Below are 66,593 nucleotides of genomic sequence, written 5' to 3'. Positions count from 1 at the left end.
CTTCAACGTGATATAATTTTAGAGGCAAGAAAGTACTTTTTTTAGCAAGTGGAAAAATTGAAAAAAAGTAAGAATTCTACCCTTTTCTTGTTATGGAAGATTTATATATGATATAGTGAGTAGAATTGAATGAAAATCATGGAATTGTTGGGTGTTGAGTGAGTCGTGTGGGTGTGGGTAGATATATGTGGCCGTGTGATGTGGTTATGGTGAGGAGAAGATGGATTAATTTTATTTAGCTCGTTAATTGTGTTGTTGTGACCTTGTGATGTAAATGGAAGAATAATAGTTCAAGATTGACATGAAAATTTGTTGTAAGTTGTTGTAGGGAATTTTGTGATTTTATTATAGATTTATGTAATTATGGAAATGGAATTGTTAAGGTGCAAATTGTGATTGTTGTTGATAAAATTGGAAGATGAAAAATGTGTTGTGAATGTTGTGTCGAAGGTTGGAGGTTTCGGGTGAATTATAGTTTTTGGTGGGATTGTTGTATATTTTGTAGAATGGTATGAAATGCTTTTGAATTTCACTTGAATGATCTTGAATTGGTAGTGAATATGTAAGTGTCGATATCGGCTTGAAAATTCGTAGTTGAATTGAATGTTGAAAGGAAGGTTACTAATGTTAGAATGTGTTTTGAATTGATTATTGATGTTATTGGTATGGTTGTTGGTATTGTTGGTATGGTTGTTGATGAATTTGGCCGAGTTAAATTCTCGGGGATGTTGAATTTACAGGGGAGATGCTGCCGAAATTTCTGTAGACAAGTACTAATTAGAACTGAATTTCTAAGTACTTGTAGCTAATATTTGGTAATTGATAATATTATTGTAGATATTGGAGAGCCCGAGACTTGAGTCGGGATTTGTTTAGCGAGTGATCGAGATTTGTTAGCGAGCGATCGAGGTATGTAAAACTTACCTTTCTTCCTTTTTGGCATGACCTTTATGAAATAAACGAACGACATATATGTATGCCTCTAAAGAAAATTCTACTCCTAGAGCCACTAGGATGGCCTATGTCTTTGATTTCCATAAACTATTCCATATGGCTTGACACATGCCTATGATGTTTGAAGTGCTAGTCGATATGTTTCCGGATGTGGTTCGAAAAATATTTGATATGGCCAAAGTTTGGATATGTATATTTTGGATATGTGCATATGATTCTAAGGCTCCGCTTGAAGTGCTCTATAGTGTTATTTGAAGCTCCTTAATATGAATGATGCTTAATTTTCGGAAAATGACCTATGAAGTGTTTTTCGAAAGTTTTGTAATTTTAAAGCTCGCAACTTTTGTATACTAATTCCGATGGACTCGATACTTACTTTGAGCCTTCTGCTATCAGTATATATATTTATTCGTCGAGTCTTGGAATTTATTTATTTGTATGCATATGGTTTCCGCACTACTCCGCTCGTGCATACTTCTATTACATCGTTCGCCGGATCCCGGGCCGGTTTTGTGATCGTGCGCACTATGTCATATTCGGTAGTATGATGTGTTACGGTTCCCGAGACCTCGCCATAAGGCCGGGTACCGCTTGTATACGGAGTTATGATGTGATATGGCATATGATATGTTCTGGTGTTGTGATATGTTATGATGATACGATATGTTCGGAGATTGTACGAAGATATGAAACCTTCTGGAGTATGATGTGTTGTGGTGCCAGCGTCGAAGTGGCGACCACGTTCCCGAGCCCTATGCATGAGTTTTTGTTTGCATTATATATATATATATATATATATATATATTCAGCACAGGTTTTGACATACTAATCCTGTATCCATTTTTTGTACTCCTCACTTCAGTTATGATTCGGATTTCTATATTTCATGCTTTGCATACTCAGTACATATTTCGTACTGACCTCCTTTCTTCGGGGGCTGCGTTTCATGCTCGCAGGTACGGACGTTCGTTTTGGTGATCCTCCAGTATAGGATACATATTCTGCCACTTGGATTACTCCTTTCGATCCGGAGCTCATATTTTGGTACATATCTTCTGTTATACATATTTTGTATATATGACTATTTGGGTACGGCGGGGCCCTGTCCCGTCATATGTTTCTGTCATGGTTTGTAGAGGCCTGTAGTCATCTATGTGGGTCATGGGTCATGGGTCATGTTTGTTCGTTTGTGATTATGATCTGTGTCTTAATGCGGTCCCGTTTGCTACTATGGCCAAAACGGCCCATATGTTTGTATATGTGTGTATATTTGGGCGATGTGTATTACGCCAGCCTACATGATTTGATATGATGTTTCTGTACGGGCGACCGCTTAAGATGATATTTGTTTTCAGTATCTGTTTAAAATAACGTATGTTAGGTTTGAATAAATCTTTGATATGTCGATCTGGTACGTAAGGCTGTTTGGGTGTCCAAATAGGGCACTAGTCGCGGCCCACGGGGCTGGGTCGTGACAAACTTCCCTCACCTGTCCAAGCCGAACAAACTAAAATTATCAAATCGAGAAAAGAAAATTCGAGTCATACCAAATGAACTCTAAATGTTCAATAATATTGTTAGTTTTTCCATTAAATCACGGTTAAACTCTGTTGAGAATGTTAATAAAACTTTGTTTATTGCCCCGTCAAGTTCTCAATTAATTCTTAAAAGAAAAATGTAGGAAAAAAGTTCTCCTATTTCCTCAACTATCTATACAAACTCTTCACTACAATTTCCAACTTATGTAAGTAATTAAAAAAAAATTGAAACTATATCTTCTCTTTTTGATAGAAATCTAGAATAAAAAGATTGCCAAATTGAAAAATGAAAAGAAAAATTAAAAATTTGTATCCTCATATCTTGCCACTGAATCCATCCCTTTCTTAGTCTATTTTTGCAATATCAGCATTCGTATATTTGAAGGAAAAGTTTGTTAATTAGAAAAATAGGAATAGTAAAAGGCCGGTTTTGTTAGAGTAATATATGTCCTTAAGGAATTTAAGTCCCCATTATGTTGGTGTGTGAGTTTGGTGACATAATTCTTTCAAAATTTTACAAAGCCAACAAAATTCAAGTTTCAACAATAAGCTCAAATTACTCACAAGAACACATTGTGATTTATAGAGAGCAGTAAAAAAAAAAAAAAGGAGATAAAATTTTGAACTATTCGATCTTTCTGGGAGGAACAAGTATTTAAAATACCTTTAAATGTATGTTCGTAATTAAGAGACCTATCTTCTCTCAATTAAGTGCCAGAGTTATATAAAAGAAAAAGAGTTATGCTTTATAATAGGCACCTATTTAACACTTAACATGCATCTATTTGACTTTGAAAATCTTTTAAATTTAAAATAAACATTTACATTTATTTACATTTACACTATATAGAAGAGCCGGTTGGGCTCCCCTTTCGTCGTCCGTTTGTGGGCCCAACCGGACTCATATATATTAAATAAATGGTGGGCCCATATATTATTTATTATTAAAAAAAATAACAACTCATATTAAAAAAAGATTATGACCATACATATTAAACAACAACTCATATTAAAAAAAAAATTGTGGGCCCCATATTAAACACCAATCAGTTATAAAAAAAGAGAAGAAAAAAAGTAGAACCCACCACATTCAAACTCATAGGGAAAAAAAGTAGATCTCATATTAACAAAATCAAGCAATATTAAAAAAAAAGTGAATCCCATATTAAAAAAACAAACAATGTTAAAAAAAGTGCTTAGAAAATCAAACAATTAAATCAATAATGATGAATTTATTGCCATATGCGTATCAACCTATTAGCAGGAGCAAATGAAATTATTGTACAACAACATACAAAAAAAAAAAACTCATATTAAAAAAAAAAAAAAAAAGGAGAACCCGGCACATGCAAACTCATGGGAAAAAAAGTAGAACCCACCACATTCAAACTCATGGGGGAAAAAAAAGTGGATCTCATATTAACAAAATCAAGCAATATTAAAAAAAAAGTGAATCCCATATTAAAAAAAAACAATGTTAAAAACAAAGTGCTTAGAAAATCAAACAATTAAATCAATAATGATGAATTTATTTCCATATGCGTATCAACTTATTAGCGGGAGCAAATGAAATTATTGTACAATAACATACAAAAAAAAAATAACTCATATTAAAAAAAAAAAAAAGTAGAACCCGACACATGCAAACTCATGGGCAAAAAAAGTGGACCCCATATTAACAAAATCAAGCAATATTAAAAAAAAAAAAAGTGAATCCGTTATTAAAAAAACAAATAATGTTAAAAAAAAAGTGCTTAGAAAATTAAATAATTAAATCAATAATGATGGATTCATTACCACATGCGTATCAACCCATTAGAGGGAGCAAATGAAATTATTGTACAGCAACATACTTAAAGTATAAAAGTGCTTAGAAAATCAAACAATTAAATCAATAATGATGGATTTATTGCCACATGCGTATCAACCCATTAGTGAGAGCAAATGAAATTATTGTACAACAACATACTTAAAATACTTATATATTAAAATAAGATAAAATTTAATTACTTTTCATTTTTTCCTTACTCTAATAAATGTGATAAGAGATTAATGTCATAAAAGGAAAAATAATATTAAATGGAGATCAAATAATTAATAAGGTAAATTAGTGAAACTCTAATTACAATTGACGTTTCCTTAAAATATTGTGTAAAAAATAACGTGACAAGTAAAATATTTCCATGCTTCGTCGTCCGTTAAGTATTTTAAAAAAAAGTGTGGTCCCCATATTAAACACCAACCAATATTAAAAAAAAAAACACCAACCAATTAAGCATTAAAAAAAAGTGTGGTCCCCATATTAAAGACCAACCAATATTAAAAAATAAAAGGAAAAAAACGCCAACCAATATTTTAAAAAAAAAAAGGAAGTAAATTAAGTGGAACCCACCAGCTCCAAACTCACGGGAAAAAAAAAAGGTGGACTCCATATTAACAAAATCAAGCAATATAAAAAAAAGTGAACCCCTTATTAAAAAAATATAATGTTAAAAAAAAAAGTGCAGGCTTTGTATTCGGAGCAAACACTAATATAATAAAATTTTAGATACGGAGCACAAACTACAATGTTATATTAATCATGTTTTGAATATAGTATATGTATATAGATTATATGCATAAAAATAGTACAAACTAATAATGTTAAAAAAAAAAGTGCACCCCTTAAAGGGTGGACCCCATACTAAATGACATCAAACAATATAAAAAAAAACGTAAACCCCATATTAATAAAATCAAGCAATATTAAAAAAAAAATGAACCCCATATTAAAAAAAAAAATAATGTCAAAAAAAAGTGCAGACTTTGTATTCGTATTAAACACTAATATAATAAAATTTTAGATACGGAGTACAAACTACAATATTATATTACCAGTTTTGAACATAGTGTGTGTGTGTATATATATATATATATATATATATATATACACACACATATATATGTGCAAAAGAATAGTGCAAATTAATAATGTCAAAAAAAAAAGTGCACTCCATATTAAAAAATCAAACAATATTCATGTAATTTCCAAAGTATCTCATTAAGTCAAATGAGCTAAACCGAGAATATTTACATTCTTTCAAATAGAAAATCAATTTCTACTTTGTTTCGTTTTAAACATGTAAAATTAATTTAATAATTTGAATTAGAATTATCCAAATCAAAATTTGATAAAAAACAATAAGTATTTTACACTTTTAAATTAATCAAATTAAAATTGAAAGTATCAACTGATGCTTAAATATTGATATTGTTTTATCTCAAAAAGAGAAAAATGATTTCCTTTTAAACAACTCTTCTCTTTTAAAAAATATTAATAAATTTGCCGATTTTGTATTCATCGCAAACATTAATATAATAAAATTTTAGATACGGAGCACAAACTATAATGTTATATTAATCATGTTTTGAACATAATATATATATATATATACATCAAACGCTAATTAATACTAACCAGATTATTGTTTTAAGCTTTGTTTATTTAACCCAAACGTTGGCCAGCTCTTTCCTTTTTCACGTCTTTATCAAACCAATGACTAAAAAATCGGATCTATTTTCGTTCCTTTCCTAGTCATTTTCTTTAACATAGTCACTTCTTTAGAGAAAAAAGAAATTGAAGGGGCACAAATTTTATAGACTTTTTCTACTATTAATTAAACATATCTTTTTTTTCCCCAAGAAATATGCTTAATCTGGACCCCCAATCAAGAAATCAAAATTCCTACTCTGACACAGTTGGAGAGATATAATGAAAACATGATAAAGCAACGTAACAATGGACCTAACAATTTTGGTTAGGTGGAAGGCATTTGTTTTGGTTCATCCATCACGAGGCTAATATGTACGTACAACTATATATTTGAATTTCTACGACAAAGAAATAAAAGTAAATCTTTTGCTATAAATATGTAATATATTTTTGTTGCAACATTTTATCGTTGTAGCTATATCAAAAAAAATTGCATAACAATAAATGTTAATCCCTCCCCCGTTTATTTTATTTGATGCTGGGCACGAATGTTTTTTTTTTTTTTTTTAAATAACTTATATTTGACGGTTTGATTGATCACGAAATATACAAAACTTTGTATTTAACATTTAGCTACGCTGCTAGCTCTTGCTACACCAAATGCTATTGAAAAAGCGTCATTTATGAGAAAAGTGTTTAGTCACATATAAGTTTCTTTTTAAGCTACGATATACTTCGAAGTTATATTTGGATAATGTTGTAATTTCCTTGCTTTTTTTTTTACCGCTTTATTAAAATATACCAAATCTTGCTTAGGTTTAACAGATTACAGATTTCTGTATACTTTGTGTCATAATCACCTCATTTCTGTCAGATATACTAGTCATTAATTACGAAGAAGCAGCTGGGATTCATTATCAAATTATCCACATTTCAGGTAAGATATTATGAGATAATTAAGGCAATATGCCTACTTCTGTACTATTTATTTCTGTTCGCAATTTTAATTAACAAAACAACTCACCTAAATCTCTAGGAATTAGGTGCTCGTACTAATTGATTCAAAAAGCAACAAATGTATTACGCTAATCGTGAAAGTTAAATATGTTCTGTGAATTTCTTCTCGCTAGGTATTACAGTTTAGTTTAAGAAAAATTAATTGAAAATCTAAATAGCTTAATATAGGTACATACTCAACCTTATCGTCACATCACTACCTGAAATATTTCCCACCAAACTTAGGATGGGGCTTCTCAGTGTTTATAGCTATGGAAAACTAAATTAATATATTGGGATGACAAGAGCTGACTTTGTAGTTGAAGATCGCTGTAAATGAAATAGTGTTGAGATCAATTAGGCTACACAGCTCCTAATTTGTAATTGTCAGCCAACCTTATAGATGTGAAAAATAAATGTGTTCATCCAACTACGACTTTGTTGTGGCCTAAAAACAACAAAGGAATAGTGATATTAAATGTAAAGTTGATTCACTGATTTAAAATGCTGAATTTTCCACTCATGGCTATGGACCTCTGAATTTTCTTTTCTTATATGTATAAAAAAAGTAAGCACAAATAATTTAAAATGCCCGAGTTGACTTAGTACAGTGGTCAAGCGCATCGTCTACTTATTATTGGTCAAGGAAAAAGCCTAATTCCATAAAAATATTTTTAGTGGAGTAAATGATGGGACGTTAAGACCCCTGTGGCCCTCCCATGGTGAGAATTGTCGAAACCATTGAGCCAAATTAAAGCTCCTTTTGTGTTGAATAAAGTGACACACAATAAATATACTAAACATTTTTCTAAAGAGTTATTGCATTATAACATCGACTCATCACATCCTGGGGTTAAAATGATCCCGAGGGTTCGGTTATTGGCCGATTCAAGTGGTATGTGATATGAATTTAGAACGTCGTGAGACAGTTGAACTTGATTCCAATTTTGAAAAATAATACTCCTCTTCTGGGATTTGTAAAATTTGGGCGAGCTTACTTGTTGTTTTACTCTTTAGTTTGTTCATTTCTTTAAATGTCGATAGCTTATAGGTAAATTTCTTCCCAAACACCCACTGCCTCAACCGCTACCAACTCTAAAGAATTAAGAATCAACCTATATGTTAAGGAAAAAGAGAAGATTGAGCATGGAGGGAGGTGGTCTTATCCCTCCGTCCCAACATACTTGTCACATTCCGCTTTTTGAGAGTTAATTTGACTAACTTTCCGAGTTGAACTAGATTAAATTAATTGAATATTTTAAAATCAAAATTTGGAGATTCAAAAACTATATGAAGAGTACTATAAGTTGCAATTATTCTAATATAAATATAGTAAAAATCCATCTAATTAAAATGTTAGTCAACGTTCAAATAGTTTGATTCTTGATAAGCGAAACGTGACAAGTATGTTTAATAGAAGGAGTAGTGCATAACACTAGTGAAAGAATTAAGAAAACAGTATGGGACACATGAAAAGAACTACAATTGAAAATAGTAGTCATGATATAGATGTTTCATCGTCATACTTGTTTGTTTCCTTGTTTACACACGAAGTCCCCCCCTGATTTTACACAAGAATTAGCCAACATATCTTTCTTCCTTTTGCACCTATCACATGACATTCTATAGCCAAACCAAAAGCAGAATGGATCATGTGTATGTAACTATATTGACCCATCATCTATTTTGGACTGTTTTCATTGTGATTTTTTAATTTTCCATGCAATTTTTTGCCCAAAACAAGGGCAGAACAATACAAGTGCTAGAAATGGAGTCTCCTCCCCTACTTACACTTCTCCATGTCTTTTCAGTCTTGCCATAATTTTATTGATAGGGTATGTATAGTACCAAAGGAGTTTTCATTTTTAACGAGTAATAAAGTAGTACCGAGGTTTCCATCTGTTTATTATGACATGTATTGAAAGAGGCCACTCTTTTTTTTTTTTTTTTTTTTTTAAAGAAAAAATTAATTTTATGTGCATCCTTTTGTAGCGATGATCCTTATTTCGATACGGTAATATCATAAATGGATCCAATTTAGTGGTGCGGAGGTATAATATATAGTCCACTATTCATGTATAATATATAAGTGTGTAAATTTAGTAAAAATATGTGCTTTTTCAATTATATATATAGTCGAGTTGAAAGTAGAGGATGTGTTCTGATCCTGTCTGCGGATCAACCAATGGCTAATGCACTTCAAAATATCACTTAGAGGTGAATTTACGGTGTAATTTATCGGTTCGCGTAAATTCATTAGCTTTTGCCCAGATCAGGAGCAAATATATCTTGTCCCAAGCGGTATCACGGAACATCGCTTCGTCAATCTTTTTTTACTAGATATGTATATATAGATAATAAGCAAAATGAAAATATTGGGTATGAATATAAAAATTTACACCCCTTATCTTTGTAATACTTATTTATTTATCACTTCATATATAATTAATACTGCTTACGAAAATTTTGCATATGTTACTGGCACAAACCCTGCATATATATTAAGAAATTCACTAAATATCTAAAATTATTTGACTGTGAACTCACTTATTATTATATATTGACCTTGAGGTCGTTGTAAGAATCTGTAAATTTCAAAGCTTGAATCCACTTATGATAATCACTCTCTTAATTAATTCTAGGAACCGACTATCACAGGATCGTATAAATGCAACAATCACAACATTGGCGCAAAAGTTAAATCAATGCACATACATAGCAATATGAGTTTTCTTGTCGTCAGGTTAATTTTGTTGAATGAACAAGTCATGAAAGGAAGTGGAGAAGAGGAAGCAAAGAGGGATGGGGGCCTATGTACTGGGGGCCTATGTACTAAGTCTATATATAGAGGATCTCTGCATGATATTGAGTGCAATCCATGTGAATATATCTTTATCAGTAAACCAAACATGTACACAATTTCCCATCCGATCTCTGTTTATTTTTCTGCATTCACTGCATATATTTCGATCAAAGTACACAACTTGTGTGTATTATTTCCATTTGTCGCATAGTTATAGTATGTACTCACTTTCACACAGCTTGCATGCCACCAAAGTCTTATTGTAACTGCCCCTACTTTTTTCATGAGCCATCAAACTTCATTCAGGGGTGGTGGCAGCTCATTGTTATAGATACCGGGTTCATATAACCCAATACTTTCGGTATGTAGTGTAAATATATATGTAAATTAAAAATTCACTAAAAGTGTAATAAATGTTGTAGATATGAATCCATAACTTCAAGAATATAATAATTCAATGCAAACCTTAAAAGTAGAACACATAGAATTTAAATTGTGGATGCGCCACTGATTTCAAACTGTGTTATTATTGGTGTTACGTACGTACTGGTAATAACTTTTCCAGTGAAGACTTTCTTTAAGTGTGTACGTTTTTTGGTCCATTAGGATGGCATTATGGAGGCATGTGGGAGATCTATATGTGACTTGCTGTTGGTGCAATATTATTGATGCATATACATTCGAATGGAGATGTCCTTCCACGAATTCAGATAAAGAAGTACTTCCTCTGTCCTGGTTTAAAAAAGAAAGGAAAACTTTTGAAATGTGTTCCAAAACAAGCCTTTATATAAATGTGTGGTTGTGCATCTAGATCATCTCATAAAGTTAAATTGCTTCTAAATATAGAAATGTGACATTCTTTTTGGACAAATCAAAAAGAAAATTGTGCCGCATAAATTGGAACAGAGGGAGTAGCAAACAAATTGGACAGGTCGAATTAGGTGGTCCAATCACTTAAATGCTGTGTTCTTAGAAAGATTTGCATGGGAGAAAAATATAATTATTCTATTTCAATTTGCATGAATTTATTATGCAAAATATAAGTATTCTATTTCAATTTACATGAATTTATTTTCATTTTTGTCAGTTTAACAAAGAATGATCGTTTTCGAAATTTGAAAGTAATTTAGTTTAAATTTTTCATTTTACAATTACAATTGATGAGAAGCTTTTATAGCTATATAAATATTAAGACATACTACTTAAACACTACAAATTTCAAAAATCCTGTATCCACTATAAATGTATGTTATGACATGTTTAAGATTACAAATTTTAAACATCTTATTTTTTTCTTAAACTTTTGTTACACCTTGGAAAAATTTCCCGTTAGCATACAGTGAATAAGCTAGCGAAGAGCATGAGGTATACGATGATTCAGATAAGTGAGAGATAGTATTTGACGATCCAAATCGAGGTTCGAGACATTAGACTTAAAGGAAGAAGTTTGACAAAAGAAGTAAAGGATATGTTGTGCGTTGGGTAAGAATCATGGACGACGAGTTAACGATGTCATAATGATATCTTGGAGACGAGTGATAACGTCCCTTAGATTGGTATTGAGGTGTTAAACAAGTGTCAAGAAGGTTCCATAAGGATTGGAGATCAAACGAGTCGACGAGAACAAAATCGGAACAACTGGGCACTATACGGCCCAACATACGGGCCGTATAAAATATACTGGCCGTATGTTAGGCCGTATATTTAGCCAAGAGGAGCACCACCTACTGGACCAAACATACGGCCACACATACGACCCGTATAAAATGTACGGACCGTATGTTGGTCCGTATAAGTTGGTCGGGACAGCTTTCATGATTTAATATAAGGGACCCTTTCTCATTCCATTTCATTTCATTTTCACTCCACAAGTCAAGAAACCTATAGAACACTCTCTAACATTCATCCACAAGGATTCAAGGTTAAACCAAGATCAACTACACCAAATCATGAAATCAAGTGTATGAAACCTAGTAAAAGTTCATCTACCTCAAGAAAACTCAAGGGAAGTGAAGTAGGGTTTTGGTGCTAGAAGAGTATTTCCACTCAAGGGTTGTTCATCCATCATCTAAGGTAAGTTTCATGACCATACCATGTTGTTTAAGGTATTGGGAGGCTAAGACACTTGAATTGTAGAAAGACATAGAAAATGGGTCATAAATGAGTGAATAGTGTCATTGTTGAGTAGTAGTTGGGATGAACTATGAATGTTGGTATGTTGTGATCGTGAATATGTTATAAATGAAATTTAGACCATGGAATAATTATTGTATATAAGAAAACGCGATAATGAGCTATAACCATAATTGTGGAAAAATTGAAAGGAAATGGTGAATTGGGGTAAATGTAGATAAATGATGATTGTCGTGTGCGATGTTGTGAATATTGTTATGAACGTTTGAGAGTTGATATACTATATGAGGAAAGTGGTATAAACAAAGGAGATGCTGCCCAAATTTTCCTAGAAATAGTAAGCACGTTTAAGTAATCGATTGACTAACGTTCGTACGACTTCTCTTGAAGGTAGGAACGCGAATATTGAAGGGGAACGATCAAGCGGTGGAATAGCTAAAGGAAAAGGTATGTAAGGCTAGTCCCTTCTTTCTAAGGCATGAATCCTATAGTATGATGTCCCCTCCTTCTTCATGATTTTCCTACGTATCAAAAGCTATGAGTCAACGATTATAAAAAGTATTACAAGATAAAGAGAAGAGACACGTTACGAGCATGACGATATTGATGATGAATTTAAGTCTAGGAGTCCTAAATCTCATGAACGACATTCCTACGAAGATGGAAATCCTTATACGATTCCTATGATATTATTCCCCTACCTCTCCATGACTTTCTCGCATTCCGGGAACTATAAGTCAATATTGATAGAAATCTCCTTATAAGATGAAGATGAGGATTATGTCATGAATGAGATAATAATAATGATAAGATGAAGCCTAGAGATTCTAAAGCAAGGAACGAGGTCTATGAAGCTAATGATCCTTACGTAATTTCTAGGATATTATGTTCCCTACATTTCCATGGCCTCCTTATATTCGGGAACTAAGAGCCTACGTTCATAAATAGCCACGTGAGATAACGATAAGAGATATGTTATGAGCACGATAATGAAAATGATGAGCTTAAGTCTAAAGATTCTAGAGTTCATGGTATAATGTTTCTAGAAAGCTAACGACATTAACTATAATCTATTGGTGTTACTTGTTGTATACACTCACCTTATATGCTAATTCCTTCAAGGTGAGGCGGAATTCCTATGAATGCTCCATAATGTAATCGGGGGTTCTCGACCTTATGTCCCCCCGACATTGTTATAGATTGTCCATAAGCCTTAATGCACGTCTTATGACCAATGTTCCTCAAAGTTGCGAGTCTATGTTCATAGAGGATTTCATATGAGATAAAGGTAAGAGATATGCTATATAAACGATAGTGGTAATGTCGAGCTTAATCCTAGAGATTATAAATTCTATCCAATGATATTCATACGAAGTCCATACTACGAATATGATGTGATTTTCATAGACTGTCTTTAAATTTAAATGTATGCATAAATGAAAGGTTACGATACGCTTATAAGATGTATGTGATGACAATGATGATGATGAGATATACTGATCCTTGTTATGATGTATATGATATGGTCGAGCCACTACGTGGCCGAATACGGAAGATATATATGTGATACTGTCGAGCCACTATGTGGCCGAATACGGATACTGTCGAGCCAGTACTGGCCGAATACGGATATTGTCGAGCCACTACGTGGCCGAATACGGATGATGTCGAGCCACTCTGTGGCCGAATACGGATGATGTTATATGTGTATGAGCGGATACGGTACTACGATGATGAATTATATGACATGATGATGTATACGATATGATGATTCATGTACGACGATTATGTATATATGATATATGTATGAAATGCATTCAGCCTTAAGGGTCACGCAGGTTTTGCCTTCACCTTATGACTTATGATTTCTCTATCATGTTTGTTTCATTCATGCCTTACATACTCAGTACAATATTCGTACTGACGTCCGTTTTCTTTAGACGTTGTGTTCATGCCCACAGGTAGACAGGGAGACGGCGCAGACCTTTAGGAGCTATCAGCAGATTTGCAGTAGTACTCCATTATTCCGGAGGTGCTAATCGGGTTTATACTTTTGTGTATATATATATATATATGTATTTTTGGGCACGACGGGGTCTTGTCCCGTCCTTATGTCTAGTACTCTAGTAAAGGCTCGTAGATACGCAGAGTGTGGGTTATATGGTCTCACGAGGATGCTATTATGTAAATATGTATTATTTTGATGGCCGAGAGGCATATGTATATGGAAGTAATTATGTTTCAAAATGAAAGATGATTTTCTTATAATTGAGTATAAATCTGATAAAAGAGCATCAAATGAGTATGATGAGTAATAGAACGAGCGGTGCTCGGTGGTCAGCCCCGGGTACCCGTCGCGGCCCCTAGCTGGGTCGTGACAACTTTATACTCAGTAAAATAAATTCACATAAATTGAAATCGATAAATTAACTTTAATTTTGGTGGCAAGTGAGGTGGAGGGTAACAAGAAATACAAACTTAATTAATGAAAATGTTATTCATCCCCTGATTTGAATATATGTAACCATGTCTTTCGATTGGGGTTGAAGCATGGGCGGAGCTAACTATATTAAGGGTGGTCCGATGAATACCCTTCGCCGAAAAATTATACCGGAAATATAGGTAAAATATTTTAGAAACAGGCTAAATAATAACTACTGAACACCCTTAGGACAATTGGGTGCTTCAGCTCAATGGCCAAGGGTGTTCAGAATTGTGGCTTGCATTGGCGGTTCAATCCTCCTTAAAGCATATTTTTGTACCTTTTTAGTTAAAAATAAAGGTTGTTTGATAAGAATAGGATTTTTATGGAATTAGTCCGGGAATTGCTGTCGATATCTTTTTTACCTTTTTTCTTTCAAGTATTATGTATTCTTTCTACATGCTTGATCTAAAAGTGTCATTAAAGAGGTAACCTTTACCTTCTTGAGAATTTTAACTTACACTATACCGTTTTAAGTATTTATTAAAGATAAATACATAAGTAATTAATTATTTATATAATTATGCATTTAATCCCACCGAACATATGTATTAGGTGATTTTTTTAGATTTCTTTCCTTTATATGAGAAAATCTAATAATGAGAATTGTGGTTTGATATAAACTATAACTCTAATAAAGATGTTTATATTGATGATTTCATTAATATACTTTTAAGTTTACATGTATATACCTAATATTTATCTCAACAGCTTTATAAAATTATTAATTTTTAAATTTATTGATGGTTTTCACACCGCGTACTCCAATAAATTTGTTTAAAACCTCGTCGTTTCCATTCGTTGGACGTCATCGAAGCAACTTGTTGTCTGATTCGTTGTTCTCTGTTTTTTCCCTTTTGTTAGCTTCAAACATTTTTCTTTACTGGTGCCTCGTGATATTTGTTATCGGACTTTCTTGAGAGATTTTTTTTGTTCAATTAAAATTTTAGTAGAAATTCAGAAACACATGTCCAATTTAGTGCTTGGATAACTTTGGGGATAACCTACAAAGTGTCAAAGCTATATATATTATGTAGTTTGATTTAAAAACATTTGGTACAATCACTCATTGAAAAAAAATATTTAGTTAATAAGTTTGAACACCCTTAGCCAGATTCCTGGCTTCGCCACTAGGTTGAAGTCATGTTTTTTCTTTGGAGACGTCTCGTGCACGACTTTTACACAATTATTTTTTCCAAACCCATCGTCGGCCCCTTGTGGTCGTCCAGATTTTTCACTTGAACACCTCAACTAAACCATGTTTCATTTAGACACCCGAGGTAGGGTTCGACTGTGCCATTTAGACACTTTTCGCTGAATCAGTCAAATTTATAAAGTGTGTGCGATACACTTGCAGCTAACGTGGCAAATGACGAATAAAATGAGGACATGTGTCTTTTTTAGTTAAAAAAAAAACTATTTTAAAATATTTAATAACAAAATAAAAGTAATACTCTCAAAAAGAAAAGAAAAATCTTGATTTACACCGAATTAGAAAATGACACATTATTAACAAAAATAAAAATAAAAAAACGACACATTGAAAATTCTGAAATGAATAGTTGTTCTTGATGTTATTCACCATCTTAATATTGTTCTTGTTCCAACCACGATTTTAATCCAAATTTTCAAGAGAAACTCCACCAAATTTGTTAGAACTTTAGCTAAAGATTCCCCACGAAGTCCCAAAAGACAACCCAAACATTAATTTCTCAAAATATTCATCAAATCAATTAACCCATTTTTAACCTTCAAGCTTTTTAAAGACTCCATTAATGGCAAGTTTTTTTCCTTTTTTTAGTTTTTGAACTTTTGGGAATATTATTTTTCTTTTGTTTATTAAATAAATTTACCAAAAAAAAAAATCATCTTTCTTGCCATAGTACGTTGTGATATGGACAGTGTCCACTGTCCCACCATAGTACGTTGTGATATGTAAAGACTAAAAAGAAAGACTGATCAGATAATATTAAAACCGGAAAAGGTCCATATATGCCTCCGGACTATGCGAAATTGCACGCATTTGCCCGTCGTTTAAAGGTCAGTCCGCTCATGCCCCTAACGTTACGTTTTGCGTCACCCATGCCCTTGAGTTAACGGAAACCTGACAAAAATATTGGAGGGCAAAATTGTGTAGTTCCGCATAGTATAAGGGCATATTTGATCCACTGAAATTCCTAAATATTATGGCACAAAAGCAACAATATGGCACAAAATATCACTATATTCCAAAATATAAAAAACATTTGCAATTACAATTCATGCATCCACCATTACATTACATCTAAATTATACAACTAAAAGATCAAATACAATTACAGCCATCTTTTAAAGATTATTTTCACAAACAAGAGTACCATTTTACCTTTTCAAAAGATTTGTTTTACTAATGATAATATCTTTTTTTTGTCAATTTGTTGATGACCTGGATAATTCTTTCTAGACATTTTTCGTCTTCCCAGTCCCAATATCTACACGATAATGCATGCAACAACTTCTTATTGTACCAATAGTTCTTAGATTTTTTTTTTGTAGTGCACTTTATGCTAGCCAATGATTTTTTGGTGCTGCATTTTGAAACTCTACACTTAGCGTACAACCCACACTTTGCTCTCTTATTCTTTCACTTTTTTATGAAATGTCGGAAGCTTCGAGTTCTTCAAATAGTTGTGGAAGGGTTCGACACTCCATCTCACATCATGGACTCCAAATAATTCTACTAAATTTATGTTATGTGTAGAATTCGCGAAAGGGCCAGACCACATTAAATTTTATGTAAGACCATATAAATCCCTAAAATGTAATATTCTCTCTATTATTGCTATCAAAATTTCAGCACTGTAGGAGACGTTTTTTTCAGGTGTCATAACACTAATGTAAGTTATCTCTATTTCTTTATGATTTTTTTGTGGCAGATCTGTAATGAATTTTTTTATGTTTATGTTTTGTGCGGCAGTTGTTGCATGCATTATCGTATAAATATTGGGACTGGGAAGACGAAAAATATCTAGAAAGAACTATCCAGGTCATCAACTAATTGAAAAAAGAAGATGACATTATCATAGTAAAACAAATCTTTTGAAACAGTAAAATGGTGCTCTTATTTGTGAAAACAATCTTTAAAAGATGACAGTAATTGCATTTGATCTTTTAGTTGTATAATTTAGATGTAATGTAATGGTGGATGCATGAATTGTAATTACAAATGTTTTATATGTTTTGGAATGCAGTGATATTTTGTGCCATACTGTTGCTTTTGTGTCATAATATTTAGGAATTTCAGTGGATCAGATATGCCCCTATACTATGCGGAACTGCACAAATTTGCCCTCCAATATTTTTGTCAGGTTTCGTTAACTCAAGGGCATGGGTGACGCAAAACGTAACGTTAGGGGCATGGGCGAACTGACCTTTAAACGATGGGTAAATGCTTGCAATTTCGCATAGTCCACAGGCATATATGGACCTTTTCCGTATTAAAACCCCAAAGACTCGCGTATTGGTCTTAGGTTTGTCTTGAATTTTGATCTTTCCATCTCGTTTTATTTAATGTTTGGTTGAACCACTGTACACTGTGATAATTGTATTTGTAGGAAATATTTTCCGTGTTTCCTTTCATTCCTTGAATTGGTTAATATACAAAATATTCTGACTTAAATTAGGAGATTACAAAATATACAAAATATTCTAACCTAAAATAGCATATTACAAAATATTCTAACTAATATTTACATAATCTATCACACCCCCGCAGTCGAAACGGGAGGTTTACGAATGCTGAGATTGTCCCGAAAATCTTCAAATAAGACTTGTGGTAGTCCCTTGGTGAAAATATCGGCAATCTGATAACGGGATGGAGCATGAAGGACATAAACCTGTCCTCGCGCAACCTTCTCACGAACAAAGTGAATGTCCATTTCAATGTGCTTGGTGCGCTGATGTTGCACTGGATTTCCTGAAAGATAAATGACACTCACATTGTCACAATACACCATAGTATCCTTATGAATAGGACAATGTAATTCCAATAGAAGATTGCGAAGCCAGCATGACTCGGAGACAACATTAGCGACCCCCCTATACTTCGCCTCAGCACTCGAACGAGAGAGGGTAGGTTGGCGTTTCGAAGACCACGATATCAAGTTATCTCCAAGGAAGACACAATAACCAGACGTTGACCGACGTGTGTCAAGGCAGCCCCTCCAATCCGCATCAGTATAGGAAAGGAGGTCAGTAACTGAGGATGGATAAAGATGCAAACCACAATCAAGTGTACCCTGAATGTAACGGATGATACGCTTAAGAGCATGCATATGAACCTCTCACGGTGCATGCATGTATAAGCATACCTGTTGAACAGCATAAGAGATATCCGGCCTCGTGAAAGTAAGATACTGAAATGCACCTGCGAGACTGCGATAGTGAGTCGGGTCATCATATGGAGCACCCGATGTGCTGCTCACCTTCGGTTTGGTATCAATCGGAGTAGAAGTAGCCTTACAAGAAGACATCCCAGCCCGATCAATGATTTCTTCGGCATACTTGCATTGCGACAGAAACAGGCCATCCTTATGACGAGTGACATGAATGCCAAGGAAATAATTCAAAGGACCCAGATCCTTCATAGCAAATTCCGAGGCAAGGAGAGCCATAATGGAGCATCGGAGAGAATCTGAGGAAGCAATAAGAATAATATCATCAACATAAAGTAAAATGTATGCCATATCGGACCCTTTTTTGTAGATGAACAAATAATTGTCAGATCTGTTATTTGAAAAACCAAGAGAAGAAACATAATGTGCAAAACGCTTGTACCATGCCCTCGGGGCCTGCTTAAGTCCATATAAGGACTTACGGAGTAAACATACATAATCCGGATGAGTGGGATCTCTGAAACCTAGAGGTTGATGCATATACACTGTTTCCTTGAGCTCACCGTGTAAGAAAGCATTCTTGACATCTAGCTGATGAATAGGCCACTTCTTTGATAATGAAAGACTGAGAACGGTACGGATCGTAGCCGGCTTGACCACCGGACTGAAGGTCTCACCACAATCAATGCCAACCTGTTGAGTTTTTCCATCACCTACAAGACGGGCTTTATGCCTCTCAAAATCACCATTAGACTTTTCTTTATCAGTGAAAATCCACATAGAACGAATAACATTCACATTAGGTGGACGGGGCACCAACTCGCACGTCTAATTTTTAATAAGAGCATCAAATTCATCATCCATAGAAATTTTCCAATTTGGGTCACGAAGGGTGGTCATAGGGTTACGAGAGATAGGAGATTTCGTAACCATGGTATTCAAGTTAAACGTACGTTTTGGCTTAAAAATACCATTTTGACTCTGGGTCACCATCGGGCTTGCAATTTGTGGATAGTCGTAGAAGGAAAGAGGGGATAGCATAAACACCCAAAAACCCGAAGATGAGAGTAAGATGGCTTTCTTTGGTATAGCACTTGAAGAGGAGAAACATGACCTAATAATTTACTTGGCAAAATATTAAGAAGATATGTTGCCATTTGTAAGGCGTGATGCCAAAATGAAGGGGGAAGAGAAGCATGAGCAAGGAGAGTCCGAGTGATATTATTGATAGAACGGATTTTTCTTTCGGCTTTCCCATTTTGTGATGACGTATGTGGACAAGAAAGACGAAATGACATCCCATTAAACTCACAAAATTTCCCGAATTGACCATTATCTTATTCCCTCCCATTATCACATTGGACATTTTTAATATGACGTTCAAATTGGGTATGAATGTGGGTTTTTAAAGCTAAGAATTTCGCATAGACGTCGGATTTCTTAGCCAAAGGAAAAGTCCATAAAAACTTCGAAAAATCATCCAAAAAAAGAACATAATATCGATGACCCAATGAACTTAACACGGGAGAGGTCCACAAATCACTATGAATAATATCAAATGGCATCAAAGTTTCGGAAATAGAAGAATCAAACGGTAACTTAATGTGTTTACCAAGAATGACAAATACTAGAATGACTAGATTTATTACATTCAATGCTTTTATTAAGCCTAAGACAATCTAAAATAGAATTTCCTGGATGACCCAAACGATCATGCCAAAAAGGAGAGGACAACGCCGCAAAGGTTGATGGAGTGGTGGTTGGATATTTGATGGTGGTGATTGGATAAAGATCTCCCCGACTATCACACCGCATTAGTTCCATCCCCGTATGAAAATCCTTCACAGAAAACCCATATGGATCAAATTCAACAGGCACAGAATTATCAGTAGTAAACTTCCGTACTGAAATTAAATTCTTAATGAGTTTAGGAGCATGTAAGACATTCCCCAAGGATAAAGAGGGGTTTGGGGGAGGAAAACTAGTATGACCACAACCGTCCGAGGATGTCATATGAGAGGTGGCCCCGGTATCCATGAACCAATTTTGATCGGGCGGGTTCAAGGTCATGGTGTGCATTGCGGACTCGATGTCGGTTGGAACATACGATCCATGAGGGGCCACTACTGCCGTGTAGAGCTGCTGGGCTGGAGGAGGGCCCAATATACCCTGCTGCCGTGGCGGGCCAGGCGGGGGACGAGCCCAAGAAGTCGTCGGGTACGGGCAGGGGGGAGGAGCAGCAGCCCAGTGAGGCTGCGGTACCCATTGCCAGTGGCCAAACTGTCCGACAGGCCACTGCTGCGAAGAGTAGCCCGCTGGCTGCGGACCGCCGCTGCTACGGCCTGGACCACCACGTCCGCCACTGCTGCCACTGTTTTTATCGCCGCCTGAGCCGCGGCCAGAACCATTTTTTCGGCCAGTCCCAGAATTTTGGCGATGGGAATTTTTGGTTTTTCCTCGGCGTGAGCTTGTGTTTTCAGAGAGCAGTGTCGCGTCGTCGACCACGGCTACCATAGCTGAACCAGACCCATGAGACACCATTGTTGCAAGTTCACGTTCTTCCAAAACAAGGGAAGACCGAGCCTCTGTGAATAGGGGGAGAGGCTTAGCATGGAGAATTTGTGTCCCAACCCCTTTGTACGCTTCAGTGAGACCCGAAACCAGTTGAAGGACAAGGCGTCTATTCGTTACGGGAGCCCCGACGTTTTTCAGTTGATCCGCAAGGATCTTTAGACGTTGACAATAGGCGGAGGCATTGGGAAAATCCTCCATACGAGTCGTCGTGAATTCTTGTTCAAGAGTCACCGCACGAGAGTTTTGATGATCTTGGAATATATCACGCAAGCGAACCCAAGCGTCCATGGCAGTAGCGTCAGGTTCAATGATGGTGTTTAACAGATCATTCGAAATTGTCGAATATATCCATTGAAGCATGGTGGCGTCAATGGTCGTCCATAATTCGACTTCCTCATCAGTTTTGGGAGCCGGCTTCTCCTTACCTGTGGGTGGAGGAATGATGTGATGAAGGACCTTGTGAGAACGAGCATGAATTTTGAAAAGCTCGGCCCATGTTCCGTATTGTGAGTTCTCCATCTCAAGAGTAACAGAGATGTGATTCTTGATGTTCGAGACCGCAAGGGCCGGGTGGAACGAGGGCTTAGCCGGAGTGGTATTTGCGTCGGCCATGGCGGAGGTAGCAGAGAAAGAAGGTGACGGAAAGAGGAAGAAGAAAGAGGGACTAGGGTGTAGCGGAAGGAGGAAGAAGAAAGAAACTCTAATCTGATACCATGTGGGAAATATTTTCCGTGTTTCCTTTCATTCCTTGAATTGGTTAATATACAAAATATTTTGACCTAAAATAGGAGATTACAAAATATATAAAATATTCTAACCTAAAATAGCAGATTACAAAATATTCTAACTAATATTTACATAATCTATCAGTATTTATATTAAATGCATTCATCATACTTCTCCATGCATGGTTTACTAACTCATTTAGCATACCTCTGAAATTCTGGATTCCTGCCACTTGCCTTTGAAATATTCCACAAGAATTATTGCAGAGATTGTTATCCCTATAATCAAACTATCTACTGTAAACCAGAAATATTAAAATTAAAAATTTAGTTTCGAGCCTACAGAAAATTGTGTTGTTTTGAGAAATTTAATTCCTCACAATTGCCCAAGGTTTGGATTAATTCCTCCCAGGATAGAATGAAAATTTATTCTGCAATACTGCAATCAAAATTGCATAATTCATTGAACTCAATAAACGACAGTAAATCACATGACACTTATTTTTTGTCTTTGAAAACAATGAACAGAAGAGGGGATGAAGAAGATTGATTTTCAGAGAGTAATTGTTTCGTGATTTTAGTGTGTCACGAGGCGAAGCCTCTGAATTTTTTTATAGCCAACTAACAGGTGCCAAAGGTACTTGTTCCGGAAGAAGAACAGTTTTTGTTTAGGTCGCGAACAAATTCATAAACGACTGTTGGGAATTAGTCCGCGAATATTAAATTAAGGAATTACATTCGCGCGAATTAATATTGGAAAAAAGAAAATTAAATAATATAAATGGACAATGAATTTGGGCCAAAAAGATTATCAATTAGACCATTTGACTAAATTCGAATCCGAGCAATGATGGCTGCGTGAGGGTGTCCCTATTCTCAATCCTTTATGCTTTTACATATAAGCATACAAATGTTACTTTTCACGGCCAATGTGGGAGAAAGTTCACTTGAAAAAGTTACTTTTTTAAATTTCATTTCTCTCAATTTTCCAACTCACTCTTCATCTTTAAGGCTCACCACTTAGTGTCTTTAAAGCCCAACAAAGACATTTCACATAGCTTTATTTTATTTAAAAGAAAACTGTTCGCAAAGATTAGAACAAAGTATAAGGAAATAAACACTCAAAAGCAAAGTCTGAATACTATAGAGTATCAAGCTCTACGGCAAAGAACAAATAAGTAGTCATTATTTAATTAAGTGAACCTTAGTAATTATTATAAGGTTCTTCTATTTTGTTTCGAAACAAGGAAAAACAAAATGTTTCCGAACATCTGGCCTATGACCAACTTTGACTAACTCATTAATCGAACTAATTAATTCCCATTTAGGAACATGAAGCAATCAAGTTGAATTTATGCCGTTAATAATCTCTTTTCCTTTCCCCTTATTAGACAGTTTTGTTTTCTTGCAATTAGGCCCCAACCTTTCTTGTTCTTTACTTTTTGTATGGTAGTCTCAGGAATCACATGGAAAAGTACTTGGTCCTTAGTTCGAACAAGCCAATATTAGACATGTCAAACGAAACAAGACGGTGTAAAAGCAAACAACAGAAAGGACAGTCAAAAGTTGATAAGTAAGTCTAGTAAAATCTTCATATGGCACCTTCGGGTGTGGCTGAATTGGTTTGAGGGGAGGCCTCCCTAAGGGAGGTCGGGGGTTTGAACTCCCCCTAATGCCTTTTCAGTCGAGCCTGTCACACAGCGCTTGCCTAGTGCGGTTTACATCCCCTGTGGGGTTTGCAGGCTATTCCACAGTGGGGGGTTTACCCAATGCGCACCCGAAGAATAGCGACTGCGGATTTCCTGGAGTTTTAAGAAAAAAAAAAAATCTTCATATGGCATCGTCATACAATATTTCATGTTCCCGCGGCTAATAAGGGCTTCTTTATATAGACGACAACCACTAAAAAAAGAGAAACATCATAACGATATGATGAGTTGTGTACTGGTGATAACCTAATTCAAGTTGTAGTGTAATGCGCGCATTGAATTTTATTTGACCACTTGGCCAGTGTGACCAATTGGCTCATTACTACACTTTATTTTAAATACACTTCCTGTTACAAAAAGTATCGCATTATTTCCTGAGTCCGGAGCCTAAAGGGTATAAAAATACACGGTATAAACCAAAAGGGCATCATCAAAAATTTATATACCAAAAGGGGTATAACGTGGGCTGATCCACGTTATACCCCAAAAAACTTTTTCTGTTGTCAGATGCCATCAACGAATTTTTTTTTTAAAAAAAAATATTATATAACGTGGATCAGTCCACGTTATACAATTTATATTTACAACGTGGACTGTCCACGACTCTTCATCTTTATGCCCTAAAATATATTTCATGTTGATGGGTTGCTCTAGGAGTAATTAAACACATGGAGACTGCAAAATGGCATGGAATATGTGTTTTATATTATACTTCATGTAGGTACTGAAAAAGTTGTGAATGTTATCGAGTTTTAGATTTCCACTTGCATATGTTAAGTATTCAACCTACATGTATGTTGCAGCAAACTTCTAATATACTCCTATTTAATATGAAGTTAGTGATCACTTTCATCGTCTAACAAATTGATCTGAAATTCATACTACCTCTGGTTCGAAAAGAGTGTTCACTTAGCTATTTGCACACCTCTTAAGAAAATACTAACTTCTAAACAAAAATAGGTAATTTGACCGAATTACCTCTAATTAAGTATTGGGATTTGGTCACTTCACTTAATAAGGGTAAATTTGAAAAAACAAGGTTAATTCTTTTTTGATTTGGTAAGTAGACACTCTTTTTAAACAAAAAAATTAAAATAAAGGTTAAGTGGACACTCTTTTTTGAACCAGAGGAGTAGTTGTTAATGTTTGATTACTTCAAGCTAAGCCCACTTACACAATTGTTTAATGTTGATTCTTATAGCAAGTTTATATTTTGCATAATATAAGTGTTGAACAGTCGTCCTGCTTAAGCTTTGTATAGACATTGCATCTATAAATATTGTAAAAGAATTTTAGGGCATAAAGATGAAGAGTCATGGACAGTCCACGTTATAAATATAAATTGTATAACGTGGACTGATCCACGTTATACAATATATTTTGTATAACGTGGATCAGTCCACGTTTTACAAAATATATTTGTAAAACGTGGACTGATCCACGTTATACAAAATATATTGTATAACGTGGATCAGTCCACGTTATACAATTTTTTGTTTTTTTTTAATTTTTCGTTGATGGCATCTGACAACGGAAAAAGGTTTTTTTTTGGTATATAAATTTTTGATGATGCCCTTTTGGTTTATATCGTGTATTTTTATACCCTTTAGGCTCCAGACTCTTATTTCCTTATTATTAGTTTCTTAAAAAAAAAGCATTTTTAGAAATTGGAAAATAACTCAATTTGAATTTCTTAAGGAAAAGTTTTTATAACTATATAAATGTTATGACATGCTTATGTTAGTTTTTGCCTGATTTTCTTCATTTATTTGGATTTCTTTTTTGAAGGGCAAAAAAATTGCCACAATTGATTTTTATTTTTCCTAAAGTTAAAGGAAACCTAATTATTTCTTAGAGGATAAGACTTTAGCCTTTTATAAATTGAAATTCTTTTCATCTCACCTTATAATATTACCCACGATATGTAGTCCTTTAGGACTAGAGAGATCTATTTAGGGGAAGAATTTATTCTCTTTTATATTAGTAGATTGTTCATCTCCTACCATATAAATGCAAGTCAATTGACAAAAACAACGTTATAATATTCTCTTTTGTAATATATTTTTCCTTTGTTTTTGATTTATTGTCATTCAAGGTTTGCTTTGCTAGCTTTTCCATGACAGACCACAAGTTTTAAAAGTTTTATTATTACACAAATATTTGGGTATATTTAAAATCACAAATTTAAAAATCTTTATTTTTTTCTTAAATTTGGTGCGCAATCAAACTACGTCATATAAATTAAAATGGATGATTGAGTCAAGCCTTAAACTCTTGATAAGAAATTAAATGGACCTAGGACCTAACTTAATCAACAAAAACTTATTACAATAACTGTCAGAAGACCATATAAAGGAACTAAGTCCCATCCACCGTCGATGTGAGATCTACTCAACAACTCTGGCGTTCCTGAATTACACTTGTATCTGTACAGCGAAGTTCTTTTTCTAGCGTAATCCACGCAGTAGGTTAAACATCAAAATGGCGATGCTACAGTAACTTCCATAAGTGTTATGACCCTCTAACAAATGAATTGAAAAATATTGGATATCCAGGTCATTGTTATCATTTGGCATTACGTTTGACGCAGAAAAGTAAAGGGGAAATTTCATAAATAATACTAGTGAGAGCATGAAATATTTCATAATCTACAATTATTAACTAAATATTATTACATAATCTACAATATGTACAAGATTTAAGAATCTCCTTTGGATACGGATAGTTTTACTGTGAATGAGGAAATTAACTATGAAATATAATTAGTAAAAATCAATTAATTCGATCTCCATTCTGGTAGAAATAAATTACTACTTATAAATTAGAAGCACACTAGCAAACGAAGATCCATCACCATAACACACCACAAAGTTTGGACGTTTTCACTGAGGACCATAATATCATGGGGGCCTGCTACAATAACATATCAAGCCTAGTTATCGGAAATTTTTACCAAAGTAAGCCATTATTTCAGTCAATACACCAAAATAATATATTCTTTTGAAAATTTACAAAAGTAGAATAAACGTATTCCGCAGTAATATATTAGGCATTATTTTATTTAAAAAATTCAACGGGCAAAAAAGTAAATGGTTAACGGTGTTAAAGGGTAATTCGTTACTGTGAGTTACGTTTTATGGTTAATACGTTACTGTGAGTAACGTTTTATGATTAATTAATTTGGTTTCAATGTTCCACTGATTTGAGTTCTTTATTTTAGCATAGCTGATTTGAGTGCTTTATTTTATGGAGTATATATGATTCACTAAGGTCTCTTAAGTCTACAGCTTAATGGAAACCATTCTTAGTTGTTGTTTTGCTTCGTACAAATTTAGTTCCAGCGAAGTGAATTGAAAGACAAAATCTAGCTGTTGTTTTGCTTCTAGAAGATGGAGTATTTTTCGTTAAGCAGTAGATATGAAAGATGGTTACTTCTTAATTTTCATTTATGAAAAGACCGTGATATATATATATATATATAAGTATTAGTTACTACTCGTAGTAGTTATTGTTGTAAACTTAGGACATTGTATCTTTAATTTCTTTTGGGTCTTAACCATCTTGCACTTTAAAATGTATAAGAAAACGTTGAAAGGGAGAATTAACCAACTTCTGCTCATATAGTTTCCCACTATCGGCCGGTGTGTTTTGAAACTGAAAAACTGCTACTTTATATAGCTAATTAGTACTTTTTTTTTAAAGGCTAATCAATATTTTTTTAAGGCTAATCAGTATCTTTTTGTAAGGCTAATCAATACTTTTTTTAAGGTTAATCAATATTGTCGGTAACGTTTTATAGGTACATCAATCAGAAATGTTCGCAATTTGAGAATTCTTTACAGGATTCGACTGCTAGTGCCTGGATTCTATAGAAACGTTACTGTCAGTTACGTTTTAGTCCGAAGTTGTAACTCTGAGTTACGACTTTAAGATCAATCTATGTTAGATTTTGTATTATTTAGAGTCGTTACTCACAGTAACGTATTAACCATAAAACGTTACTCACAGTAAGAATTACCCTTTAACACCGTTAACCTTTAACTTTTTTGTCCCTTGAATTTTTGAATAAAATAATGCCTAATACGTTACTGCGGAATACGTTTATTCTAGTTCTGTAAATTTTTTCAAAAACGCATTATTTTGATGAATTGGTTGAAATAATGACTTGCTTTAGTCAAAGATTCTAGTTATCGAGATATAGCAACACGTCAATGTTACAATTGGGCTATGCCTAATTGGCATTTAACTCGGGCCCAATCCTCTCGAACGATATAATTTGAGAGTTTGACACCCATATACAACACCCAATGGCTATTGACATATTTTATAGGGAAAGGTGCAAATATATCCCTCAACTATGTGATTTAGATCAGATATAATTCCGTTATAAAATTAGTGTAAATATACGCCTGCCATTACAAAATGGTAGAAATATACCGTTTTTGTTGACGATTTTTTTTTTTAAAATTATTTAGTTTATTTTTTAATATAACATGGCTTTAAAAAAATACTAGACCCAAGATAGTTTTTTAAACGAACTAGACCCGACCCACCATAATTTTTTTTCCCATGTGGCTCTAGAAAAATACGTCTACTCAAAAAAAAAAAAAATGAGTAGACTTTTAACCTCATGGCATTTTTTTCAATTAAAAAATAAACTAAATATTTTTTTTAAAAAAATATCGTTAGCGAAAAGGGTATATTTACACCATTTTATAACGGGAAGGGCATATATACACCACTTTTTTAACGGAAGTTATATTTCCTCTAAATCACAAAATTGAGGGGTATATTTAGCCCTATTTTATATAACTATATCCAGCAAAATAAATGAGATACTAGGAAAATTTGCAGACTTTCCTCTTAATTTCACACTTAAAATATGTATCCATTCCAAACAATAACGTATGCATCATATTTCTTCTTCTCCTCCTTCTTCTCCTCCAGGATTGAACAAACATGAGTGGTTGTAGTCAGGGGCGGATCTATTAAGGGTCGGGGGGGTGCCACGCCACCCGCAAGCCTCACCCGAAACTCTATGTATATATATGTAATATACAGAAGTTATGTACAAATATTTAAAGTGGCACCCCCACTACAAAGTAACCTGCTGGTGCCAGTGGACAGAGGCTTTAATTTCTGCTCTCTGGTCGCGGGATCGAGCCCTAGCGGCTGCATAATTTTTTATTTTTTTTTAACCCGTGTTGCAGTGCTGCTCAACAGACACAATGAGCAGTAGCAATCTTTATTAACTTAATTTAATTTATTAATCCTTGACTTGTTTATTTCTTAAAGTTAAAAATAGAACTTTCCCTCTCTTCCTTCTCATTAAAAAAAAAGACACAAACCCTCTCTCTCTCTTTTCAATTCTCATAAAAGAAACAAACCCTCTCTTCTCAATCAAACCCTTTTCATTGCTCCAAAGCCAATCGCATTCGACAGCTTCCTCCATTGACCCATTGTAAGGATCTTTTCATCTTTCTTTCTTGATTTCTTTTGAGTTTTTTTTCTTACAAAAATGTTTTTTTGTGTTAAAATTGTAATCTTGCTTGTGAGTTTTGTACATTTATGTATAAAAGTTGTCATTTTGCTTGTGGGTTTTGTACATTTACGTATAAAAGTTGTAATCTTGATTGTGGGTTTTGTACATTTATGGATAAAAGTTGTAATTTTTCTTGTGGGTGTGTACTGTTTTATAGAAAAGTTGTAATCTTGCTTGTGCTTTTTGTAGAGTTATGTATAAAAGTGTAATTTTGCTTGTGGGTATGTACATTTTTGTAAAGAAGTTGGCTTTGATGTAGTGAGTAGTGATTTGCTTCTTGGGATGGGTAGCTTGAATCCTATCAATTCTTTTGCTAATTTTGATAAAGGTAGAATCATGACTTTAGCAAAGTGTTACCCAGATGAGTTTGATGAACTACAGATTCGAGATTTGAGTTACCAACTCGATACTTTCATATTTCATATGCGAAGTGGTAATCCCAAGTTCTCCAACTTGCAAGGAATTCGTGATTTGGCAAAAGCATTAGTTGAGGCAAATCTTGTGGATACTTATTCACTTGTTTATTTACTTGTGAAATTAACTCTGATCTTACCTGTTGCTACCGCAACTGTGGAGAGAGCATTCTCATCCATGAAGCGGATCAAAAATGAAGTGCGAAATAGCATTGGTGATCAATATTTGAATGATTGTTTAGTTTGTTACACAGAGCGTGATGTATTCACAAATGTAAGTAATGATGTCGTCATTGATCATTTTCAGAAGATGAAACCTCGTCGAGGACAATTGTAAATGAATGATGGATATTTATGATATTAGTAATATTATTGAAAGTTTTATGCTTTTCTCTTCTGTATATTGCTATAAATAAATGTTTCATCGGAAAAGACGAATAACCCGAATCAAAGTTCGAAAAGACGAATAATCCGACCCGAAGCCCAAATTGATTGAATGACGCATGGCACCCGGAAACTTCAAATCCTAGATCCGCCTCTGGTTGTAGTTGGAGTTGATTGGAGATGCTAGACGTGGCTATATATAATTTTTGAGGAAGAAGCGATTTGGACTTGTTTCAAGTGAAAAATCAGACCTCTACCATATGTGTATTTCACATTGTATATCAATCATACACATATTTTTACGAATGTCATGTGCTTATCAAGTTATATCGTGTCTTAGTGTATATCTGACACAGATATTTATATACACATGATATACTGAAGATAACCAGATATACAGTGGGCTATACACGGAATACAATGGGAGATACGTAGGTAGAGTCGTGAAGACCCTCAAATTTTCAATCTGAAATTCAATTAAAAACACCTTGATTAACACCTTCTTCAACGGAATCAAACCTCTTTTCACCATGAAAGTTAAGTTTCCTCATTGCCATCATCTCCTATATCACCTTCATTTTTCACCTAAAAATAAATCGAGAACACAACAAACAAACATATAACACACATGCAGAACTCCATACAAGGGCACAAAATACATTCTACTATCCTCCTCCATGGAGAACGCACAGCTCCAGGGGAGGATTTACCATGTCGGGTATGGGTTCCCAATAATTTTTTCCCCGGCCTTATATTTTATTGAAAATATCCATTAGAATGGAGCATAATATATAGTCTGGGAACTCACTACCAAAACACGTTGATGGCTCTAGACATTAAAACCCAAATCATCACATGTAAAATCTATCTATATATAATAGGAGAGGCAAAAGAAGGATAGGATGACAAGTGTTATCACAAAACAATTCCAATTTTAAAATACAAAAAAAAATAAAAAAATCCACAAAAGTAAATAAAAGAAAATAAAAACTCAATGGATAGCATAACTGCCAAGTTTGATTAACGGATAAAATGACGGTTTGATTAACACTATAAAATTACAATATAATTTTAAAATATAAAACAAAAAAATTAAAAACTGCAAACTCAGGAAAAAAAAAAACTGCTTCGTGCAGTTATGGGCGAGAGAATATAGTCCTTTACTGTTTTTTCACAAATAGTTTCTTTTATTTCTTTCCCTACAATTCTGCCTTTTGTTCTTATCCAACAAATGATTTGCTAATGATGAGAAATTCTTCTACGTACAAAAACTTCAACAAGCGCCGTTTTAATTCATCATACTAGAACAAACACTAAAGCTTTGTCTAAAATATTTATCAGAATGAGAACCTAAGAGAATTCTTGGCCATCAGAAATGACGGTTTGCATCCGTTATCTCTGTTAGAAACTTCTATAACATTTTCTACCTGTTTGAACTTATTAGATCCGTGTGTTGTTCCCTTTGAAAATTGATTTGTTTTTTTTTTACGTGATTCTGTGATGTTGAATAGTCGAATTGAAGAAGCAGATATCATGCTTCTTGCAATTGAGCCACAAATTCGATGACTTTGTTGGCTTCAAGGTAATATGGAAATTCACTTTAATTACTTTTGTTTTCCTTATAAATATAAGCTACATGATTTGTTCAGGTTGCTAAATATACTCTCATAAAAATGATAAATATTTTTTAACAGTTTAAATGCAAACCTAATCTTGAGATCAATTAAATTTTGTCATTTTGTTTGATTTGAAATAAAAAGTATTTGAATTAAATAAGAAGTTTAAATTTGAAGTGTACTTGAAAGATAAAGTATTTTAATTTGGATAAAGTTTGCCTCTTCTCCTTTTCGTCAGAAGAGAAAGAGAAACAAAAGACGAAGTATAAGGCAAAAGACAAATAAGATTTGCTTTTAATTGCATTTTACGGAGCAATTTACTTCTCTAAGCACAAATATTTTGCATTAGTACGTTCAGAGAACAAAATAAGATTAAGTCACTTTATTATTTTATATTCATGTACGTAATTTCAGTAATTAAAATTAAAATATTAGCACGTTATACAAAAAAGTAATTAATAAACAAAACAAAACTACACAAACATGTTTTATAGTTTAGAATAATTCATAATTAATATGTAGAATAAAATATGATATGATAGTAAGTATCAATTTAGTTTCAATATAAAATTTTAGTTAAGTATACATCAGTGATGACGTTAAATTTAGTAATTTAATATTTCACAAACTTATTGATTTTAAATATGTCAACGTAATGTGAAAAAAATCTCTTAATCAGACAAATAAGATGATGATATTTTATGATTAATTTTCCTTTAACTCTAACCGTGCATCGCGCGGGCACAAAAACTAGTTAAAATAATGCACCGGGAACAGGGAGATCAATTATTCCATCCTATCCAACCCCCTAAAACGAAAAAAAGGAGGAATTGAGATCTCTTGCCCTCTTATAATTTGAATAGAAAAAAACGGCCTTTTCAAATCTCTTATGTATTTTTTTCAGATTTTTTATGTGTAAAAAATGAAGATCTCTTGTAAAAAGGTCATGAAACTTTTTTTTTTTTTTTTTTTGTAATTGGCTAAAAAACCATTTCTCCCAAAGGATATAGTTTAACTGGGAATGTGGTTAAGGAAAAAAGAAAGACTTTTGGAACTTGTGCTCTAAAATGAGCCATAGATATTTGTGTGACTGTAGATCATATCATTCAGGGTAAAAAAGAAAGTTTTAAGTTAAATTAATTTTAAATATAGAAATGTATCATTCTTTTTTAGACACATTAAAAAGTAAAGTATATCACATAAATTGAGACGAGGGAGTATATACCACAAAGTTAAACAATGTTAAACAATATATACAAGACACTCGTTCAAGACTCTTGACTCACAAAGTTAGACAATAAAAAAATGATAGGAAAAAACTAGGGAATCATCCCAATTCCCAATCCACTTAGAACAAGAGATTCCAGTTGTCTTCAATCTTTGAATGTATCAACAAACTAAACCTTGTTGCCTTGACTATTTTGAAGTTACATAACCTAGACGTGAATTTTATCAATTGAATAATTCTTCAAGAGCAAGAGAAAGATTCATCAAAAGAACAAAACATATACTAGGCCGAGGAACAAAGCTTCCCGATCTTCACAAATCTTGGTCTCGTCTTCATGTCTACTAGTTATGCCACAATCAAACAACTGAAAAATCCAAACACAGCTTAGGCTGCCAACTCGAAGCAGGGAAATAGTATAAAATTGAACTCGGCAACGAAGAGATACTGGAGAAGAATCCCCAAAGAAGGAGAAGAAACCTATACAATGTACTAAAGTTATTATCAAGACCAAAGACATCTCCTACACCACTAACACCAGTTCACCAACTTGCCATTGCTGCTGATTTCCCCCCTAAAAGGAATTAAAAAAAAAAAAAAAATCGAAGATGAATGTTAAAAAAAAAAAAAAAAGGCTTGGAGAGCCCGGCACTTTTGTAACCCAATTTTTTTTTTTTTTTGGAACCAAACTAACCCATTAAAAAAAAAAAAACCAAACTAGACCTTACGCACAGATTCTATGCGTGAAAGGGCCAAAGTGTACATTTATTCTTTGGTCTGTGCGTGAAACTCATACCTAAAACCCCCGACCCCAACCTTTATTTATGCTCTTCTCTTTTATTTCCTCCATCTTCACCCTTTCAACATACTTTTGCACTTTCAAAAACATGTCTCAAAGTTTTGAAACTTCAATGTTTGCTATACAATCGGATATTTGTGAATGCAGTTATTACTGTAAATTAAAAACATTAAAGACCCAAGATAATTTGGGTCGCCGTTTTTGGCGATGTAAAGTACCCGAAGTAAGTGTTTTTACATTTTTTAGTGTTTTTTTTTTCATGCTATCCATATATTTTACTTTAAAAAATTAGTTTTCTTGTAATGTTTATAGGATATGGGCAGTTGCAAACACTTTCGGTGGGAAGATAACATTCACGTGGATAAAACGGTGGCGGCGAAGTTTAAAAATTCACTTTTTGATAGAGATACTGCGACTTCATGTATCTCTAGAGATACCGCTAAGTTAGACTCGCAATTTAAGCTTGTGGAAGCTGAAGAAAAAATTGAACGTTTGGAGGTCTTGCTCACCGATTCCAAAAAAAAAAACAAATTTTGTTGAAGGCTAAACTTAAAGAGGCTCAACACGAGAAAATAGCTTTGAAAGAAAAACTTAAATTGTGGAAAATTATTTGTGCTATCTTGTTTTTGTTCATTATTTATATGTATTTTGTTTATTAAGTTTAATATTTCTATGGATTATGTTTTTTACTAGTTGTACCTTTTCCCCTATAATGTAATCCGCACTCTTTATGTACTAATTTATTTGTGTTTCTTTGTGAAATTGTTAATTAATAATAGACTTTAACAATCAACTTTGAAGAATTAAAAACAAGCCAAACTAATTCAAATTTATGACTTCATCATAAAATAAAAATACAAATTAACAGTCTTAGTCTGAAACTTAAATGACCCATAATCTAAGACAGTGAGCCTAAATAGACCCTAATCGTTATCAGAATAGAAGTCCTCAATATCGTCCTTAGAACGATATTGGCGGTCTCTTAACACACATCTTTTTTCAGGAGATGTTAGTTTTCTACTGGTTGATGATGCTTGTTCTTCGGCCAACTTTAGCATGTAAAATCTACAACGTCTTGCCAGCATTTTGTCAATCATATTATATATAGTATTGCATTTTTTGACCGTTTATTTGAATTTAATTCGTATTACGCAATGTTTCAATGCGCAATAGGACATGATTTGACAACACATCATGCATGCCAATTTAAGTTTTTTTTTTATGACACGTAAAGAACCGATTTGACAACACACTACTGCATTTTTGACCGTTTATTTGAATTTAATTCGTATTACGCAATGTTTCAATGCGCAATAGGACATGATTTGACAACACATCATGCATGCCAATTTCAATTTTTTTATGACACGTAAAGGATCGATTTGACAACACGATGCTGCATTTTTTTACCATTTATTAAAATTTAATTCATATTACGCAATGTTTCAATACGCAATAGGACATGATTTGACAACACATCATGCATGCCAATTTCAGCTTTTTTATGACACGTAAATGACCGATTTAACAATACAATGCTGCATTTTTGACCGTTTATTTGAATTTAATTCATATTACGCAATGTTTCAATGTGCAATAGGACGTGATTTGATAACACATCATGCATGCCAATTTCAGTTTTTTTATGACACGTAAAGGAACGATTTAACAATACAATGCTGCGTTTTTTACCGTTTATTTGAATTTAATTCATATTACGCAATGTTTCAATGCGCAATAGGACATGATTTGACAACACATCATGCATGCCAATTTCAGCTTTTTTATGACACGTAAAGGACCGATTTGACAATACAATGCTGCCTTTTTGACCGTTTATTTGAATTTAAATCATATTACGCAATGTTTCAATGCGCAATAGGACATGATTTGACAACACATCATGCATGCCAATTTCAGCTTTTTTATGACACGTAAAGGACCGATTTGATAATACATTGCTGCATTTTTGACCGTTTATTTGAATTTAAATCATATTACGCAATGTTTCAATGTGCAATAGGACATGATTTGACAACACATCATGCATGCCAATTTCTGTTTTTTATGACACGTAAAGGACCGATTTGACAATACAATGCTACATTTTTGTCAATTTATTTGAATTTAATTCATATTACGTAATGTTTCAATGCGCAATAGGACATGATTTGACAACACATCATGCATGTCAATTTCAACTTTTTTATGACACGTAAAGGACCGATTTGACAATATACAATGTTGCATTTTTGACCGTTTATTTGAATTTAATTCGTATTACGCAATGTTTCAATGCGCAATAGGACATGATTTGACAACACATCATGCATGCCAATTTCAACTTTTTTATGACACGTAAAGGATCGATTTGACAACACGATGCTGCATTTTTTTACCATTTATTAAAATTTAATTCATAGTACGCAATGTTTCAATACGCAATAGGACATGATTTGACAACACATCATGCATGCCAATTTCAGCTTTTTTATGACACGTAAATGACCGATTTAACAATACAATGCTGCATTTTTTACCGTTTATTTGAATTTAATTCATATTACGCAATGTTTCAATGCGCAATAGGACGTGATTTGATAACACATCATGCATGCCAATTTCAGTTTTTTTATGACACGTAAAGGAACGATTTAACAATACAATGCTGCGTTTTTGACCGTTTATTTGAATTTAATTCATATTACGCAATGTTTCAATGCGCAATAGGACATGATTTGACAACACATCATGCATGCCAATTTCAGCTTTTTTATGACACGTAAATGACCGATTTGACAATATAATGTTGCATTTTTGACCGTTTATTTGAATTTAATTCATATTACGCAATGTTTCAATGCGCAATAGAACCCAATATGAATCTATTTAAGAAGAATGTTGGACGAGTTAAAAACTCATCAATTTCATAAGTTTATGTCTCTTAAGTCATTCAAAAAAACCTCTCTTAAGTCCTACAAAAAATGGCTCAAGATATTCCACCAGTTAAGGTTTCAATATATTGGGATGGTATTATCCTTGATGACAATAGTACAGTTCGTTACAATAAAAGACCAAACGTTCATGTTAAATGTTCACTTGAAATGTCTTATGAATCACTAGTCACTTATATATATGAAAAAAATGAAGGTTAGTATAGATGAGTATGAAATCTCTATAACAGGCAGATATCCACAATCAGTTTCCAATGGTATAGTGCTTTATGGTAGGCATTATATCAATGATGATGATTCTTTGAGGGATTATTTGAATGCGCCAGAAGAATTAAAACATTTAGTCGCCCTTAATGTTCTTGAGATGTATGTTGAAAAGATACCCCGAGAGGTCCCGCAAGAACAGCCCAGTCAAGCTAACACGTATGTAAATTTTAGTTCTTACGGGGGTATTTTGAGTGGCCAGGTGCCGCCGGAAAATGTTACCCAATAATTAAACCAAACTTGGTAAATATGCATTCTTATATTATTATTTTGTGCAGTAGCACGTGTTTATTGTATGTATTGGTAAATAACCATTTTTAAATCTTTGTAGGGGTTATAGACCTGATGTGAGTAATATTGGGCAATCATCTCAATTTAGTGAAGCAACTTATTAGTATCAGACCTCTTAGTTTAACATATGCTTTTTATCGTGTAGGAGGAGGCCTTTTTTAGATGGCGCTGATTGTCGAAGTTATGTGGATACATCAGAGAGTGATGGCGATGAACTAGCTAATAATGTAGAGGTAACCGATGATGAAGATAGTGAAGGGGATGAAGAAGATACACATTTTAGTCCCCAGAGGCAACCAGAACCAACTCACCACCACGCACCACCTCCGATGGCGGAAAACCCAATGCAGTGGCATTCTGACTATATTCCATATCTTGACAGTCTCCAAAGTCGTGAGGATGCATTTGTCTTCACAAGAGATGATGATCAAAGTCGCCAAAAAAGGTGGATTGAACCAAAAAATCCCATGACTGATAAATGCGTCCTTGCAAAGGGAATACAGTTCACATCAAAAAAGATATTGCAACGGGCTATCAGAATGTATTGTATAAAGGATATGAGGGAGTTTAAGGTTGATGACTCAAACAAATCGGTATGGAGGCTGATTTGTAAGCGACATACTCAAGGCTGTCGGTGGTTGCTTCGAGGAATTGCTAAGCCTAATGGTCTGTGGGAAATCACAAAATTCCACTCTAAGCACACTTGTGATATGGGACAAAGTCGAGCATATCATTTTAATCTAGATATAAACATAATTGCTTATGTGTTACTTAAATACATTGAGGAAACTCCAAGGTAACTTATCTGACCATTTACATTATATATCTTATAGCAATTAAAATATCATTGCTAAATGTTGTTTGTTTAAACTTATGCAGGATGCCTATCAAAACTTGTATTAGCATGGTCCTCTCAAAATATGGTAAAATCATAAGCAAGAGAAAGTGATTTCTCGAGCGTAGACGTGCTTTTGAGACGATCTTTGAAACTTGGGAATCCTCTTTTCAGGCATTGCCGGGGTATATGGCGGCTCTAAAACATGCTAATCCTGGCACTGTTGTACAGTGGCGGTTTTTAGAGGGCAGAATTTTCGACTTTGTCTTTTGGGCAGTCAAACTAAGTATTGATGGTTTTGCTCACTGCCGGAATGTGATATCGATAGATGGGACGCATGTATATGGCCGATATGACATTAAGCTCCTAATTGCAGTAGGTATGGATGCCAACGGGTCAATATTCCCTTTTGCTTTCGCAATTGCAGCCAACGTAAGCACCGAGACATGGGGGATGTTCTTGACTCATCTACAAACACATGTTATTTAGGGTCGTCAGGGCATATGTGTCCTATAGGATCGTCATAAAGGCATATTGCACAATATGCGTACTGTGGAAGGGTGGCAGCCTCCACATGCTTACCATCGATATTTGTTAAGGCACTAAAAGGCTAATTTGCAAACAAAGTTTGGAAATGGCACTGTAAACAAATTGATGTGGGGGGCTGCGATGTAGCATCAACAAAGAAAATGGGCTGCAAAAATGGAACTGCTAAGGGAAGTGAGTGAAGAGGCATATGTTTGGTTGATGAAATTAGAAGTTGAAAAATGGACGCTTTATGTTGATGGAGGAAGGAGATGGGGCTTGCTCACAACGAACAGCTCGGAGTCTTTTAATGGACTCCTTAAATCTACTCGAGGACTACCTGTCACCGCAATGGTAAGACTAACTTTCAGGCAGGCCGTGGAGCGATTTGCGGATAGGACAAGGCAGACCAGAGCTATATTAGCCGACGAGAGAACATGGATGCCAAAGCCCTACAAAAAGATGGAGCACCATAGAAGAAAGGCAGAGGGTCACTAAATGACCGAGTATGACGTCGTTCAACGACTGTATGAAGTTAGAACGGGCTATTGCGACGGCAAAGGAGGAAACAAACATATTGTTACTGAGCGTACAAAATCATGCACTTGTGGTAAGTGGCAAACGTACCACATTCTATGTTCTCATGCAGTCAAGTGCTTTGAGAGAATAGCCAGAAATGTAATTGATTATGTGGCGGAGGAATATAAGGTCGTAAAATACCTTAAAGCATATTCTGGCCACTTCCGTCTTCTTGATGATCAAGCTTATTGGCCAGCCGCGCCGTTTTCTATGATTGCGAACAAAAATCATATCCGTAAATTGGAAAAAAATAAGCTAACCCGTTATCACAATCAAATGGACGTTAGCGAAAAAACTTACTCTCACAAGTGCTCGACATGTAAGCAATTTGGGCATGACAAGCATTCATGTGGGCAAAACTCCCGTGGTGGCAGCACATCTGGAAGTAGAAGAGTGTCTAGAACTTGATTTGTTTTAAGTCTATTGTAATTTAATGATGTATTTCGTTGCTAATGGAATGAAATATTTTTCAATTATTATGAACCTCTCGTATTGGAATTATTTTTAAATATTATATTTATTTTTGCACATTCAAAAGGTGCCGATTACACAATACAATAACAAAATAAAAAAGACATAAAATAATAAAAAAAAACCTAATACAAAGCAGAGTAATTTTTTCTTCTCTATCTTTCTTGAACCAAAAAAGTACTTTCATATCTTTGGGAGTAAAACAAAAGAGATTAATCAAAACCCTATAAAATATGACACTTAAACCTAAATATAACAAGTTTTCAAACGTATTTCGGAGCACTTTACAACCCCTAAAACGACGATCCAACTGTATATGTATACTTGATGTAATAAGCCGATATTATTGTACACTAAAAAAAATATGAAGTTTTATATAAAATATTTATATTCCAGTGTTTTGAAACGTGAATAATCTTCGATCAAAGTATGAAAAAAACCTTAATTTTGAGTTTGAATTCCAAAGAATAAACGTTGGGGTCGGGGGTTTTAGGTATGGGTTTCAAGCACAGATTTTGTGCGTGAAGCCTAATTTTTTATTTTTTTTTTAATGGGTTAGTTTGGTTCCAATTTTTTTTTTTTTTTTTTTTGGGTTACAAAAGTGCCGGATCCAGGCTTGAAAGGTACGAAAGCACAGCTGAAACGTCGTACTATACTCATTCTATCAGTCAGCTTACTCAAACATATACTTTGCTTCTTTTTGCTACCGGTCCAACTAATATACAGAATGACTCATTCTAATTATGAATTAAAAATGTCAATAACAACGTTCAGACATAAATAGATATTCTTACATAGAAATGAAAAAACCTCTTTGGAATTTGGGGACTACATAAAAATTTCTTTAGCAATGCCAGTATCAAGGGGGAAAAGTATCTTAAGAGAAGAATAGAATTTGCATAGCTAGTCAAACTTTTAAGTCTATGATGTTTGGATTATATAACTTCAAATTTAAACCATTGTCTCCAAGATTAATATGAAATTAAAATCTAAAATATAAATGTTTATTTAAGTTGCGTTGTTAATGACAGATCCTAATGTCTTAAATTACTGGAACAATACAAGTACAATATAATCAGCGACTTGTCATTCATACGTAGGAAAAATAGAACCTTGAGCCATTGAGTTTAGGGCAAGGGTCAAATTTGCTCCTGAACAATAATGAACCATATAAATTTCTAGTTTTAACAGATTAGGAAGTTTCTTTGCATGACATTTGTAAAGCGTTTTACCTGACCTACTAAGAGATCTTCATCGGTTATCATTTCCTGTGATTAACGAGCCCCGATTCAAAGGATATAGGAATCAGGCTAATCTACATCTGATATGATTTAACAAGATGAGATCCTATTTTCATGAAAGATTTCTTGTAAACTAAGAGGAGGAAGGTGCCTCTCTACCTCCCAAGGTAGGGTTAAGGTCTGTGTACACTCTACCCTCCCCAGACCTCACTTGTGGGATTACACTGGGTATGTTGTTGTTGTTGTAAGAGGAGGAAGGTTTCTTAAGTTCAGGTGTAGACCAATTTTCAGATAATATGCCAAAAATAAGTAATGCAAATGAATGTGAATTTCACCTGTTCTTTTATTCCCATGAGAAACGCTGGCAGTAGGAGTACCATACCCCAATGCACATCCAGGAACCTCCTTAAGTCCAAATCCACAACTATTAACGCCTTGATCAGTTAGCTCTTCTGAACCCGGTTGGAGGCAATTATAAACCTGATCATCACGTTGTAGGTTGCAAGGGTTCATCACATAAGCTCCATGGAGGTTAGGATTAACAAGATTCTGATTAAAGTTCCCAATTTCCATTGGCTTCTGGTACGGAAATGATCCAATTTCACCTTCAATTCTTCCTCGGATGTCCACGAGCAAGCACTTGAGCCTGGAAATCCCAGCTTCCAAGGCAGCTTGACCCTGCAGCCTCTTCAACAGTTGCTGATTTATAGCTCCTAACCTGACTAACCCATCCTCTAATGATGCAATCCGAGCCTTATTTTTCTCACGGTACCTACAAACTGCTTCCTTATTACTCAAAGGGCGTTTTCTCTTTCCTCTATTAGACTCTGCAGTAGTGTCGTCACTGAGGATCTTATCATTCTCACATGGGGCAGGGGGAGGAACAACCTTGGTATGAACATGGTAACAAGTGTGTGTATGTGAGTTATCAGGACCAGGTGGATTGCAAGTGTGCGTATGAATACAAGCATGCATGTCCGGGAGAATTTCATTGAAAAGCTTCTTCACCGAACTACATTCTGGAATTTCACCAAAACTAGAACTTGACAACATTTCTTGGTTAGAGAATTCGAGGTCCCCACCGTCCATTATAGAAATCCAAAAGAAACTAAGACCCTGCAGGTAAGCAAAAAACATTTAATATATATAAGAGGACATAATGTTAGAAGGAAAAACAAAAAGGCAAGAACAGACATAAAGTTGGAAACTTCAATTTAACAATAAAACAACTAGGATAAATATTGTTTGCTAGGAAAGTTGAAGCTCTGATGACCGAAATTTTAACTTTTTTTTTTTACTAAACTAGCCAGCTTCCCTCCACTGTGAAGGAGGATCCATCCTTAGCACGCAAATTCCCACTGCTTTTGACTCAATAATTTTCCGAAATAACAGCAATCCTCAAGACAATTTTCACAGTGGAACAACACTCTTATAAAATCAGATATGATTGGCTATCATTCGTAAGTATTATTAACAGAAGGCATATATGCTAAATTTCGCATACTTTAAGGGAATACTTCGTTATTAAACAGCTAATGAGGTTAATTGGAGGCTCCAACTAAATTAAGAGCATATTTAGACCAACTATTGAAGTATAAGGGCATAAGTAAGCTAAACTATCAACAAATGATATATATGCTCAATTCCCCATACTATAAGCACATATTCAGCCATCTTTCGCTTATAATCAACTAATTAGTTTAATTGGGGGTTCCAGCTAAATTAAAAGCATAGTTGGACCGACTATCGAAGTGTAAAGGCATAAGTGAGTTAAACTATCAACAAAGGATATATCAGCTCAATTTTGAATACTTTAAGGGCGAGCCTTTTTCGTTTATTTTATTGTCCTAAAAAGTGATTTGAGTAGTCAATTCCAAACCCTCTTACCAACAACTGCACTTCCCACACTAATTTGGCTCGCTGTATGAATCCTCTATGTCCATTAAACTCAGTTTAGGCAAATTCAAAAGAAGAATTCTTCTCAAAAAGTGTTACAGCAAATGTGAGTACAAACCTTGTATGCACCAAAAAGAAGAAAACCCCGAATTTGCCACATCACAACAAGTTACAAGTTAAAATGGAGCACTTGCGAAACAGAGTTTTAAAAGACCAAGAGAAGAGCAAGGGTCACGAGTGATTTTTTAGGCAGTCAAAGAAGTGCTAAAAAGGGGTGCACAGATGGATGTCACTTTCAAAGGCGTTAAAAAAAAAAAGGGAGGAAATAAAGAGGAAATATGTCAGAGTCTACTAGAGAATCACTAAGGAGGAAGAAAAGAGGTACTCTGTCTATGGTGTCCAAAATTGAATGCTATTTATACCTATTTGAGGGGCCAATCATAATCAAGGACTTGTTACACAATCAATGTGGTCTAGTGATTGTAAAAGAATACTTACTTTTTCCTTTTACGAGACAAAAATAAAAGTGTCGGACTATGATTGGGTTTTAATAAAGAGTTTAACTATATGGTACTCCTCCATTTCATAATAAGTGACTTTTTAAACTCATGTATATCTCTTAAGAAATTATTCACTCCTAAAAAAATAAGAATGTTTTTACTAACTTACTCCTAATTAAGTAGCCGTTTGGCCATAAAAAATTATTCATTTTTTTTCGAAATTTTTTTTCACCTTTTTTACTTTTAGGCGTTTGGCCATAAATATTCGGAATACAACTCCGGAGTTGTATTCTGGAATACCAAAAACAAGAAAAACTTGTTTTTAAAAAAATTTTTACTTTTTTACACTACATTTCACCAAAAACTACAATTTCAAAAACTATGACCAAACACAACTCCAACTTCAAAAATTCCAAAAAAAGTGAATTTGTTTTTGGTATTTATGGCCAAAAGGCACCTAAGTTTTACTACTTTCTAGAAAAAGAAAAAGTAGTTAGTGAATCTTGACTATTTAAATAAGGGTAATCTTGGAAGAATCTGCCTAAAGTCTTCTTGAAATCTTAAAGCACCACTTATTTTAGAAAAAACTAAAATGCCTAAAACACCACTTATTATGGAATGGAGGGAGTATTTTTTATACTCTCGGGTCATTTATCGAGAAATGTCCTTAAAATGTGAAATTTATAATTTTAAAAATAAGCATTATAAATTGTTTTATTATATGATGTGTCTTGGCCTTCGATTATAGTATGATTTTCTCGCAGTTGTGTTATCATTTCTTTGTTTTTCCAGGCTGGTTTTTGTTATTATCTATTGTTCCTTTATGTTTGAGTTATTTCTTTATCCGGATTGCTTTTGTTTGCCTTTCTTTAAGCCGAGGGTCTATTGGAAACAACATCTTTACCTACCAAGTAGATGTAAGATCTGCGTACACTCTATCCTTACCAGACCCCACTTGTAGGATTACACTGGGTATGTTGTTGTAGCATTATACCTTGTTACAATAAATATGTGCAAATTTCTTACACTAACGATATATATAATTTAAACTCTTTAAATAATTAGATGTGTAAATGAATACTTATGCCATCAATGTTTAAGAATTAGGTCTGTTTTACCAAGCCTTCAAAACAGATCTTTAAAGAGATATCCAAAATAAAACACATATTTATAATAGTTGATACAATTATTCTACTTTCAAAATAAGCAATAAAATCTTTAGCTAATTTAGACAAAATCCACAAAATTAGAAATTTTAATATCTTCTTTTTCTTCTCTGTCATATTTTCACAAAATCTGATTTAGAAATTCTATTAAGGAATGACATTGAAGAATTAAGCTAGGGCCTCCTGAAAGTTCAAAGTTAAGACCGAGGATTTTGTTTTCGAATTGTGAATACTTGAGGCTGAAATCTGATTTTGAGCTTATAGTTGCTGAAAACTGTTAAATAAAGTTGAAACTTAGTGATTGACTATTATTTTGGTGATTAAAATGTGAGGAACCAGAGACAACCACTATTGAAGCTTTGAAGCTGAAATTCAGGTTTGTGTAAAGAAATCATTTTTGATTAGTGTCGTTCCAAATGTTTGGGAACATCTTGAAGAGCTTATATCTCAAGTTTGGGACGATTTGGTGAGATTTTGGATTGAATTTCCTATTGAAATTCGAGGTTGAAGAAGAACATTGAATCACATGTATGTCATTTGTATATTGTGTATGTCATGCATATAATACTGATGCACATGATATACATAATACACACGTATACACACACACATATATTATACACATGATATCCGGCGATATACATGTGACATACACAATATATACCACTTGTATATTGTGTACAATACGTCGACCTTCTTCTCTGTTCTTCGTTTCAGCTCAAATTTTTCAATCAAAATCACTCAAAAAACTTATCCAGATGATCTGAATTTTAAATTGCAACTTCCCTGAACATCCCCAATATCAATTTATCAAATGAACACAAACTCCATTTCAAATTTTCAAAGCTCCCCAATGGAGTGTTTAGTTTCCTCCCCTCAACCAGTCACATCAGCAACAGTTTGACTATTTGCAATGGTGGAGTTGAGAGGGGTGAAGAGAGAGGCGGATGGAGAACCAGAAATTGAGAGAGAAATGGAGGATAAGTTTAGAGTCTAAGATCAAGGGACACCAATTTTTCTTTTTTTGGGTAACTAACAAATTGTATTAATCAACAAATAGTCAATTACAAAGCTATAGCGCAGTTCAGAGAGACTAAACTAAAACATGAGTTGGTGAATAGGTAGCATAATCCCCTTAGTAGCTCTAACATTACAAATTTAAACTATCTCCCTGGCTAAAGATTCCCGGCTTCTTCCTGTCTTCTCAAAGATTCTCTGATTTCTCTCCAGCCAAATAGCATAGACATACTCAACATATACCAGTATAAAAATATGTGCAGCCTGAGACTTCCCCTAGAGCAGCATATGAGCTTCCTGAGGTGTTGGTCCAAACTACTGCAAGGATGGTGCTGTTTCTGTAACCACTGCATGATCCTTGTCCAGACCTGTGGAGTATAAGTACAGCCGACATACTGGTGATATCTCGATTCATAAAGACTTTGGCAAAACACACAATCCAGTTCTAAAATCAATCCCCATTTGCTTAGCCTAACCTATGTGACCAACACGATGTGACTCAACAAGATGAAATCCTCACCTATACGAATGTAAGTAGTCCCAGTAAAAGGTAAACAGATTTCATGTAAACCAAGAGGAAGAAGGTTCATTGCGTTCAGGTATAATACTCCCACCGTCCAGTTTTACTTGTCACATATTGATTTGGCACGCCTATTAAGGAGCCAAAAATAGAATGGAAAGTTTTCCATATTACCCCTAGTTATTGCTAATTACCTAATGATTGAAATCAATTAAAGCTTACAAAGAAAAAAAAAAAAAAAACTGCAGCCAACTAATTAAGTAATGGGTTCCAAAAATTCACATATTCCCCATAAAAAGTTAGTTTTGGAGCCAAAATTTTCATATTAAGCCAAGTTTGACTAGTATCATTCCACAGTGTTGGAAAAAGGAAATGAAAATTTTGACTTATTAATACTAAGGGTAAACTAGGAAAAAAGTGCTAAATTATATCTTGGTTTTCTAAAGTGGACAAGTAAAATGGACAACTATTTTAGTATAGTGGACAAGTAAAACCGGACGGAGGAAGTAGTTAATATTGACCGATTTTTAGATAATATGCCAAAAAGAAGAAATGCAAATGAATGTGAATTTCACCTGTTCTCTTAGTCCCACGAGAAGCGCTGGCAGTAGGAGTACCATAGCCCAATACACACCCAGGAATCTCCTTAAGTCCAAATCCACAACTATTGAGGCCTTGATCCTTTAACTCTTCCGAACCCGGTTGGAGGCAATTATAAACCTGATCATCACATTGTAGGTTGCAAGGGTTCATCACATAAGCTCCGCGGAGGTTAGGATTAACAAGACTCTGATATAAATTCCCACTTTCCATTGGCTTCTGGTATGGAAATGATCCAATTTCACCATCAATCCTTCCTCGGATATCCACGAGCAAGCACTTGAGCCTGGAAATCTCAGCTTGCAAGAAAGCTTGACCCTGCAGCCTCTTCAACAGTTGCTGATTTATAGCCCTCAACCTGACTACCTCATCCTCTAATGATGCAACCCGAGCCTTATTTTTCAAACGGTACTTGCGAACTGCTTCCTTATTACTACTCAAAGGGCGTTTCTTTCCTCTGTTGTTCTCTGCAGTAGTATCATCACTGAGGAACTTATCATCCTCACATGGAGCTGGGGGAGGAACAACCTTGGTGTGAACATGGTAACAAGTGTGTGTATGTGGGTTATCAGGACCAGGTGGATTGCAAGTGTGCGTATGAATACAAGCATGCATGTCCGTGAAAATTTCATTGAAAAGCTCCTTCATCGAACTACATTCTGGAATTTCACCAAAACTAGAACTTGACAACATTTCTTGGTTAGAGAGTTCGAGCTCCCCGCCATCCATTATAGAAATCCAAAAGAAACTAAGGCCCTGCAGGTAAACAACCACAAGCATTTAATAGACTCCTATTAAGATGATATTTATCAATCGAGTCTACTAGGAAGATGGAAAGACAAAAATCCAAGAACAGACATAAAGTTTGAACCTTTAACAACAAAACAGTAGGCTAACTATCCTTTGCTAGGAAAATTGAAGTTTTCATAACCGAAAATCTAACAAAACTTTTTATCAAGTTCAAGATCAGACAGCTTAAACAAGCCAGCATCCCTCCACAGTTGTGAAGGAGGCATGCAAATTCCCACTGCTTTTGGCTAAATAATTTTCCGTCATAACAGCAATCCTCAAGACTCGATTTCACAGCGGAGCAACACTTATAAAATCAGATGCGATTGAGCATCATTAACGAGAGGCATATATGCTCAATTTCGCATACTTTAAGGGCATATTCGGCCATTTTTTGCTTATAATCAACTAATTAGGTTAATTGGGGGCTCCAGCTAAATTAAAAGCATATGTGGACCAACTATCGAGGTGTAAGGGCATAACACATAAGTGAGTTAAACTATCAACAAAGGGTATATCAGCTCAATTTCGAATAATTTTGACCCTTTTTTCGTTTATTTTATTGTCCTAAAAAGTGATTTGAGTAGTCAATTCCAAACCCTCTCACTTACCAACCTTAATCCCACACTAATTTGGCTCGGTATATAATTCCTCTATGTCCATTAAACTCAGTTCAGCCAAATTCAAAATAAGAAAGAAGAATTTTCAGAAAAATAGTCTTACAGCAAATGTGCATACAAACCATGTATGCACCCAAACAAGAAAAAACCCAAAATTCGCCACATCATAACCAAAAAAAAAAAAAAAAAAAAGGAAGGGGGGCATTACTCAAGAGCTAAAATTTTCAGAAAAATATCTAAACAGGGGAAACGTAAACATACTTACAAGTTTTAAATGGAGCAATTACGAAACAGAGTTGGAAAAGACCAAGAGAAGAGCAAGGGTCACGAGAGATTTTTTAGGCAGTCAAAGAAGTGCTAAAAAGGATGTCACTTTCAATGGAGTTAAAAAACAGAGGAGAAAATATGTCAGAGATGACAAGAGAATCACTAGGGGGGAGAAAAGAGGTAGTATGTCTATGGAATCCCAAATTGGATGCTATTTACACCTATTTGAGGGACCAATCATAATTAAGAACGTGTTACACAATCTACGTGGTTTAGTGATTGTAAAAGAACACTTACTTTCTACTTTTTTCAGACAAAATAAAGGTATCGGACTATGATTGGGTTTTAATTATATGTTTCATCATTATAAAGTATTTTTTTATACTCTCAAGTCTCATCACTAAAAGTCTTCTTAAAATGTAAATTTATAATTTTAAAAATAAAATATATCCCCTATTGCATTCATTCGAAAACAGTCTTCCTATCTTTCAAGATAGGATAAGATCTGCGTACACTTTATCCTGCAGACCCACATTGTGAGATTTCACTGGGTATGATATTGTTGATGTTGTTACTTGTTACATTAAGTAGGAATAAAATTTCTTACACTAATAATAATGTATATAACTTAAATTCTTTAAAATAATCAGATTGTGTAAATAAATACCTTTGTCAACAATATATGAGAATTGGGTCCGATTTACCAAGCCTTCAAATCCCCATTTACTTAGCCTAATCTATTATTCTACTTTTTTAGCAATAAAATCTCACCTAATATATTCAAAATCCACAAAATTAGAAATTTTAATATCTTCTTTTTCTTCTCTGTCATATTTTCACAAAATCTAATTTGGAAATTTCATTAAGGAATGACATTGAAGAACTAAGCTAGGACCTCCTGAGAACTCAAAGTTAAGGACGAGGACTTTCTTTTCGAATTGTGGATACTTGAGGCTGAAATCTGAATTTGAGCTTATTGTTGCTGAAAACCATTGAATAAAGTTGAAACTTGTGATTGACTATATTTTTGGTGATTAAATTGTGAAATACCAAAGATAACTGCTATTGATGAAGCTTTGAAGCAGAAATTCGAGTTTGCGTAGAGAAATCATAAATGTAGTCTCATTTGGCTCAATTAAACTTGGAACAATTATTTTTCTTCATTAATTTAGCAAGAAATGGCGAGTTCTAGACGTCGTTTGAATCCCCATACATCACAAAAGCCAGCACATTATCAGATCCTCTAGCTCCACTCAACAAACGGAAAATTTTCCATCAGATAATTTTTGGAACATTATATTTGATAATTTCTTTTTACTAATAGTAGTTGTTTGTTTTGGTCGCTTATTTCAACGTCAACTTAAAATATAACATTTGAAGTTTGAAAAAGTAAATTAAATAGGAATTTACGTGCAATAAATGGTTTTCATTCAACAAATATCAATTATTTTCCAAATGAAATTCACGACCAAACACAATTATAACCTTCAAATACTTTTACAAACGAGAGTTGCGGTAGAGTGGTAAGTATTTCTTTATCCTTAGTCAGATGTCTTGGGTTCGAATCTCTAGATATATAATCGCCCAACAAGCCTTTATTAGAGGCGTGAATCCAAATTTATCCTCTGGATATATAGTCGCCCAACAAGCCTTTGTTAGGGAGGCATGAATCCAAATTTAATCAAGCCTTAATACGAGTATCGAATATTGGATGGAAAACAAAAAACTGTGATAGTTTTATTTAATTTAAACTTCAACTTCAAACACTCTGTTTTTTTTCTCTCATCAAATTACAACCAAATAAAACGTCATACAAAATCATCCTCTTATTTATAGCTTAATACTCTCCTCGTCATAGTGAAGAAGATACGATACTTCTATCCTATATATTTAAAAACATCCAACTATATCCTTTCTTGGATATATAATCTTCAACCTAATTAAACAACACAATTGAATTTGGACAACATGTCTTTAACAAGAATATCGGTAATACGACGATGAGCTTCATCTGTCAAATGAATTCCATCCCAATGAACATATTGTGCTGGATTCGAACAAGCCTTAATTCCAGTAGCACCACATACTCTCCCAAAGTTAAAATTATGTCGTCCTCCAGTTCCACAGCATGCACTTAACAACGTATTCTGGGTAAAACCATACGAAGAAGGGCTACGTATAAGTGTCAAAATCGCGCCATAGAAATTCCCATAAACAATGCTAACATTTGGGAATGAGCGTTGTAGGTTTGCGATAGCCCTATTTACGTATCGATTGTGATATGAAGCGAAGTCGTTGTAGTTTCTCAAGCAACCCAAATTATCATAAGCACTTGTATTGTTATTGGGGAATGAGGTAAGGTATAATGGGAGGCATCCTAGAGGGTAAATACCTGCAGGGGCGGATGTAACATATTAGGTCACAGGTTCAATTGAAACAATAACTTTGGACACGTAACATCAATTTATATATAAAAACTCATTAAAATTACGATAAATAGTACTACCTCCATTTCCAATAAGCTCTTTTCATTTTGTTTCAAAATGAATGGCATTTTAGAGTGTCAAGAAAGAATTAGTTTTATATTTCTAAAATTATCCTTATTTAGATATTAGAGTAGTACTATTACGTAGCTTTTCTTTTTCAATACATATAATCATAGTAAGCGCAATATTCTACTAGCATATCAAAAGAGTAGTATGCACATTTGATACGTGTGTATCATGCCAGCATATCTTCTCCTATTATATTTATACCTATTTATAATGAATTAGCGAGTACCAATATCTAAATTCCTATACCCAATTTCAATTTAAAAGTACTCACTTCATTCACTTTTACAAAATATATTTTTTACTTTTAACATATCATGAGAAAATTATATTTTTTCATGTTTTACCTCGACATTAATTACTTATTTTCTAAATCTCCAAACTGGACAAATAAAAATTAACTTGGGAGGGAATATAATGTGTTCAATGTTAAAAGATCTTAGATCCGTATCTGAATACCTGGAACCAACACGCGTGTTGCTCCTTGCTGAATCACATCTTTGATGCCTTTCATAATCCCTGCAACAACAAAAGGAACATATGTCCTAACTTCTGGGATCTGTTTATTCTGGAAGAAACCATTGTAGTAATCATTTCCACCCCATTCTCCCATTATTACAAGAGAGTTTTTGAGATTCTCTCTTGTAGACTGAAGATGTGTTTTGAACGAACTTAGTTGATTCGGCAAAGGCGTGTTCCAGTTGGGCAGCCGAATGTTTCGAGCTGCCCAAAAAGAATTGTCAAGTGCTGTAGCACCAGCTACGGCAAAGTTCACCCCTTGGGTGAACGTTGCACCTTTGTCTAAGTAAGCATTGAGTAAAGGGAGTTTGAATGACTGGGAAATAAAGTCAGTAATTACACGGCCGTTCGAGAAACGGCCAGTAGGTTTTTTGAAGAATGTCTCTCCGTAAGGAGAGCGATCGGCTTTGAAGATGATGGAGGCGCCAGGTGTCCGGATGACATTCCCGTTGTCGGCGAGGGAGTCGCCAAGTTGGTATACAGATTTAATGTTGCATTTAGTTTGAGCAAATGAAGGAGAGAAGAATGAGGAAGTGCTGAGTAAAAGGAACAAGGAATATTGGGTTAAAGAAAGAAGAGCAGCCATTGAAGAATGTTTCTCGTCCAAACTGGAAATCGCTCATGTGCTATTTATAGAATGGTTGGAAAGGTCCTAGCCTTCTCTAGCTGCCCTAAAATATTTATAGCATTTTATTTTTTGAGAGTAAATAAATAATATTTTAAGATATATTTTTTCAATGTTACTTCCTTTATCTCGGTTTATATTATATTTTTTGTTTTTTTAAGATTCAAACTACATGAACTTTGAGTAATAGTATTCTTTTACCAAATTGATATGAAAAAAGTTATAATTTATAGTAAGTTTTTATGTGTTTTTTAAATAAATAAATTTTGATTTTAAAATAGTGAGTTAGTCTAATCTAATTTAGTTTTAAAATTTAGTCAAATTGATTCTTGAAAAGTAAAAAATATCATATAAAGTGGGATAGCACTAGTAATAAAGAAAAATTATAATTTGTAATATTTTTCGTGTAGCTTTAAAAAATTTAAATTTTAATTTAAAAATATTAAATTAATTTAATTTTAAAAATTAATTAAATTAACTTTTGAAAAGTAAAACGTGATAACTATTTCTGGGATGGGGGAGCTTGGGAGTAGCAAACACACGCAAAGTGATGGCTTTAGCTGTTCAGTGCCTGGTTGTCACTTTTGCTTCTGTTTCCCACACATTTGTGTTTTTAGTTTTGTTTAATGCCGAAAAAGAATAGTCTCGTTTTAGCTTTTTGACTGGTTGCTCATCAAGTGGCTGAGATTCTACAATGTGGGGTTATGATATCTAAACAAACTACGAACTTTGATTAATAGTATTCTTTTACCAAATTGATATGAAAAATATTATAATTTATAGTAAGTTTTTATGTATTTTTTAAATAAATAAATTTAGATTTTAAAATAGTGATTTAGTTTAATTTAATTTAATTTCAAAATTTAGTCAAATTGATTCTTGAAAAGTAAAAAATATCATATAAAGTGGGATAGCACTAGTAATAAAGAAAAATTGTAATTTGTAATATTTTTCGTGTAGTTTTCGAAAATTTAAATTTTAATCTAAAAATATTAAATTAATTTAATTTTAAAAATTAATCAAATTAACTTTTGAAAAATAAAAGGTGAAAACTATTTCTGGGATAGGACCTAGGGAGTAGCAACCACACGCAAAGTGATGGCTTAAGCGGTTCAGTGCCTGGTTGTCACTTTTGTTTCTGTTTCCCACACATTTGTGTTTTTTGTTTTGTTTAATGCCGAAAAAGAATAGTCTCGTTTTAGCTTTTTGACTGGTTGCTCATCAAGTGGCTGAGATTCTACAATGTGGAGTTATGATATCTAAGTTAAAAAACAAAACATCTAGCACTCCTCAGTCCTCTGTCCATATTTGCCTAAAGAGTTAACACGTACGCAGGTCAAATCACACTTCATCTTTTGTCTGAATTAATTGTGACGCATATTTCTAATTTTTTATACATGAGAAATAATATTCCTTCCGTCCCAATTATATGAGGTGTTTGATTGGATATGAAATTTAAAAAAGAAAGTAAGGTTTTTGAATTTTATGATTTAAAATAAGCCAAAAAAATTGTGGCTAAAAATTATTTTATTAAGGGTAAAATGAGATTTTTAAAGTTAAATTATTATCCCTGAGTCCCAAAAAGATTATCACTTTTCACTTTTCGAGAGTCAAACTTTCTAATTTTGATCGTGTGTTAGAACATAAAATCTTCAAATTTTTCGAAATAAAATTTATATATTTGGAAATTAGGTAAAAAGTACTATAAGTCACCATAATTAATAATTTAAAATATTTAAAAGACATATGAAAAAATTACGGTCAAAGAACAACTCGTTTAACTCTGCAAAACAAAAAGTGCTAATCTTTTTGAGACGGAGAGAGTACTACATGTAGAAATTTATCATTCTTTTTTTTATTGACCAAAAGGAAGGACGGAAGGAGTATATTAAAATCAACATACTTATTAAATTTCTTATAAATTATAATAAGAAAGTTATTTTCCCAAATATAATCATGTTAGTCCTCTGTCCCAATATAAGTGTCTTATTTTTCTTTTGGGATGTCCGAAAAAAGTGTTTTTTTCTAAATTTAGTAAATTGACAATTCAAACATCGTACATGACAAGTTTAAAACCATAAGATTCAAAAGACATTTAGTACATTAAACACATCTTTAATTTAAGATCACAAAATTTAAAAACTTTATTTTATTTCTTAAATTTTGCGTCCAGTCAACTAATACACTTAAATTAGGACGATGAGAGTACTATATAAAATATGAGAAGCACCGGGCATTTATCTTCTGCTATGTGAAGCATTGCAAAAGAAGGAGAGAAACAAAAGAAACAGACTAATCCACACCAATATCAAACAAAAAACGAGTTGAAAATGTGATTTTATGTCATGAGATGAAATCAGCGTTTGGACATACGATTTCATCTAATGATTTCATCTCATGAGTTTTGAATGATTTGAGATTTCAAATCATGATTTCTAAAAATTTAAATATAAAATTTGATCCATAATTTTATATTTTGTAAAAAAAGACTCATAAGTTGGTAGATATTTTTAACAATTACTCTCACCAACCATTTACCAACCTCATTAATTTCTACCAACCGTTATTTATGTTCGTACCATGTGGAAAGATTATGTTAAAGAGTAGTTACATTACTATTCATGTTAAATTTTCCTTTTTATTGAACTAAAGTTTGATCAATTGATATTGTATTTTTTAGAAAGGTCTTCTACTAGCGTATTAATTTTGTTTTGAATTGTGACTTGCTCATTTGGTAAGATTGTATAAGAATTAAGAAAGTTTTGATAGTTTTCACGACTTGTGGGGTTTTTATGTCTATAAGAAAAAATACAACTTAAGAAATCCAAATTGCATATCCAAACATGATTTCATCTCATGATAAATGTAAAATTTACTTGTCATAGTTACCCCTAAGACTTAATTATGGATAGTAACTACCTTTTTTAATATTTAAGTTTAGTAGCTATATTATTCAAAATTTACATTTCATAGCTATTCACTTTTTTTAATTAACTGTGCTGCTCCATAATCCCTAAATACATGCCGCATTACTATCTCTCTACCTAAATACATGGTAATTGTTCCATCTTTTCTTCCATTTTTTCAAATCATAATTAGAAATGATTTCCAGCCAATATGACTTCATATACAAAGAGTTAATTAATGGCATCAACTAGTAAACTTGAAAACAAAAAGATCAATGACACTGTTGTCCTTATCAAAAAGAGAACTTTAGAGCTTGTTCCATCTGAAGTGGTTCAACGACAAGTTTATGATATTCTTGGGCATAAGGTTATCCTGGAGCTTATCAGTTCTATTAATGGAGATTCAGGTGATTACATTCATAACAATTCGTTTGCTAAATCTCCATGGATGGGCCGAAAGAAGAGGAAAATCCTTCTTATGTTTGCTGATCGTGTGGTGTTGTTTATCTTAGGCCAAACCCATCGACAGACATCTGTGGTTGTCCACTTCTTTCACTTGAGCACCTAAAGTGGACCTTGTTTCATTTAGACACCTCAGGTGGGCAATACCTATTCCAGTTAGACACTTTTTGCACCAGATTTTTTAAATCCCAAGCGCGTGTATATCGGTCGTCTCCTACGTGGATTAAGTGACCAATTACATTGTACCAGCTCATTTAAATTTTGCCATCTCAATTAAATTGTGCCAACTCATTTGCTAACTCATTTTAATTGGCCACATCATTGTACGTGCGGGAAAATCAACTAAAGACCAAATTAGGGCTCAAAATTACCCATTTCCATATACACACTTCAGGTGCAAACGATTAGGCGATTTGCCACGAAAACCAAGGTAAATTTTCGTCGATTTCGTTCAATATCTTCTCCATTTTCACTTAATTCTTAGCTAATAATCACTCATAATGTATTATTTTCATTTATTTGCAGGTTTTAGTCTTAAAATCGACCCTTTCGACTTTGTTCCTTTCAACTTCATTTGCAACATTGGAGAAAGTTAAGGTTCTACTGAAATTTTCTCGTGTTTATATGCTATATTGTGTTTAAATTAGGGTCTTTTTGGTACGAAACAGGTTGTTATCACTTTCTTTGTTTACTAGGGTTTATTTTGGGATTTCAGTGTTAAAGTTCGGGTTTTTTTGGGTATTTCCTTGTTGCTTGTCTGTTGTGGGGTGTTGGGGAATATAATGGACGACTATATTCTTACTTGTTTTCACCATGGGGGTACAATTGTGGAAGACCGTGTAGTGGGTCCCACATACAAAGAGGAATTAGAGGTCTTTGGAGCTGCTATCGATAAAGACCATTTTAGTCTTGTTAAGTTGGAAGCATACACTAAAGATTTTGGGTACACAAATGTCCTTGGATTCTACTGCAAAAAGGTTGATGATAGTGCCTTTTTTCAGCTTACTTCTGATAGACAATTACTAGGGCTTGTGAATGACTTAAAACATGGTGATGAGTTTGATGTGTTTGTGGTCCATGGCATTGATGAGGTGGAGGAGTCGCCACAACCAATTGGTTTGTTGGTAGGGCCAGAGGGTGATGACTGTATTAATGACCCATGTGACACTGATGAAGCTAGAGCAACACGTGTGGGTGGGAGGGGTATAAATACTGATGTAAATGTTCCACATGGGGCTGAAACATTTCCAAAGGAGGTTGAAACACTTCCAAAGGAGTTTGAAATATTTCCAATTCCAAATGTGGGTGAAACAGATCCAAATAAGGGTGAAACAGATCCAAATAGGGGTGAAACAAATTTGAATGGGGGTGATGTTGACACCCAATTTTGTCCCGCCTTTCTTTCAAAATATTTACTTTCGCTTATAATATTTTTGATAACTAAAGAACAATTATTATATTTTATTACAATTTAGCTTTTATTAATATCGTCGTTTTTCATTATTCAACTATAGTCATTGGCTATTATTACTACTATTATTATTGTTATTATTATTATTATTATTATTATTATTATTATTTTAATTTTCATCATATTGCCATCACTTAATATTATGATCGTCATGATCACTTTTAACATTCCTATTTATCATCTTACGCGAAAACGCATCACATTTATTTTACTACTTACTTTAGACTTTAAAAATGTTATCGCACAACTATTACGATATCATGTAATTTTATATGAGTACTAATAAATATATTTTTATATTAAGTAATATTTTAGCACACGTTAATATATAATTAACTAAAGAGTGTCTTTCATTTTAATTTAGAAGCCCAAATAAATATAAGGAAGAAAGCATATTAAGTCCAAGATAAATAGACTTCATACTAGCCCAATTCATATAAAATCTGATCCTAATTTGGTCAATAATAGCCCAAAGGAGAGCCCATTCCATACAACTTTTCCACGTAGATGCCACGCAAGCGCCACGTCTGCGCCAAACGGGCAATAATATACGCCTCACACACCACCTGTGCACGCCTCTCACATGCCCCCCACATCCCCCACACGTCCCTGCCACGTGTTGCCCCCATATTGGCTGGCTAATTAAAAATATCATTCTATCCTAGCTTAACCATTCTAAGTGACTAAAATAACCATTATTCATCTGTAAACCCTAGTATCCTCACTATGCGCCTCTTTTCTAGTCCTTTCCATGGCAGAAGTTTTTTTTTGTCACCTTGCCCATTTTTGGTCAAGGATTCAGCCCTTCATGAATCGTGTCCAGATCTTACCCCCCTCAATTCGAGTAAAGCTTTGTGCTTTTCTGCTTATTTCATCACCTCATAAGGATTTTTTCCAAGTTTATGTATCAAGAGGGGCAAATATCATCGATTCAAACAAACTTTCTCCATTTCGGGCATATGAAATCAAATCTTCAATACAAGAGAAACCTTGGTGAGTTCGAGCAAGTTGGACTTATGTTTACCTCTAATCGCCCCTTTAAGATTTCCTTTTCTAACAAAGAAATATGATTTTTGCTCTGCCCGAAAAAATCACTATGAGATTTGGCCATTTTCTAACGTTTGCAGTCCATATTTTTAAAATCCCACCAAAAGTCAACCTGGAGAACCCTAGCTCGCAGCAGCTATAAATAGGAACCTTTAGCATTCATCTAGAAGGGGGGTTGAACAGCCACTACATTTTCACTATAAACGAAAAAAAAGTTGCATATCATTCTAAACTACTATATTTCATCTTTTTGTTTGAAAGCTTTGGTTAATCTGAGCGTGTCCGTATTCGTCTTCTTTTGAGCGTGGATCCGTGACCTAAAGCCCTAGCTCACTGCATCCAAAAAAGGTCAGTGTCTCTTCCTTATTTTGTTTCTTGAATCTAAAAATGTGATTTTTTTGTTTCAGATCATAATGTAAATCGATAATAGCTCTATATTGTAGCTCCAGATGTTATAGAAACGAATCTGTAAGAATAGTTTTTCCTCTTGATTTGTCCATTAAAGCACATATGAATCTGATTTAGAAGTTCAGGCCTAAGACTTATTCTTTGCAAAAATCATGTTTGCTAACAGTATAGTTGTCGTATATATCTACAAAAATCCCCCTTTCGTTTCTATCTTATTTAATTTTAGAGAATCGTGGCTTGGTTGTTGCTTTGTGTATTAGAATCACGCTATAGGAACTCGCTCGTCTGGCTTGTTTCCCTTTTACTAGACTCAGGACACTTGAAATAAATTAGTAAAGCTTAATGTGTGTTTTCTTTGGACTAGACAACCTGTTGTTTGATATTCTAGAAAGTTTAGGCTTTTAACTAATATCACAGCTCAATATATGCTTCAAAACTCCATATATTTTTAGCTCCATGGCCTTTACGAATCTCATAATTAATGTTCGTCTTTATGTAGTTAGTAAATAGTTTAAATGTAGTTGAAAACTCGCAGCCGTTTAAGTTTACAATTTCTTTCTCTTTGTTAAAAGACGATTGTTGTATTTATAAGGTCATTTCTCCAAGGTTTCAAATAAAAATTATCACTATTGCAATGTGGTGCATCTATTCATGTTTGAGATTATTTTTATTTAAAGAATGAGATGTTTGATAGCATGTTCGTGGGTTCTATTCTTTTGTTTTCTTATATAAAATGAAGTAGTATATAGCTTATTGTTTTTTTTTTTAAATGACTGATCATTATCCATAGGTTATACCCCATTGTTAACTAATCCAAAGGCATGAAAAAATGATTAGGAGCATAAGTTAGAAATTGATTTACTCCAACAATATTATCATTATGAAATCTATTTCTAGGTGATTATTTGCTAGTCCATGAATGCCTACTGGCTCATTTCTAAGTCCTAATATATAAGAGTTATCTATACTTAGATTCAGCTTGCGGTTTAAGAATTTGTTTGGGAGTTCCCTCGAGTATTGTCTAGTTAAAAAATATATGTCGTATTCTTTCCTTATGTGAGAATGTAGGAGATACTCTAATAATTCCTAGTTTGTTGCGTGAATATGAATTTTTCCTTCGTGTGCATCTTGCACTTCGAATGTTGCCTTTTGAAATATATAACTATCTTCAATACTTATTCCTTATTTTCCCTTTCTTTTACATGTACACCAGGGAGAAAATGGAGTCTTAATTCGAGACTTTCCTAGAACAGAGTCTTAAGATGAGACTCGACGCTATCACCATATCCTTGCATGGAGTCGACACACTCCACATTCTTTAACCACACCAGCTAGCAAGAAAACAAGAAAAACAGCTTAGGGCCGCCTATGGCGTCCTTCCTGCTTCTTTCTTTCCTCAGTCATTTTATCGAAATCCTTTTATGGTTTTTAATTTGTTTGTGCGTTTCAGATTTCTCTTAAGTTTGGGGTTTGTATTTTGGGATTAGTGTTTAACATGAGATTAAAATGAAGTCTTTGTTAGTCATCCATGATCCCCACTCTAATTTTTAGTAAGGTATTTGTTTGTTTGTTTTTTTTTTTTTTTTTTAGAGTTCAATATCCTTTTCATCAAGGCTTTTGAAACAAGTTAGTTATTTCTACCACAATCTATTTTTATAACATTCAAGCGTTATTCACTGGTCAAAATTTGCAATCCGTTTCCTTAATACAAAATGGTTTTCCTTTTAATGAGTAAGAGTGCATTTTCACTATTCTGAAACAAAGTCAACAAACCTTTAAAATGATGAAGTGTTTAACTATGAGTTCAACGTTTTCAGGCTTTGAAACACCTTTTCAAATCATATCCCAATTTACCTTTAAATATTTTGGGACTTGAGACTTTTAAATTCAAGCATTGAAATTACTTTTCAACTTGAACCTTTCCTTAATTTGTTGGTTACGGTCTTAACGATTTTTACCATTGTCAATTCACCTTTGTCTTGCACATTTATTTATTAGATTTAAAATTTTCAAAGTTTTAAAACACCTAGTAAAGATGTAGTTCAGTCAACCTAAGTTTGGCCGGTTAACCGTAGTTAACGGATCTTAAAGGATGCTTAACCCCTTCCCTTTAGGATAACTAAGAACCCTTACCTAGAATCACATTAATTAAGTAGACCATTAATCGGAGCTAGTTTTTAGCATTTACTTAGTTAAAATAGGTATCCTAATTCATCTTTAAAAATAATTAGGTGGCGACTCCTTAAGTTAAATAATTAGGAATCACCAATATGTTGTACTCCGCTTTGACCCGATTAAATTGGGGTATAACAGGTGAAACAGATCTGAATGGTGCTGAAACAGATCTGAATGATGGTGAAATAGTTCTAAATGGTGCTAAAATTGATCTGAATGACGGTGCCACAATTCTGAATGGGGCTGCAACAAATGGGGATCAATCAGATGTTGCTTAGTAGTTCTGAATCGGATATTCCAGATCTTGATAATTCAGATGTTGATGAAGAATTGAGAAACCTTAGAGCTGAAAAGAGGAGTAAAAGGAACCCCAATCCTAGAAGAAAAAAAACTAACACAGAGGAAATACCACTAAGTGACGCTGGTATTGATAAAGGCTTTGAAGATATTGGTAGAAATAAGTCTGCTAGATATGTGGGAAGATTAGGTGGAGATGAGGATTATATTGACAATTCAGATTGTGGTAGTGATGACAGTGATGATGAGTTAGATGCTGATGCTGTAAGGGGTGTTGATCTACCAGCAAGAAGGAAGAGCACAAAGGTCATACCTCCAGCTTACGTAGTTGTTATTTTTGAGCTTGGTATGGTTTTTGAAAATGAAAAAGTATTTAAGAAAGCATTGGCTGATTATGCAATAGAATACAAAGTTACTCTTAAGTTAAGGCCTAATCAACCTAGTAAAGTAAGGGCTAAGTGTAAAGGTAACAAACAGTGCAAGTGGTTGTGTTATGCTGCAATAGATAGAGATTCTGGTGACTTTATGATTAAGAGCTACCATCCTGTACATAAGTGTACAACTTCTAACAAGAACAAAATGTGCAACACTAAATGGCTTGCTGCTAGATTTAAGGATGATATAATTAAGCAACCATCTTTGAGAATATGGGAAATACAAGACATGTGCAGGGATAAGTTAGGACTTTATGTTGGTAGGACAATTTGCTACAGAGCTAAAATGCAGATACTAAGAGAGTCTATAGGTGATTGGAATTTAGAGTTTGCAAGATTGTGTGACTATGCTGATATGATAAAACAGACAAATCCTGGTAGTTCTGTTTGGGTGAGGATGGATAGAGAAAGTTGTCCAGGGAAGAATTTGTTTGTGTACTTCTATGTCTGCTTGGATGCATTAAAGAAGGAGTGGATGGAAGGTTGTAGGAAAATAATACGTTTTGATGGGTGTTTTCTAAAGGGTGCTTGTAAAGGTGAACTGCTAGTAGCAGTTGGCAAGAATGGAAACAATCAGATATTTCCTATCCCCTGGGCAGTTGTTGACTCAGAGACTAAGCATAGTTGGAGTTTTTTCATTAATTACTTGAAAGAGGATCTGCAGTTGGGTACTAGAGAGGGTCTTACTGTGATGGCACATGCAAAAGGTAATGTATATAGTAACTTATTTAATTTCTTACTGTTGAGTGTTTATTTAATAATTTCTTTTCTTTGAAGGGTTTTCATGCTGCTGTAGAAGAATTGTTACCCAATGCTGAGCGTAGGAGATGTGCCAGACACATCTGGTCTAATTGACATCAAGAATGGAAGGGTGAAGAGAGAAGAAAACAATTTTGGAGATGTTCTAAGGCCAGTTTTAAAGTGAAGTTCAGGTCAGAGCTTGATAAAATGAGCAAACTTGGTAATGATATTTGTGCTGATTTATTGCATTATCTAGAAAAATCATGGGTTAGGGCATACTTTAAAGAGCATTCTAAGTGTGATTTTGTTGAGAATAACATGTGTGAGACCTTCAATTCATGTATCTTGTCTTGTAGACACAAATCAATTATAACTATGTTAGAGGAAATTAGGAGAAAGATAATGACTAGACAATGTGATATGATTAGTTTGCCAACACTTGGATATCTGAGATTTCACCTATGGCTAGACTTACCTTAGAGGATAATAAGGAAATGGCTAGGGGCTGCAAGGTTCTTTGGAATGCTGATGTTGGATTTGAGATTGGAGAGGGTGAGTATAAGCATACAGTTAACATGAGTACTAAGAGTTGTAGTTGTAGAACTTGGCAACTGAGAGGAATTCCATGCCAACATGTTGTTTGTGCATACTACCACATAAAACTAGAGCCTGAACACTTTGTGGAGCATTGGTATAGGAAGGATACATTCTTAAAGGCATATAGTCATTTCATCTAACCAATTCCAAATAAGAAGATGTGGCCTGAAACAAACAATCCAAAGATTGAGCCTCCTGCACCTAAACCAATGCCTGGCAGGCCGAAAAAGAAAAGAACAAAAGGCAAAGATGAACCAAAAAAGATGAGGTATGAAAAGGTGTCCAGAAAAGGGGGGAAAATAACGTGTTCAAAGTGTCATTAACAAGGACATAACAAGAAATATTGCAAGGTAAAATAGTTTTCTTTGAGTTGGTTAACTTGTTTATCATGTGTTTTGGGTTTTTAAGTTGGTTACTGCCTTTAAATATGCAGGTTGTGCCAGGTGCAGAAGCACCTAACCAAAGTTTACAAGACCCTGGTCAGTCTTCAAGGCAAGCTGCACCAAAAAGGCCAAGGCAAACTGCACCTACAAGCTTAAGCCAGCCTACACCTTCAGCAGCAGTTTGTGATGATACACCTAGAGTTAGGAGGGTGAATCAATCAAAAAGAGTTAGAAGCTCAAGCCAGACTGCCCCACCTACAGATACAAGTATTCCTATTACAAGAGGAATAACAAGTCAACTACCTCCTAGAAGAAGACAAGTTGCTGGACAGAAGAGAGCCAAGGTTGCAACTCGAGAGGAACCTGCAAGTAGGGAACACAAGAGGGCAGCTGATGTTGGATTTGGCATATACACAAGTACAAGTGGAACTCAAATACTAAATGTACGTCAATTCTAACTTTGGTCTCTAAAACACAACTACATCTAACAAAACTGACTATGCTTCATTTTTCTGCTAAAATGCATCCAGGAACATCAAGCCAAAGGATTCTAGAAACCGGTTCAGCTTACAAGGATGCAAGTCCAACATGCATAGACCTTGGTTATAAAGCTATAGGATTGAGATGGAAAAACAAGGCACCTGTCACTGGCCCCCAATTGAAGCAGATGGCAAACAAGAAGAAGAAGAAGAAGAAGAAGAAGAATTGGCAGTATTAGGATAGGATGTAGTACTTAATTGGTAATGTAATATGGCACCAAACAATTTCTTTTTTTGGATGGTTATTTTGGCAATCTGCTACTTGTATGTACCAGTAAACAATTTGCAATATTTTAATGTTTGCTTTTGGCTACTTGTATGCTAACTTTGAGCTCATTCTTGAGCATGTTAATATATTAGCTACTATTTGGGCTTACTTTGTGCCCATTATATACCTGTTGTTGGCGTTTAAACAGTTCTGCTAATGTAATTATAGCTGCTGTTGGTGTTGAATAACGTTGACCTACCTGTGGTTGGCAATAATATATAGCATAATGTTGACTTATTGGAAGCATGCCAGATTTTATGCAATTGTGTGAGCTCAAAACAGAGCATTGTTGGCAAATACAGTATAGACAAAACAACATTTCATTTCATTCAAAATGCTGGTTTACATGAGTGACTGTTGGCCAAAGTTCAGTCATGCCAAAATACAAAATTGTCACAACAATGCAGTAACCAAATTGCATTCTAACAATCCTAACAATATTACAACTACAGAACTTAGCAAAAGACAAGTACTTAAGGAGCACATATTGTACTGCTCCATTTAACAATTTGGCTTGATTTTCCATATCCCGAGCATCACAAAACCAACAACAATGGCAGCAACAATGAGCATATTTCTTGCTCGAATTCTTTTCTCCTTAAAAGCCTTCACTTTCTTCAACAAACCCCACATCACCCTATTTGCTTGCGCAGGGTGCCTATCTTCAATCCAAAAGAAATAATCACAACCACCCATTTTCTACAAAACCAATTTTCAACCCAGCAATTAATCATCTAATAAATAATTAAATAAGGAATGAATGAAGATATAAGTTTACCTTTGATATTTTACAACATAAAAATCTGCGACCTGGGTTTAATTGGATCCAAGAAGTCTTCAATAATGCTTCATTACCACATCTACAATATCGGGCATGTTCATAAAAAAACTCCATGAAAGAGTCGGATAAGCTCGACATAATAGTAACAGCAATTGAAGAACGAACGAGAAGAAGCAGAAAATATTAGCTTGAATTTGAGGGAAAAATCGGATCTTGAAAAGGGGCTAAAATTAGGGCTAAATTCGATTTTAATTTGAAGTGGAGAAGATGATATATAAAAGGGGAAGTAATAATACCGTTGGCTGCACATAGGATTAAAAAAAAACTTTACACGCGCGTGTTTTTGACTGATAACACGCGACATGCCAACGGTGCAAAAAGTGTCTAACTGGAATAGGTATTGCCCACTTGAGGTGTTTAAATGAAACAAGATCCACTTTAGGTGCTCAAGTGAAAGAAGTGGATGACCATAGATGTATGTCGATGGGTTTGACCTTTATATTATAAGTGATGAAGAATAATATTGATTATAACAATATGATATTGTAGCATCATCTAGGAGCAAGAGAGTAGGTTGTTGGTGTAGAAACACCATTGATGAGAGTTGTGGAGCTTTATGCCCATCAAGTGTTTGATAAAATGTTTCAGTATATTTCAGTGTATTTTTGTGTATTAGCAAACAATATATTTAATTTTCAATATATTTCAGTGTATTATTTTTGCCATTGATTATGTGTATTTCACTGTGTTTTATCTAATTTCAGTATATTTCAGTGATGTTGTGGAATCTCATACGCTTTGCGTGATACATGGAAGCATTAATACTAATTACCATTTAAATTGAAAGAAGATATTTATTTCCTTAAATACAACCGTTTTTTACTCAACAACGATTTTGTATTTCGTTGTATTTCGAAAACGCGAAGATATTTATTTCCTTAAATACAACCGTTTTTTACTCAACAACGATTTTTTATTTTGTTGTATTTCCTTGTATTTCGAAAACGCGAAAATGACCAGAAATACAACAAAAGCAATTACGAATTGTAATTTTGCAACTTGTATCTATAAATTGTTAGAACCTATAAAAAGGTAGCTATTTGTGTAAGTTTTACATTTTAAATCATGTCCAAATTGTGCCTTTAGAGAATCAACGCTTTAACACGTGACTTGTAATGCGCTATCCATATTCTATTCAAATTGCAAGAAGCCATAATTAACAACCCTTTTTCATATTAAAATCGGGTTTTATCCTTTAAGGTTTTCATGGGCTTGTCTGCTCTCTTTTTTCTTTGAGTTTGCATGAGGATGAAGATTGAATATTTAGTAATTTTGAGGGATTTGTAGATCTAGGTCACAATGATGCAAGGGAAAATTGTTCTTCTACTACGTGAAGAGGATCGATTTTTATCTTTCATTATATTATCAGTACAAAAATACATCGCGGTTATCTGATTGGTTTAAAGATATTCTTCCTCTGCTAGGGCTATCGAAAGGTGGAGGCCTAACGAGGTGAACACGACGTGACATGTCACGTCATCGTCTCAACCCATTTTACCCCATCCCCTCCACTTCTTTTTCCACCACTGACACACCTCCTCCTCATTTTCACCATCAACACCACCATGACTGTGTCTTACTTATTTTCAATATATAATTATTAATATTATTCTACTTTTTATTTACTGTCCAAAAATTTATGGTCAAGAAATAAAGTAAATACAAAGGATTATGAATTAATTATGCGGGCAACAGGGTACGAGTCACGGATTAATAGGTAATCAAGTGAAACTGGGTAATTGAAAGAGAGAATTTAGAGGAATCCCTTAAACTGAGGGTAAATTTGAAAACTTTCTTTAACGGTAGGGTATAATTTTAGCCACAGAGTATAAACAAAAGATATATGTAATATAATATATTAAAGTAGAGGGGTCAATTTGACACTTTTCCGTTAAAAAAATAGACTTCGCTTTTGACGGGGTCCTATAAATGATGTCATTAAATGTAAGGACTTCGCTTTTGACGGGGTCCTATAAATGATGTCATTAAATGTAAGTAGGGATAGTAAAATTAAATAATTTCCAAAAAGAAAATATTCATTTTTTTTTCTCATGA

General features: G+C 34.1%; 5 protein-coding genes across 10 annotated transcripts; 2 read left to right on the top strand and 3 right to left on the bottom strand.

The window, feature by feature from the left end:
* Positions 1-29,583: 29,583 nt before the first annotated feature.
* Positions 29,584-30,051, top strand: LOC132608114 (uncharacterized). The gene has a single exon (XM_060322187.1). It carries the CDS (start codon positions 29,584-29,586, stop codon positions 30,049-30,051), a length of 468 nt encoding a protein of 155 aa, XP_060178170.1.
* Positions 30,052-33,049: 2,998 nt separating this feature from the next.
* On the bottom strand, positions 33,050-43,131 carry LOC132605263 (basic leucine zipper 23-like). Of its 4 annotated transcripts, none has more exons than XM_060318465.1 (3): positions 42,913-43,131; positions 41,234-42,014; positions 33,050-33,513 (listed from the first exon to the last, which is right to left on the bottom strand). In XM_060318465.1, exons 1-3 carry the CDS (start codon positions 42,952-42,954, stop codon positions 33,482-33,484), a joined length of 855 nt encoding a protein of 284 aa, XP_060174448.1. In that variant the 5' UTR covers positions 42,955-43,131; the 3' UTR covers positions 33,050-33,481. The 4 variants fall into 4 exon arrangements, with proteins under 4 accessions (XP_060174448.1, XP_060174449.1, XP_060174446.1 ...); XM_060318466.1 differs by having other exon boundaries at positions 33,050-33,306; XM_060318463.1 differs by lacking the exon at positions 33,050-33,513 and having other exon boundaries at positions 40,180-42,014.
* Positions 43,132-45,473: 2,342 nt separating this feature from the next.
* On the bottom strand, positions 45,474-48,539 carry LOC132606642 (basic leucine zipper 23-like). 2 transcript variants are annotated; one of them, XM_060320220.1, is made up of 3 exons: positions 48,268-48,539; positions 46,573-47,353; positions 45,474-45,845 (listed from the first exon to the last, which is right to left on the bottom strand). In XM_060320220.1, the coding sequence occupies exons 2-3, from the start codon at positions 47,324-47,326 to the stop codon at positions 45,793-45,795; spliced, it is 807 nt and encodes a 268-aa protein (XP_060176203.1). In that variant the 5' UTR covers positions 47,327-47,353; positions 48,268-48,539; the 3' UTR covers positions 45,474-45,792. The 2 variants fall into 2 exon arrangements, with proteins under 2 accessions (XP_060176203.1, XP_060176202.1); XM_060320219.1 differs by having other exon boundaries at positions 48,272-48,529.
* Positions 48,540-49,987: 1,448 nt separating this feature from the next.
* Positions 49,988-51,979, bottom strand: LOC132606641 (acetylajmalan esterase-like). Its single transcript, XM_060320218.1, has 2 exons — positions 51,285-51,979; positions 49,988-50,665 (listed from the first exon to the last, which is right to left on the bottom strand). The coding sequence occupies exons 1-2, from the start codon at positions 51,928-51,930 to the stop codon at positions 50,214-50,216; spliced, it is 1,098 nt and encodes a 365-aa protein (XP_060176201.1). The 5' UTR covers positions 51,931-51,979; the 3' UTR covers positions 49,988-50,213.
* A 5,527-nt stretch (positions 51,980-57,506) lies between these two features.
* Positions 57,507-63,806, top strand: LOC132606640 (uncharacterized). Of its 2 annotated transcripts, XM_060320217.1 has the most exons (6): positions 57,507-57,801; positions 58,117-58,203; positions 59,477-61,876; positions 61,947-62,101; positions 62,941-63,333; positions 63,421-63,806. In XM_060320217.1, exons 3-4 carry the CDS (start codon positions 60,676-60,678, stop codon positions 61,985-61,987), a joined length of 1,242 nt encoding a protein of 413 aa, XP_060176200.1. In that variant the 5' UTR covers positions 57,507-57,801; positions 58,117-58,203; positions 59,477-60,675; the 3' UTR covers positions 61,988-62,101; positions 62,941-63,333; positions 63,421-63,806. The 2 variants fall into 2 exon arrangements, with proteins under 2 accessions (XP_060176200.1, XP_060176199.1); XM_060320216.1 differs by having other exon boundaries at positions 57,507-58,203; positions 61,947-62,857.
* The last annotated feature ends 2,787 nt before the right edge of the window (positions 63,807-66,593 follow it).

Source organism: Lycium barbarum, chromosome 8 (assembly GCF_019175385.1).
Source record: "Lycium barbarum isolate Lr01 chromosome 8, ASM1917538v2, whole genome shotgun sequence".
Classification (NCBI taxonomy): domain Eukaryota; kingdom Viridiplantae; phylum Streptophyta; class Magnoliopsida; order Solanales; family Solanaceae; genus Lycium; species Lycium barbarum.
The sequence above is the reverse complement of the archived record's forward strand: the minus strand, read 5'-3'. Positions and strand labels throughout refer to the sequence as shown.

What these genes read in the sequence shown, in the direction of transcription:
- LOC132608114 (XM_060322187.1), top strand. Translation starts at nt 29,584, where the DNA reads ATGGGTAGCTTGAATCCTATCAATTCTTTTGCTAATTTTGATAAAGGT.
- LOC132605263 (XM_060318463.1), bottom strand. Translation starts at nt 42,954, where the DNA reads ATGTGGCAAATTCGGGGTTTTCTTCTTTTTGGTGCATACAAG. An exon ending in TTCTTTTTGGTGCATACAAG is followed by an intron (nt 42,015 to 42,912) that starts GTTTGTACTCAC and finishes GCTTACCTGCAG; the next exon opens with GGTCTTAGTTTCTTTTGGAT.
- LOC132606642 (XM_060320220.1), bottom strand. Translation starts at nt 47,326, where the DNA reads ATGGATGGCGGGGAGCTCGAACTCTCTAACCAAGAAATGTTGTCAAGT. An exon ending in TCGTGGGACTAAGAGAACAG is followed by an intron (nt 45,846 to 46,572) that starts GTGAAATTCACA and finishes TATACTCCACAG; the next exon opens with GTCTGGACAAGGATCATGCA.
- LOC132606641 (XM_060320218.1), bottom strand. Translation starts at nt 51,930, where the DNA reads ATGGCTGCTCTTCTTTCTTTAACCCAATATTCCTTGTTCCTTTTACTC. An exon ending in AACACGCGTGTTGGTTCCAG is followed by an intron (nt 50,666 to 51,284) that starts GTATTCAGATAC and finishes CCGCCCCTGCAG; the next exon opens with GTATTTACCCTCTAGGATGC.
- LOC132606640 (XM_060320217.1), top strand. Translation starts at nt 60,676, where the DNA reads ATGGGGCTGCAACAAATGGGGATCAATCAGATGTTGCTTAGTAGTTCT. An exon ending in TGTGATGGCACATGCAAAAG is followed by an intron (nt 61,877 to 61,946) that starts GTAATGTATATA and finishes TTTTCTTTGAAG; the next exon opens with GGTTTTCATGCTGCTGTAGA.